This window comes from Haliotis rubra, unplaced genomic scaffold (assembly GCF_003918875.1).
Source record: "Haliotis rubra isolate DU_JTF1 unplaced genomic scaffold, ASM391887v1 Scf1392, whole genome shotgun sequence".
Lineage (NCBI taxonomy): Eukaryota > Metazoa > Mollusca > Gastropoda > Lepetellida > Haliotidae > Haliotis > Haliotis rubra.
In genome coordinates, this window is record NW_025765328.1 from 7,332 (window position 1) to 79,420 (window position 72,089).

At 40.1% G+C, this 72,089-nt stretch overlaps 3 protein-coding genes across 3 annotated transcripts in view; 2 read left to right on the forward strand and 1 right to left on the reverse strand.

Annotated features, from left to right (window-relative positions):
- LOC124268587 overlaps nucleotides 1–9,666 on the forward strand; it is a gene marked incomplete at its 5' end in the record, with an annotated part of 13,103 nt that extends 3,437 nt beyond the window's left edge. Inside the window, 2 exons of the mRNA XM_046703583.1 lie at nucleotides 7,343–7,538; nucleotides 9,408–9,666. Coding sequence (XP_046559539.1) covers nucleotides 7,343–7,538; nucleotides 9,408–9,437 — 226 coding nt within the window. The remainder of the gene's footprint in view (nucleotides 1–7,342; nucleotides 7,539–9,407) is intronic.
- Nucleotides 9,667–13,613: 3,947 nt separating this feature from the next.
- On the forward strand, nucleotides 13,614–22,353 carry LOC124268586 (E3 ubiquitin-protein ligase TRIM56-like). Its single transcript, XM_046703581.1, has 2 exons — nucleotides 13,614–13,796; nucleotides 19,455–22,353. The coding sequence occupies exon 2, from the start codon at nucleotides 19,464–19,466 to the stop codon at nucleotides 21,351–21,353; it is 1,890 nt and encodes a 629-aa protein (XP_046559537.1). The 5' UTR covers nucleotides 13,614–13,796; nucleotides 19,455–19,463; the 3' UTR covers nucleotides 21,354–22,353.
- Nucleotides 22,354–23,672: 1,319 nt separating this feature from the next.
- On the reverse strand, nucleotides 23,673–48,432 carry LOC124268588 (lysosomal alpha-glucosidase-like). The gene is made up of 17 exons (XM_046703584.1): nucleotides 48,253–48,432; nucleotides 47,314–47,410; nucleotides 46,792–47,036; nucleotides 45,603–45,734; nucleotides 44,188–44,301; nucleotides 43,786–43,899; nucleotides 42,900–42,984; nucleotides 42,107–42,224; nucleotides 41,871–42,004; nucleotides 38,792–38,943; nucleotides 36,252–36,394; nucleotides 34,865–34,949; nucleotides 33,637–33,818; nucleotides 30,906–30,994; nucleotides 29,852–29,889; nucleotides 28,663–28,809; nucleotides 23,673–23,768 (listed from the first exon to the last, which is right to left on the reverse strand). Exons 1-17 carry the CDS (start codon nucleotides 48,430–48,432, stop codon nucleotides 23,709–23,711), a joined length of 2,115 nt encoding a protein of 704 aa, XP_046559540.1. The 3' UTR covers nucleotides 23,673–23,708.
- Between the last annotated feature and the right edge of the window lie 23,657 nt (nucleotides 48,433–72,089).

Here is a 72,089-nt window from a genome sequence, read left to right on the forward strand (position 1 = left end):
TTCTGACTGGTTTCTGCACACATACTCCCCAAAAGCCAGACAGATTAACTTCAGTTATATAAATGCTGGGTCACGATCCACAGAACGTTCGTAGCGTTCAACATTCGTAAGCCTGTGGTAAACTATAGAGTTACGACAGGCCGTATCTGTACTAATGCTTTGTTGATCGGGGCCCTGGTTCCTAAAGAGTGTTTGAGTGAAATATTGGTGTTGCATGCCGGAGGTAAATTCTGATGTCGGGCATTGAGGTCACGTGTTACTGTAGATCGTCCAGCCTTCCGTTTGCGCCCGAAGACCTCCTTTAACATTTGACGAAAACAAAACTTGATGATTGTATCTATCAAGAGCCATATTAATATTACTGGGTCGTACGTACGTACGTGTCAAAAATCGTTTAATTGAGTTTGAAATGAGTAAGTGAGTGAGTTAATATTTAACGTCACATCGGCAACGTTTCATCCATATTGTGACGAGAACAAATTTGACGTTTATAAAGCATGTGTATATTTTATAAAACCTGTTGCCAAAGGACAGTAAAGCAACTAGACTATCACAGTTCGAATAAAAACTAGCATGTGAAGTTAAAACTAATAGCACTATTTAAACAATACATAATATAAAAAGAGGCTATAGATCGCCAACAACTGAAGGTAGATCACCACACTAGGGACCATGGGGACTTACAGTACTTTTGCTACTTCCATGGACCCTAGGTGGATTTACACCTTCCCTTCAGCCGCTGGCGATTGTAGTCAACTTTAGCCGAAATTTAAAATAACCAAAATACCACGTTTAAAAAAATCTTGTAAGTAGGAATTGTATTTTGAATGTTTTGGGACTTACGTAGCCTCACAGGAGTTTGAAATGAAACGTTTAGTTTCAATCTGAGTTTGCAGCAACGCACTGACACGTTTCACTGTCAATTTCGACTGTCACCTCCACTATGTACACGTGCACATCTGGAGAGACGTTTGCACGAAATTTATTTGTGAATAGAAAAATCACATCCACGAGCAAACTTACATTCGTGCATGAATGCACGCACTGACCAATACACACATCCGAAAACACCAACATGCGTGCATGCATAAATACATGCACGCATCCTTCCATCCATCCAGCCAGCCATCCATCCGTACTAGCTGCGTGGTGCTTAGTGATATTAAGCGCTACGTTGATGGTGATTCCATACGTTGACATACACTTACGAGTCCTGCAACATGGTGTGTCAGTGGATTAACACTTTGACATCTACCTACATACACACTTATATGCATACGTATACTGTTAAAAAGGACAGTGTGGTAGCCTACAGCTTGTTCAGCTTGACCTGAGCTACTGTACATATGCATGGCCCGGGAGGTCAAATGACACAAACGGCAGATCGGGTTATCTTCATTATATAGGGGTGCAGAGAATGCTATTAATGTTGCGTCCTTGCGAAGCATGCATACATAGATTCGTTACAGAACCTGTCACTTTTTCTATTTCAAGTTCAACTGCAATATTTCTGTCCATGTAGTCGCTTTTCAAATTTTCAGCAATAGGCACAATAATCAGTCCACTCGTTTACACCAACCATCTGACACGGTCACGCAATTCATTAGTATTCACTTGATCAGGTCAAGCTGAACAAGCTGTAGTGGTTAAAGCGTCTGCTCGTCACGCCGAAGTTCCGGGTTCGGTTCCCCACATGGGTACAATATGTGAAGCCCATTTCTGTCTCCCACCGTGATATTGCTGGAATATTGCCAAAAGCGGCGTAAAACTGAAACACTCACTCACTCACATGTAGGTCTGTGAAGGTCATCAAAGTCACTTTGACCACGGTTTTGTAAAACAGTCATGCTGATGAAATACCCTTGGTCGACCACATCAACGGTAGTTATCTACGTCATTTGGCTGTAGATATTGATATTGATATCGAGAGAGAGAGAGAGATGGAGGGGGGAGGGGGGCAGGTTTGTACAAACTCACTTGCATAAGGTGTGGCCACATGTATTACGTGTGCTTCGTTGTGAGGCAGGACTGAAGTCCAAGAAACTCTCAGCAGTCAAGCTGCTAAACACGGTCAACCACCCAAGGTCTCAGCGTGACCAGTCTTGCTTAACTTCAACTGATTATTAAAAAAAGGTATACGGTATACTGGACATTCTACACATGTATTTAGGCAGGGTAAGAAGTAACGAGAAGGCAATAAATGTAAATTGTTAACATATGCACGTAGGGGCATGGTGGGCGAGCGGTCTAAGCCGCCAGGCTTGTGATCGAGGGAGATTGGGGTACCGGAATCGAGTCCACCTGTGACCGGATGTAAAATCCTTGGAGTCAGCTTTGTGTGCAGACTCTTTCAGACACTTAAAAGAACACTCGAATCCGAATTAAATGCGGGTACAGGAACGTGCAGTGACTTGGACAGAGTACTGTGACTATGTGTCCCTGTCCACCCAGCTGCAAGAGTTGTATACTCCCCATGGAGTTGAGATTGATAATGCGATGTGCCGTTAAAGGTTGATACCCAATGATCGAGGGGGAATAGTTGCGTGGATATATGCGCTATATAAATATCTCATATTGATAATAATACAAAATGCACAAAGACATATCTACAAGAAATCAACACGGCACATTCCAGCACTGCTAAATCACTGGGGATGTATGCTATTAAACACTTTGGGGAATTAATGCAACAGCATCACTGTGTTGTAAAGGATGAGGCTGAGATATTGATGCAGACCTGCTTAAAAGTTTGTGAAGTGAGGTGCTACCTTTAGGGCTGGACATGCTCATCATTTTGCCGAACACCCGGTGTCCTCACTAATTTTCAGTGATCCTCTCATATATACTACTCACACTTTGATAAGGATCACAAAAATTCACAACTTCCCATAAACGTAGATTTATAATTTGAAATTGAATCCATTTAAAAGTGCATAAATTATAATAAGGTAACCCCCCTTTAGGCAGACAGCCACTTTATTCTAACCTTATGCACTTGATACACGAGTAACCATAAAAATGGTTTTCATGTAGCCAAGAAACTGCTATAATATCGATATGACAATTCTTGGGTAGGCTGATATGTCTGGCAACAACCTGTTCCACTCCCACGCCTTTGACTTATGTTCAAATCTAGGGATATCGTTTTAGAATTTAAGAGATGTTTTGGCAGGTCTGTACCCAAACAGGAATTTCTCGCCATAAGTCAGTTTTCATTTACACCTGAAAACATCGGATTAATGGTTGTGCTCAGATTCATCCATTAGAAAATAAACAAAAAAGAGAATATTTCTTGGACAAATGTTAGCTTTATGGCTTGAAAGGTTCAATGAGCGATGGGTTAGCCTAGTGGTTCAAGCGTTCACTCGTCACCCCGAGGACCCGGGTTCGATTCCCCACATGGGTACAATGCATGAGACGCTTTTCTGTTGTTCCCCGCCATGATATTGCTGGAATATTGCTAAGAGCGGGGTAAAACCATACTCCCTCTCTCACCCAAATCTTTATCATAAAATTTTCACTTTGAAAGCGTTTGCCATTTTCGGCAAGGGAGTGTAAAAAAGACAGACTTGTTAAATAGATATAAGCGGATTCTTCCCCGCCTGGGGCGAGCGAAGCAAGCGTTGGCATTCATCCACTTGTATCACAAACGAGCACGACAATTTTCATAGTTGCGTCACAATTGCTCCTAATCAACACAAAAGTATGATCTTTATTACGCGTAAGTGAGATGATATGAGACCTTCTATTGAGATGATATCAGGTTGAATTCTGCTCGGGGACACAAGGGTTTACTATAAAGGAATCTGTATTGGGCAAGCATGTTGCAGGTCTTGAGTTCATCGACGTTGTTTGTGTCAAGGGACAATCCAGGTATGTTGTACTATGCATATGTTCTATTCTTTTAAGGAACTGACGAATTGAACTTACTTTAAGTGTCGAATAAGATGCAATGTTCGATGGTAGTTCAAAAGGAAACATATAAGTACTTGTTATTGCGTTACTCGATATAGGCTTGTTCAAGAACTTTACGTTGTTTAGAGGAATGTTTCAGCATTGTGTCTCTTGTAACGTTTTGTAAATTGTTACTGTATTAGTGAATGCTTTCTCTATGGACAGTTTAGACCATAGAGACTGGATATGTCTATTGAGTGGTTCAATACGGTGGGTCTGATTGCCGACATTGTACAATGAATGGTGTATTCCGATGAGATATTGATGCAGACCTGCTTAATATTTTGTGAAGTCGGGTGCTACCTTTAGGGCTGGACATGCTCAACATTTTGGCGAATACCCGGTGTCCTCACTAATTTTCAGTGATCCTTTCATATATCCTACTCACACTTTGATAAGGATCACAAAAATACACAACTTCCCATAAACGTAGATTTAAAATTTGAAATTGAATCCATTTAAAACTGCATAAATTATAATAAGGTAACCCCCCTTTAGGCAGACAGCCACTTTATTCTAATCTTATGCACTTGATACATGAGTAACCGTAAAATGGTTTTCATGGCCCCAATCAACCATTTTGCAACTCATGGTACGAGTCATTGACAAATAAACAACACCTGTCAATAGCAGGTATGGGATATACAAAATGCAATTACATACTGAAACCTAGGAACCATGCTTACAATAAGCTTAGATGTTTAAACCAAATTTGACCCCATATCATGGTTTTCTGTTGAATCCATGATTTGATCCTTAGCCAAGTGTGAATAGTATAGTTATTTTTCCCTTACACCAAACGGAATCATCTTTGTAAGGACAGTCACGACTAGGTATTATGTATCACTATGTTAGAATCATAACACTCCTTGATTGTTACGGTGACCATTCAAGCTTGTGTTGATTATCCTGACTTCAGATGTTTCAGTATACCCAACCCATGCTTTAACATAAGTTAGATTTGAGATTACACTGTCTTATTAAAGTACAGATTCTTGTACTTTTGTTGGGTTGAGTCCCATCTGGGATTCGAACCCACATCCATGCTTGCCGTAAGCGGCGACTGACGGATCGGATGGTCAGGCTCGCTGACTTGGCTCCCACATGTTATCGTATCCCGATTGCGTAGATCGATGCTCATATTGTTGATCCGTTGATTGTCTTGTCCAGACAAAATTGTTTACAAAACTGGTCTGGTCACTGTGTAGAGTTACGTGCCTTGGCCGTTACACTATTCATGAGTCTCAGTTATTTCACTTTGACTGTCCGCTAAAATACCAAGCATTACGCAGAGCCACCCAGAAAAATAATTAGAATTAGGATCATTAGCCATTCACTCTCATTCACTTGATATTGTCTGTGAATATTGTCTGTAATGCGATATTTGTGAAAATGTTTATGTCTCGTTTCAGATGAAAATGCACGCCGTACTCTCGTCTCTCTGCGTGATCATGATGGTTCTGTTTGACGTCACATCCGGTAAGTGACATAAAGTTGACAATATTATTTACGAGTTGACGTTTCTTGAAGCGAGTGAGTGAATAAGCGAGAGGTACCGGGATTAGGGGAACATGATAGCCGGTATTTTCGAAGTACACAGCGCAAGAAAGATAGTTTTTGTGATATTTCTTTTAGAATTTATGAAAATCTGCCGAAAATCAGAGAAACCATGCATCATCGACAAACCCTGTGGTGGAGGTAGTTGTTTCAGTGTATCTAGGGATATGATGCATTGCACTGGCATTCACTGTGTACATAATATAGATATCGGACGGAAACCATTGGCACAACTCGTGAAGATCCGGGTAAACATTGGTCTTCAGTAACCCATGCTTGTCGTAAGAAGCGACTAATGGGATCGGATGGTCAGGCTCACTGACTTGGTTGACACATGTCATCGTATCCCAACTGAGTAGATCTATGCTTACGTTGTTGATCACATGATTGTCTGGTCCAGACTCGATTATTTACAGCCCGCCGCCATATAGCTGGAATATTGTTTGAGAGACGGCGGGGTAGCCGAGTGGTTAAAGCGTTCGCTCATTTTTAAGTTACATGCTAGTTTTAAATCTCTAATTGTGAAATTCTTGTTATTTTATTGTCCTTTGGCGACAGATTTTATTCTATAACATTATCTATTATTAATGTATGGCGTGCTTTAGTCACAATATGGCTGAAATATTGCCAATGTTTGACTATAGATTTTAACTCACTCACTCATGACTGAACGATGCCTAAAAATCATATTCAAAATATGTAACATATGAAAACACAGGTACCCATGATTATCCCCACGGAAGCCACTAAAACGATATTGGAATAAACAGAATAAAGTCTTAATTTGGAAATAAAAACATTGTGCTTGAAGAGATCATCTTTGTCAAACAAAGTTCTTGTAGAGGCTAATTCACCGAAGCGTTCGTACAATACTAAAATCAGCCTAAATACTGTTGCATGTTTGGATGCTTTGATGAACGTCGCCTTCTGCCACAATTGGGATATATATATAACGGTTTGACCAGGTCAACGAGTTTCATCACCCGATCCCTAGGGACTTATCCTAACCCTCAAGTCCTTCATTGAGACATTGCTGGAATTTACAGGGTTTAATGGTGCGATTTCATTTTCATAAACAGCATGGGTATATTATCTACGCACGACATGTACTTGTATAAATTACGTGCGATTTAAATATTATGCTGAAAAAGAGTTTGTGAGTTGTGTTTTACGCCGCTTTTAGCAATATTCCAGCAATATCACGGCGGGGGAAACCAGAAATGGGCTTCACACATTGTACCCATGTGAGGAATCTAACCACTAAGCTACCCCGTCGCCCTGCTGAAAAAGAATTAAGTTGTGATGTTTCGATGTTACGTTAGTTTTATAGCGTTAAGCTTGATATTCTAGGAAACGACAGATAAGAAAAGGATAGAAGCTTGGTCACCATCATATATTTTTCCTTTGGAAAAGAGAATATTCAAATTTTAAAAACAAAACGGTTGTTAGGACATACAGCTGGTTTAGAGGACACATTTTCTTGTAAAACAAAGGCACTTATTGTTGTTTTTTTCAATTTGTCTGAATTAAAAAAGTATAAACCTCATCCAAAGAATATCTAATGGTCGGACCTTCAAAATATATTAACAGCGAGTATCTGTGACTAGTTTAGATATCTGTATTTTGTATTAACAGGCATAGAGCTAGTAGCGACCCCGTGCTTGTGCAGCTGGTGTCAGGTTGACAGGACATACAACCGGCCCCGAGTTTATTTTGTAATTTGTCTGATTAAAAAACAAAATCGTTATCCACAGATTATCGAATGGTCAATCCTTTAGAATACATTAACAGCGAGTTTCTGTGAGCTGACATGTGTATTTTGTATTAACAGGCATGGAGATAGAAGCGACCCCGTGCATGTCCAACTGTACGGGGATGCCGGATGGGGACTATCAGACATGCGCGGGATGCGGAGGGTACGCCACGTGTTTGGGAGGGATGCTGTACGAGAGGAAGTGTGTTGCGGACACCCTCTGGGACGACTCCTTCAAACGTTGTCAAGATTCATCGTCAACTTGCCACTCCACGTAAGTTCCTTTATATCAGGAATAGAAATACAGATGTGAAATGGTATAGTCTTTAAGTCTTTATTCAGTATTGGAGGCCTCGTGGCTCAGATTACAAACTGTTGAAATACAGATTTCTGTGTGGAATGCTTACTGCTTACAAGTTATTTCTGAAGTACAATGATAATACATGAAGAAATAGTTATATTGTACAAGAAGTGATAATTCAGTTTATAAAACACATGAAATCATGTTACTGCACAGTATGGGATAAGTACAATGATAACACAAGTGGAAATAGTTATATTGTACAAGAAATGATAAATCAGTTTATAAAACACATGAAATCATGTTACTGCAAAATGTGGGATAGGTACAATGATAACACATGTAGAACTAGTTATATTATACAAGAAATGATAAATAGGTTTATCTAACACATTAAATCATGTTAATGCAAAATATGGGGTCGGATCATTTTGCATAAAGATTTCTTTTCAGATACAGTGCGGGTCCCATACCTATGTATAGTAACAACAGTTATTACGAGCTATGGGCAACTAATTTAGTTGTATATAAAGGTACTTCGTTATGCGCATTTCGTTGTAAAGCGTCGTTACAGCATGTGCCCGAGGTAAAAGTAAACCGACATACAAAAGAAAGCACCCATCCGCTATTTTGTTGTTATTTTCCGCAAAACAAAAAAAAAATAATTCAAAAGTTGATTGTGATTTACATGTTGTGCTTTGGCAACACGTACACAACAATGTCTGTGACTATTGGTTGGTTTTGGTTTTGATAGTTTTGTCCCTATTTGGAAAGCAATCACAAAGCACAAGGTGTGTACTTTACATTTCGTCATTATTGGTCAGTTGTTGTAGGCGTGCCTAGTGTAATTATGCTTATACATCTGAGTCTTGCTGTGATTATATTTAGTGTGTTTAACAGTCTATCCATATCTGTAATCATTTCATACACATATTGCGGTAAGTGTACATATTGGAATTCTTAAGCATAGTCAAAGAGAAGAGGCCCAGAAAATAGGGGAACACGTGTCTTTTGAATTGCAGACCGTAGGTTCGTTTAACAGTAAGTTTCTGAGAATATAGTTTGATCTATAAACAGAAAACACTGGTTGAATTGACCAATTCTAACCCGGATCTTCACGACTCGTGTCTGCTTTTCAGACTGGGCAGGTGATAAATAATGCGACAAACCTCACACACATATCAAGTTGCTGTTTTGTATACTATCAATTCATACAACACTATCTGTTGCACTGCCACGGGTAGACAACCTAAGGCTGATTGCTCGATATCTACACTTGGACCCTGGGGGAGGTATTGGCAACACTGACGGTTACTGTACACTGCGAGTGATTATAGAGGCGTTCTCCCAGTGTCTCTGATGGGTCTCTGGGTCACGTTAGACAAAGCTGACTAACGATAGGGCTATGCTCATTTAACGTATCACATAGTGATCCATGATTACAAATTTGGTCGCATTACGGTTAGATAGTCATACTTAACCCCAGATATTTCACTGAAGTGACGCCATGTCGGTTAAACGTTGAATGGAAACACGCCAGTTCAGGTCATAGACGTTACCGCTCTGATAAGACCGGCGGGGTCACGCTGACAAACCGTTACTCGTAATCAGGCCAATCTGGAACTTGGACAATTGGTCATCTGATTCTGGGAAGCCCAAAGGAGCGCAACTCTGTTTAAGATCTAAGATCATTTTTGCGGTGACTTGCCCAGCCAAGATAAGTAGTACTTGTCATTCCAGACCCTGCAGTCCTACCCCTGACATACAATTCTCAATTACGTTAGTGTTACAATATTATCATGCAGTGTTCGACTCATGTCATATTCCGATTTTATCTTTCAGAACACCAAGGGCATGCGTGAGTTCCTGTGAGGGGGTGTCCAACGGCGATCACCAATCCTGCAACGGCTGCAAAGTGTACGTCACATGTCACGCCGGTCGTATCTTTGACAACAGACCGTGTCCCCCTGGGCTCGTCTTCGACAACAACGTCAAACGTTGTGACCGGACCTCGTCTACATGTTCATAGTTGTGTCCCTCCACGGGATATATAGCGAATATATTGAAACTGTACAGGTTGAATTAAACACATCCAAATCGATATGTTGATAAGATACTTGCAGTTTGTTTCTAATCACGCTGGAGAACTTGCTCGAATCCTCTCATGAGCAAAATGAACGATTTATTTGTTGGTATTTTGTTTGTTGTTTGACACCGCACTCAGCAATATTCCGGCAAAATGGCGGCGGTCTGGAAAAAATGAATAATGACCAGACAATCCAGTGATCAACAACATGAGCGTCGATGTACGCAGTTTAGACACGATAACATGTGTCAACCAAGCCAGAAAGCCAATGAGTGAGTGAGTGAGTTTAGTTTTACGCCGCACTCAGCAATATTCCAGCTATATGGCGGCGGTCTGACAAAAAATGAAAAATGACCAGACAATCCAGTGATCAACAACATGAGCGTCGATGTACGCAGTTTAGACACGATAACATATGTCAACCAAGCCAGAAAGCCAATGAGTGAGTGAGTAAGTTTAGTTTTACGCCGCACTCAGCAATATTCCAGCTATATGGCGGCGGTCTGTAAAAATGAAAAATGACCAGACAATCCAGTGATCAACAACATGAGCGTCGATGTATGCAGTTTAGACACGATAACATATGTCAACCAAGCCAGAAAGCCAATGAGTGAGTGAGTAAGTTTAGTTTTACGCCGCACTCAGCAATATTCCAGCTATATGGCGGCGGTCTGTAACCTGACAATCCAGTGATCAACAGCATGAGCATCGATCTGCGCATTTGGGAACCGATGACATGTGTCAACCAAGTCAGCGAGCCTGACCACCCGATCCCGTTAGTCGCCTCTTACGACAAGCATAGTCGCCTTTTGTGGCAAGCATGGGTTGCTGAAGACCTATTCTACCCCGGATCTTCACGGGTCCCAGAAAGCCAAACCACCCGATCCCGTCAGTCATCCTTAAGACGAGCATGGGTTGCTGAACACCTATTCTGATCGGACTCTTCGCGAGTTAAAGGTCCTCGGTGGTCATGCCGGTGGTAAGAACTGAGAATTAATAGATTAAATATGGCTTCCCAGGCATGTCAACGCTCACAAACCACACAAACCTGTTTATGTTAAGGATGTGTTAGTCAGCAAGCCAGACTACCAATCCCGTAAATGCCTCTGATGACAAGTAAGGTTCCTGAAGACCAATTCTAACCCGGGTTTAGGGTAATAATGCCCGAACCCAGTTCTTGGTAACCACTGCTATGATATAAGACCTTGGTGTAAGGCCCTTTGGCATTCCTATCACATTTTATTTTCACTTTAGCAAGCCTTACTGTGTGCGTAATGCTACGGTTCCATATACATAACATCATCTAGGGTCAAAGATTGTGCTCAATTTCATCTACAAGAAAACAAAAAAATCCATTAAATTCATTTCTTGGACAATATGAGCTTAAAGGCTTTAAACGTTCAATGGGATTTCAAAAAAATGTTAAAACATTTCATCATTTGCGGGGGCGATGGGTTAGAATAATGGTTACAGTTCCTCACACCGAAGACCCGGGTTCGATTCCCCACATGGGTAGAATGTGTGAAGCCCATTTCTGGTGTCCCCTGTCGTGACATTGCTGAAATATTGCTAAAAGCAGCGTAAAACTAAACTCACTCACTCGTTCATTAAAATAACGCAAACATTCCAACACTTTTCAGTATAAATGTGACGGCTTGTTTCTATGGAATTGATATATTTCCAGAGACGGAGCTTTAGCCTAGTTAAGGTGATGTGTGGCCTTGTGCATAGAGCACACATCGCTTGCAGTTAAGCTAGGTTGGTCGCGGAGAGTCCTTGCATGGGTGACCGTGTCTGGCAGCTTGACTCTTGAGAGTTTCTAGGACTGCACCACAACAAAGTACATGTGATACATGTGGTCTCACCCCAGGCAAGTGAGTTTGTTCAAAATTGCCTCTGTTCAACCAGCAGTTAATGGGTACTCATTGAGTGAATTGAGTTTAGTTTACAGATTCCATCCACGCCGATTCTAACAATATTCAGGGGCGGTGGGGTAGCCTAGTGGTTAAAACGTTCGTTCGTCACGCCGAAGACCCGGGTTCGATTCCATCTATGGGTACAATATGTGAAGCCCATTTCTGGTGTCCCCCGTCGTGATATTGATGGAATAGTGCTAAAAGCGGCGTAAAACTAAACTCACTCACTCACTCACTCACTCACTCACTCTAACAATATTCTAGCAATATCACGTTGGAGGACACCAGAAATGGGCGTCACACATTGTACCCATGTGGGGAATCGAACCCGGGTCTTCGGCGTGACGAGCGAACGCTTTAACCACTAGGTTACCCCCACCGCCCTCAATGGGTACCCGGTGAGATAAGTAATATGACTGTTTTGCTTCTAACACGTTACATGCTGCCTGGGCCATCCGGGTTAGTAATGTGTTAGCGCCTTGCGCATGCACAAGTGCGTGGAAACAGACGCGTTATACTGACTGACTGACTGAGTTTGGTTTTACGCCACTTCTAGCAATATTCCAGCAACATCATGGCGAGGGACACCAGAAATGGGCTTCACACATTGTGCCCATGTGGGGATTCGAACCCGGGTCTTTGGCGTGACAAGCCAACGCTTTAACCATTAGGCTACCCCGCCGCCCCCGACGCGTTATAAATAGCCATTATCATCATATATACAAATGTATAATACAGTGTCAGTTACAACTATATCAATATATCACATACTCGGGGTTGTTCCACACGCCTTAGCACATGGTTAACTCAGACTGAATGCCATATCCGATGATAAACTACCCGATCAACCAGCTACCTTAATGAGCTGTTCACAATCGCTACCTTTTTTTCCCGTGGAGCAGCCCCGGGGCACATATCCAAATACTTCTTATCCTCAATAGGGGCGTTAGCAACAATCAATATTATTTGTGCTGAGGTCGACGTTGATCGCCCGCGCGTTAAAGTACGTTAGACTTGGAGGTACATCAAAGGATCAAGGAACACAGGTGTATTTATCGCATGTTTATCCATCAGGCTCCAACTTGTGACATTTGTATGTTGTTAGCATGTTGTAATTATTTAAACACAATGTCTTTGGTGACACGTACGGTGTTTGATTAAGCCTACAGCAGTAATCAGAGGATCAAAGTTAAGTCTATGATATTCATGCATGTTCGGCTCGTCGCGTTGTTTGATGATTTGCTGATATACCGAAACGAGCGTGCTATGAATTTGTTAAGGGAGATATATACATGCATGATATACTGTGCCACGCAGGTATATTCAAATGCACGAATATCAAATCACCTCAACCCCAGTAAATGAATACAATTTTAAGACGCAAACTGCAAATATGACGACGTAGACACGAGATATGGGTTTCACACATTGTAGGCATCGAACTATATCCCCTCCCATTTGTTAACAAATGTTTTCCCCACTGTTTTCGTAGTTTCAACCACTGTTTGGTTTTTCACGCCGGCTGGAATATATTTCGGCAGACAACAGAGATTTGATTACTCTCTAGTTTTGAAGTTATATATTTACACACCAATGGCAACTGAAAAATGTTAAAATAATAAATAAATAAATAAATAAATAAATAAATAAATAAATAAATAAATAAATTTTTAAATAAATAAATGAATGAATGAATGAATGAATGAATGAATGAATGAAATAAAACGAACGAACGAACGAACGAACGAACGAATAAATAAATAAGGGTCTAAATCTTTCTATATTTTCAGTTTGCCCACCAACATAATATTTTCAGAAATCCTTAAGCCATCTAATAAGGCCTAATCTGTTCGATGAGATTAGTGTAGCAAGGCAATACAGTCCTAACTCAACCAGTCCTCCCTCAGCACATTAAGGGTTAAAGGATCCATTACAAGTGACTACATGCGTGGAACACAGTCATGTGTGGGCATGCAACACCAGCCGGGTCGATATGTTTATTGAGTTTCTAAAACCTGACAACCAATGCATGGCCCGTGAGAAGCGTTGTATGATCAGCCGACCCAGGTAGGGCGTAGTAAGTGTTCTCTTTTCACGTGTATTGTCTCCTTACACTCTGTTTCACAATGTCGGTTGTCCCTTGGTACAACTGCGCTGTCAATTAACGTCAGTGTGATCTACACAAGCTACTGAAGGCGAGGAGTCTCACCGTTATATAGCCCCGTGTCAGTAGGTATACCTATTTACTTACTATACGGCGTTATGTTTACCATGCTCATTATCATTGTCACCCAAGGTATTGCGCCTTAGCTTTATGATAGCTATGCTTATGAGCATGGCGTAAATTAAACTACGTTTATGACGAACACGCTTAAAACGACTATCACGAACTATTTTTGGCCCGGTCACTTACTGTAGGTTTTAGTCGAAATGCGTATAACGAAATACGGTTATAGCGAACTATAATTTCTTGTTCATTCGAGTTCGTTATAACCGTAGTTATCCGTGTCTACATGCGTAGTTTGATTTTTTAGTATATCCTAAGAAGTTAATGTATATTATGAAGCCTGTTACTGGTGTGTTACCGCATGGGCACAATGTGTGAAGCCCATTCCTGGTGTCCACCGTCGTGATATTGCTGGAGTATTGCTAACAGCGGCGTAAAACCATATTCAGTCATTCTGGTGTGTTGGCTACACTGTCCATGGAGATGTGAATGTACACAGGTTGTTTTGTAAAATGTGTTGGCGGTATATAGATAAGAGCATATTTGTTATATTACTTTTCACGTGATAATAATATATTAGTGTAGACGTCTCATTGTCACTGACGGACCACGATTTTAGCGATAATATGATTATGTTATCAGAGAATGGTACGTGTGTGTTGGCAGACAGTGGTTTGAGTGAGTATTTTTGTATGTGTGTGCTTGTGTATGCGTTGGAGGATATGTACATGTGCATATGAGTGGGTGTTTTTTGTATGTGTGTGCTTGTGTGTGTGTGCGTTGGAGGATATATACATGTGTATATGAGTTGGTGTGTATTTTTGTATGTGTGTGCTTTTGTGTGTGTGCGTTGGGGGATATGTACATGTACACATGAGTGGGTGTTTTTTGGTTTGTGTGTGGGTGGGTGTTGGAGGATATGTACATGTGTATATGCATGGGTGGATATTTTTGTATGTGTGTGCTTGTGTGTGTGTGTGTGTGTGTGCGTTGGAGGATATATACATGTGCATATGAGTTGGTGTGTATTTTTGAATGTGTGTGCTTGTGTGCGTGTGCGTTGGAGGATATGTACAGGTGCATATTAGTGTGTGTTTATTTTTTTACGTGTGTGCGTCTGCGTTGGAGGATATGTACAGGTGCATATTAGTGTGTTTATTTTTTGTACATGTGTGCGTGTGCGTTGGAGGATATGTACATGTGCATGTTAGTGTGTGTTTATTTTTAGTGTGCGTTGTGTTTTTTTGCCCGTGCGTGCGTGCGCGTTGGAGGATCTGTACATGTGCATATTAGTGTGTGTTTATTTTTTTGTACGTGTGTACATGTGTGTTGGAGGATATGTTCATGTGCATATGAGTTGGTGTTTATTTTTTGTACGTGTGTGCATGTGTGTTGGAGGATATGTACATGTGTATATGAGTTGGTGTATATTTTTTGTATGTGTGTGCGTGTGTGTTGGATGATATGTACATGTGTATATGCGTTGGTGTTTTTTTTTTGTATGTGTGTACGTGTGTGTTGGAGGATATGTACATGTGCATATAAGTGTGTGTTTATATTTTGTATGTGTATGCGTGTGTGTTGGATGATATGTACATGTGTATATGAGTTGGTGTATATTTTTTCTATGTGTGTGCGTGTGTATTGGATGATATGTACATGTGCATATTAGTGTGTGTTTATTTTTTGTATGTGTGTGCGTGTGTGTTGGAGGATATGTATATGCGTTGGTGTTTATTTTTTGTATGTGTGTACGTGTGTGTTGGAGGATATGTACATGTGCATATTAGTGTGTGTTTATTTTTTGCACGTGTGTGCGTGTGTGTTGGAGGATCTGTACATGTGCATATGAGTTGGTGTTTATTTTTTGCATGTGTGTGCTTGTGTGTGCGTGTGTGTGTTGGAGGATATGCACATGTGTATGTTAGTGTGTGTTTATTTTTTTGTATGTGTGTGCGTGTGTTGGAGGATCTGTACATGTGCATATGAGTTGGTGTTTATTTTTTGTATGTGTGTGCTTGTGTGTGTGTGTGTTGGAGGATATGCACATGTGTATGTCAGTGTGGGTTTAGTTTTGTAAGTGTGCCGGATTTGTATATGTGTGCGAGTCTGTGCGCGATCCGTATGTCTGGGTGTGTGTATAATGTGTATGTGTGTGTTACGGTATGTGCATGATGTGGTATAGGCACATGTCTGTGTATGTGCGTGATACCTTCTTGTGTGCGTATGTATGTGTGCTCGTGTGTACTCGAGTGTCTGTGCTGGCTTGGTTGTTTGGTGTTTGTGTTGACCCAGCCAAAGGATATATCCAATTTCTAGCTGCTAAGCTGTAGTTCATTAGTCATGCAAACAGGTGCGTATACGGACCGACGGCTTTGTTGAAACCATAACGCCGGCATACCACACCGGAGGTATTGTTCCGTGATCCGTACGTAATCAACCCCGGATATACGTCAGTGACTGCCATCGGCATTATTTTGTTTACTGAGTAAAAGACAAAGAACAAGATCTGTTTCCTTCTAAACTACGCGATATATGTATAATCATTATTATTACAACATACTAAACTGACCGGCAAAAGAAAGTATACAAGTATTTCAAGAGGTCATTATCATTGACCCAGACTACCTAGACACACAAACATAATGCAGTGGTGCTAACAACATCTGTACTCAACCTGAGCTAAATATCACACGCATACTACAGAAACGTGATGTCAGACATGCGCAAGTTCACTGGGGTTCCTGAAAACCAGTGTTCAATCACATGGAGGATAAGCAGGTAATGAGTTTCACACAATAAATGTTCACTACCATCACTTTAGTATCCTGTATGTCCACCCCCTGCATCAATACAGGCACGCAGCCTCCTTCTAGCCGAAGACGTCAGACGTCGGACAAGGTCACGTGGTATGCGACGCCATTCGTCCTTGAGGGCTTGTACAAGTTGCTGTCTATTCTGTGGTGGGTTGGGGCGTTTCCGCACGCGTCTGTCTAGTGCATACCACGTGTGCTCGATCGGGGACATGTCTGATGACGTGCTGGCCACTGTAGAACGTTCACGTTGTTCCTCTCGTCGCTACCAACGACGGACAACTCGGGCCCAACGCAATCTGTGACGTCTGTGTTCAGGGTCAACAGATGTCCTCTGAAGGGTCTGTAGGCTCTGGTACCTGCTGCGCGAAGACGTCTAGCCACCGTGTATCGACTGACACGGTGATCAAGGGAATTCGCCGCTAATGACGTTACCGTTAGAAAACGGGTACGTGTAACTTCCTCAAATGCCGGTCTTCAGCTGGTGTTGTTACTCGCGGTCTCCGACTTCTTGGTCTGTCCGGTGTCTGGCCCGTCTGCCTGTAACGTTGCAACAGTCTGGAAGGTTCTTGCAGCGTTGGCGTGTATCGACCCCATCTGGAGCATACCTATAGCTCCCTAACGTTCAACTGCTGATAGTCGTGGCACATCTGTGGTGGTCGTTTTCAAATTGCATGTGTAACCCGTCCGCACACTAACTTTTATACCCTTAGTGCATGTGGAACTCTGACAGAGGCCCAAAATCATGGTTTATACAATTTACAACTTCGACGTTTTATTCACGACGTGCACGTAAATCTCACTGCAGGTATCAAATTAATACGTTGGGGCAACATGTTTCAGTGTATAATTTACCTACAAACATATTTCTTTAAAATTTGAGAAATGGTAACTTTTGGTATAATTTCTTTTGCCGTTCAGTTTATATATACACACTGGTATTGGAGATATACACATGTACCAATGCTCGCCGGCGAAGTAACATTTTGTGAAGAGTTTTAGCAGGATTAACCGTTATGAATCTACATGACATTAAAAAGTAGAACTTTCGAACTTAAACTTAACTTGAACACCATATTCGTCATTGAATTACATTGCAAAATAATCTAAGTTAAAACGTGGGATGAATACGTTTGATAGTCATATGAAGTTATAAAAGTAATAAAGTTCATCTTCAATAGAATTATTGAAGCACTTCGAATAAATTCTTTTATAAACTGGAAACTCACCTCATGATAAGGTGTTCCAGTGAAGCACAGATAACATGTTATCAACGTCTCTTGCATGCACCATTTGTTTCTTATAGTTTCTTTTCTATTTTCCATTTTAATTAAAGACTTCCCAAAAAGAAATTTTCGAGAATCAAACTTTTGGGATCTGCACCAGCACCTGTCACTGACCTTTCCAGTGAACTGTCATAGTATCAGCTAAGTGTGGTAATATGCCACAGTTTGAAAATGGACTGCTTATTTATACCCCTCAAAGCCATGCACCAGGCAGGGAAATAACAAGTACCAACTTTTAAAGGCCTACCACGCGACATTGCAGGGGGATTGAGCCATATTGATATCCGTAAAACTGCGATTGTCAAATCACCCAGATCGTGTTATAATTGGAGAAGGGACATATCATACAAGTTGCACATGTTATGGTGAAAAAAGACAAGTCAGACAGTTGTCGATCGTTAACACAGGCACGGAATCTCTGAAAGCCGTGAAACTTTTAGCAGTGGCGATAAGATGACAAAAGTCCAGTGACGATATCAGTTAATCCGTATTCGTGAGAATTAGGAGATATCTATCTGTATTTATGTTATCTCGGTACCAGCAATATATCACAAAGATCATGTAATAGCAACCCACTATGTTTTATGTACTTGAAGTTGTCGGTTGTTTAGTTTTTTCTAAATTAAAAATATACCTATCTATACGTATCTCGGTACATTGAAACCTCGTTTATCCGGTCACCATCAGTCCGTATAATCACTGATGCAGACGGATCTCATATATAGAGTGATTTACCCGTGAAGATCCGGGTTATTAGTGGTCTTTAGTAACCCATGCTCGTCGGAAGAGACGACTAACGGGATCGGGTGGACAGACTCGCTGACTTGGTTAGACACATGTCATCGTATCCCAATTGCGTAGAACGATGCTCATGTTGTTGATCACTGGATTGTCTGGTCCAGGTCCGAATGCCGTAAAATAAATAGACCCGTGAAGATCCGGTGTAGAATAGGTCTTCAGCAACCCATGCTTGCCACAAAAGGCGACTATGCTTGTCGGAAGAGGCGACTAACGGGATCGGGTGGACAGACTCGCTGACTTGGTTAGACACATGTCATCGTATCCCAATTGCGTAGAACGATGCTCATGTTGTTGATCACTGGATTGTCTGGTCCAGGTCCGAATGCCGTAAAATAAATAGACCCGTGAAGATCCGATGTAGAATAGGTCTTCAGCAACCCATGCTTGCCACAAAAGGCGACTATGCTTGTCGGAAGAGGCGACTAACGGGATCGGGAGGTCAGGCTCGCTGACTTGGTTAGACACATGTCATCGTATCCCAATTGCGTAGAACGATGCTCATGCTGTTGATCACTGGATTGTATGGTCCAGGTCCGAATGCCGTATAATAGATGGAATATTGTTGAGTGCGGCGTAAAACAACAAACAAAACAAGCATATTCTATTACACGTTATGTCTTTCATATGAAAATGCTTGTTATATGTCTGCAAACGGAAACATGCTTCCCTGGTTTAGAATACTCGTTATAACGATAGTCCCTTTGAACCGAATCGCCTATTCTACATATAATTGTCAAAACATGTCGTTATTTTGTTTTAGGTATTAAACATGGCGGATATGAATGAGGATTTATCCATATGCATTATCTGCAATGAGAAGTTAAAGGATCCGAAACTGTTACCATGCCTACACATCTTCTGCGAATGTTGCCTGAGTCAACACAGACGGTTAGCACGATCCGCAGCATGTCCCATGTGTAACTTTGATGGCAGCAAACTTCTACCTACTCCTGTGACAGAGCGAGAATGCAAATTTCTGAAGAGCTATTTTGAAATCTGTAATCAAGGTGCTGAAACCACCACCAACGACGATGACAGCGTGGAAATCTCTGACTCGGACGATGACAAGAGAGAGGATCCAAGAGAACAGAATTCCAATTCGGATCAGGAAGTGGATCTTCCAGAGAGATCCCAGAGTGTCATGTCCAGGTTGGACGAGTCCCAAGTGACGTGTCACACCCATCCGGAACAAACCGCTGCAGACTTCTGTCCTTCGTGTCAGAAGCTCATATGTCAGAAATGTGTGTCAACACTACATAAGAAATGCAAGGACGTTATTTCACTACAAGAAGCTGTAGACATGAACATGCTAACATTCAATACCATCCATGAATTTCTCACAAAGGTCTATTTGGACACGGAAGCAAAGTTGAAACCTAGACGCGCGAGACTGGCACGTCTAGATGAACAGAAACAGCAAGCGATTGAGTCAGTCCAGACACTGAGGGAACATCTCGTCAGTGTGATTCTTGAAAAGGAAAAGGAAACGTTGAAAGAAATAGAGGAACGTTATGAAGAGGAAAGCAGTAAAGTCCAGATGGACATCTTCAAAGGACAAACGCTGAGGTCCTGTGTTCAAAAGTCAGTTGATGTGTTTGAATGTGCAATGTCAATGAATGGTCATGGCGAGCTGCTTGAGATTGAGAAAGCAATGTCAGAGAGGGTAGACCAGTACTTGTTGGAATGTTCCCAGTTATGCCATCAGGTCCAGGAAAACAACATATCATTCATAGGAAACGACAAAGCAGTGACAAAACTCGAGAGGACGTTAAATTTGGGAGAGGTTGTTATATCAACAGAAGGCGAAGCTACTCCTAATGGACTAGCGTCTCCTCTGGATTCTCCGTGGGAAGGGAAGCTGTCGCTCGTTGCATGCTTTCATGGTGGTACCCGAGATGACTATGCCGAACCTCTTTTGACAGACGTCGTCATCCTGAGCGGTGGTGATGTTATCCTTACAGATAGAGATAACAAATGTCTCAAAAAATTCAATGCCAACGGGAAGGTCCTAACTCGCGTGCCCATCCCCGATGTTCCTTCCAGAATTGCCGTGATCTCTAACAGCAAAATAGTCGTCACAGTCATGACCAAGAAGCTACTGCTGTTCTTCTCGATTTTTGGAACTCTCAGAATCCTGGCCCAGGTAAAGACAAAGAAGCAGTATGCCTACATCACAGGAACGCAGGATGGTTCTCTCCTTGTTGGAACCAATAACTGCGACACTATAGATCTCATATCTCAAACTGGCGCGTTCCTCAAGACCGTCTACACCCAGAAATCAGAGAAAGCAGTCATCTCAAGACCCTTGTACCTAACCCAGTCACCTAAAGGATATTTTGTGGTATCAGACAGCGGTAGACGTTTGATGTTTGCTGTTCACGAAGATGGAACGAACAAGTTCACCTACAGGCCCAAAGGAGAAGACGCTTTGGAATGTCCGCTGGGGGTCGCATGTGATGTAGCCAATCATGCTCTATTGGTGGACAGGGACGGTAACTCTATTCACCTAGTATCTCCGAAAGGTACCCTGGTGAAGAAAATACTGACGGAGGAGGACTCACTGACTAAACCCTGTGGGGTGTATATATTGGGTAGGAACCTACTCGCTGTGACCCAGGTTGACGGTTACGTGAAGGTTTACAAAGCTGAAGGAAGTTAGGTCATCAGAATGGGATCATATAACTCGTGTGCAGTTTAGGGGGTATTTTGTCGCTTGTGTTCCTATAATCAGCAATGCTACACTTAGTAAGACACGGAAGCTGTGTCTTGGTCAGAGTTGGGGAGCCATTTATGTGTTAGGTGCTACATTTTGCAATATTCAATCCCAAACACCATACATACAAATGACCGTTACATATTGTACTCGTGTAGGCAATTGAGCCCAGATTTTGACCATGTGGAGCCGATGCTTTAACCGTTGGGAAATGAACGTTCCGGGTCTTATATATACTACAAACAAAAAATATGGGAACACCCTAAAATTTGATAGTCATATATAAACTAAAACGTGGTGAGGTAATTTATACGTAAGGTAAATGCAACTTTTTGTGTGCTTAATGGGCACTTTAAACGACATGTTGGAACATGCAGTGGAGCAACTGATTCAATATTCGTTGAATTTGAGTGAAATAAAACATTGTCAAACACAGAGAAAAGCAAGGGTGCTGAAACACACCCGCACCATGTTTGATTCAAACGCCCAATTTAGTTTCACTTTGAAACGATATATCCGAAACTAGACACTCGTTTTGATAAGAGAAACCAGTTTCAGAAACCAAAACCAGTTTCGCAATAGTCAAACAGGCCCATAGTGTCCCAGAGGTTCCTTGAGGGAAAACACGTTTGTGACAAAGGAAGGGTACTGGAGATGCATTCTGTGTTTGAATTGTTCCGGGGAGCAAACATGGCGTTAAACGGAACTGATCAGAGAATGCCTTCTTCCAATTGTCGATTTGTTTTAAGGGCATGCTGTGAAGCTGATCTCACTGTACGCAGACATGCCAGTAACAATATGTCATATAGCCCAAAAACTGCTTCATGATGACAAAAATGGTGCCGTATAATGTGTGATCTATTATGTATTTTGGGTTGCCATGTAAAAGGTAGTTTTGCTAGAAGTGTCGATGTAACTATAAAATGTGCTGATATTCCACAAAAGACGGTTCTTTGTTTGGTCGTTTGTTCACAGAAAGACCTCATCTCCTTGAATTTCGTATACAAAACCATGACAATACACGTTGACAAAACATCCAATGGCGTTGTCTATGGTACTAACGTATGCATGTACCGTGTAGATCTGGAGGGAACGTTTGTCCAGTTTTGTGTAACATACCGCTCAGCATATTCCAGCTAGATGGCAGCGGTCTGTAAATAATCGAATCTGGACCAGACAACCCAGTGATCAACAGCATGAGCATCGATCTACACAATTGGGATACGATGACATGTGTTAACCATGTCAGCGAGCCTGACCACCCGATCCCGTTAGTCGCCGCTTACGACAAGCACGGGTTGCTGAAGACCAATTCTAACCTTGATTCACGGGTCAACTTGAAGGAAACGATTATTGTCTTAAGTGCATTCAAGGGAATTTCCTGGGTTCGAAACCAAATCGTATCTTTATCGAAACAAGAGAGGCGATCTTCCCGAATTACGATGTACTTGTCAATTTGGGCACACTTGCTTACAACAAGTAAGGAGGCCGTGACAGGTGAGGTGAGGTGACATTGGGTTTTACGTCGTGCTGGAGAATATTTCGCTCATATGACGACGTGCATGCGTGTGTTTGTGTATGTGGATGCTTGTACTAGCCCAGACTTAAGCTGGTTTTACAGTGCTAGCTTATTGATATACCATGCCGCAGTGAAGCATGAATACCCAACTCAGACACATTATACTGACTCCGAGCCGACCAGTCCTTACTGTACCCAGTAATGCCGAGGGCCAGACAGGGACCAACAAGTACCAAATGTTAACGTCTTTTGGTATGACGCGGTCGGGGATCGAACCCGCGACCTTCCGCTCTCCGGGCGGTCAGGCCGTGAGAGGACAAATGCTGAACATTAAATACTGTTTCTCATTCCATTCCACTTTTGTGGCATGAAATATGTTTGTCTGCGAAATTTGTTGCTGCTCCGATTATGTTCTCGTTATTTCAAGTTTCTGTTAAACTTGAAATTTCGATTAAAATCTCGTTGCTTTGAGCATTTTCTAGTTACATCAAATGTCATTAAAAAACTTGAAATTTACAAGCATTTTCTCGTTCCCTCGATCATTGTTTCATTCATTAATATGTAAATGTCTTTTTTATAATTTGCTCACAAGCTCAAACATCCATTTTTGCATTACCTTAATTTCTTGGTTTGTCGTTTTGATTTTGTGTTGAAGGTTTAATGGACGACTAAAAGTACAACGAAGATATAACTGTTATATGAAACAAAACAGGAATCAACATCACAGAATAATATATTCATATTCGCTCCACATCTGGACTTTACTGGATCATATACGCCGTCTACCATGTCATCATCAAGGGCTTCAGAAGGTCGACCTTCAATCTGGTGACGTGTAAAACCTGAAACATAAATCAGTGGGAAAACAGTGAAACCCCGTAAGTCCGACTAATACCATCAGAGTGAGTGAGTTGGGTTTTACGCCGATTTTAGCAACATTCCTGCAATATCACTGTGGGAACATAAGAATGGCTTCACCGTGTAACCATGTCAGGAATCGAACCCTGGTGTTCGGCGTGACGAGCGAACGCTTTAACCACATTGCCACCCCACCGCCCCATCAGAAGTAGTTAGGCGGGTGAGTGAAAATTGGGCAGTATGGGCAGTATTTCAGTAATACGGCGACTACGAAAACCATAGATTTATCAGAACAATCCTAGACTACATGAATAATTGTCAACGAAAGACAGTAACATGACTGGAATATCACAGATTTTGATACAAAATGAGTGAGTGAGTTAAAATTGTAATTTAGTATTATTGCCATATCGTGACTAAAACAGGGTATAGATTTATAATAAACAAAGTTTAATTATACAAACCATCAAGGGACAGGAGTTAGGAGAAAAATCTAGAAAAAAATAAACTAAAGGGAGAAACAACTATAATTTCATAGGTAAAGATGTATATATATGGGTACAATTCTTTCACTCGGGACATAGTTGATTTATAAAAATCCATCCAAAAGAAATGTCTGTAAAAGCAGAGTCGATTGTACAATTCCGACAGTATATGGATGGGGTGGTGCGACAGGGGGTGGGTAGTTTGTTTGACAACCCATTGAGCAGTTTTACTGCTGCACAACGGAGTATCTGTAATCCAATAAACTACAACCAAGTCCGGGCAGACAATCCAGTGATTGAAGTCATTAGCTACAATGAACATGTATCGTTGAATCTCAATCAAATAGGGATGATACCATGTGTTTGCGAAACAGCTATACACAATGGCAAATTCGTTACATATGTAAGATGTATACGTGAATTAAAGATATTATAATGTTTTATGTGAGAATTGTGTTAAAATGATAAAAAAAATACTTGTCATATCTTTTCTTCTGTCCCAAATATAAGGGCGGTGGGTTAACCTAGTGGTTAAAACGGTCGCTCGCCACCCCGAAGACCCGGGTTCGATGTTACACATAGATACAATGTGTGAGACCCATTTCTGGTGTTCCTAGCCGTGATATTGCTGGAATATTGTTAAAAGCGGCGTAAAACAATACTCACTCACTCACTCTGTCCCAAATAGCCTGGGATTATATGACGACAATACTTAGACGTATTGCTTGGACTAAATAGAGATTTTATCTCCGCTTCTTTCGATATTTGGACAGTGCGATAAAGCGCCCGGTTAATATAATAATCTGACAATTTCTCCTCTGCTTTCTGTAATATGAGACCAATATCGAGGTGGGGTACACCAGAAATGGACTTCCAGCATTTGTACTCATGTGGTGAATCGAATACTCTTCGGCGTGACAGGTGAACGCATTAACCGCCTGGCTACCCACCCACCCAAGGAGCATTCTAATCTGCACTGGGACTACATCAAAGTTCAAAGATACCTTCAACCATGATTTTCCTTCCCACGAAGCACGAAATGGGTTGTTTCGAGAAAACCACTGGGTATGTCAGTTAAGGAGAAACACTTCGTTTAACTCGGTTTTTACTGCATTACTCTAAAGATAATAACACTTAAAAAATCGCGTGGTCATGTTTATTTAAGCTTACGTATGTTAGGGCAGCATTTTTATTTTTTGTGTTTCTCATCGCCCGACCGACCCTTCTAATCTTATTGCCTATCCCCCCAAAAGACATTTTTTTTCATTCCAACACCGCCGACTCAAACCTAAAACGTACCGCCTCGTCATATGAAATGTTTTTCTCATAATCAGTCGCTGCCACAAGTCCAAAGAACACGAGAAATTGTAATAAGAATTACAATACATGAGAATCAAGAACATTATCCAGATAATTTTGTCTGAAAATGAAACATACAACTTTATGGATGACAACTTCTGATAAATTTGCGTTGAGCAACGTTTCAAAGCTTGATAACGATGTAAGAATCTACATTGAAACGCTGCTATAAGCTTGATAACGATGTAAGAATCTACATTGAAACGTTGTTATAAGCTTGATAACGATGTAAGAATCTACATTGAAACGCTGCTATAAGCTTGATAACGATGTAAGAATCTACATTGAAACGTTGCTATAAGCTTGATAACGATGTAAGAATCTACATTGAAACGCTGCTATAAGCTTGATAACGATGTAAGAATCTACATTGAAACGTTGCTATAAGCTTGATAACGATGTAAGAATCTACATTGAAACGTTGCTATAAGCGATAACGATGTAAGAATCTACATTGAAACGCTGCTATAAGCTTGATAACGATGTAAGAATCTACATTGAAACGTTGCTATAAGCTTGATAACGATGTAAGAATCTACATTGAAACGTTGTTATAAGCTTGATAACGATGTAAGAATCTACATTGAAACGTTGCTATAAGCTTGATAACGATGTAGAATCTACATTGAAACGTTGCTATAAGCTTGATAACGATGTAAGAATCTACATTGAAACGTTGCTATAAGCTTGATAACGATGTAAGAATCTACATTGAAACGTTGCTATAAGCTTGATAACGATGTAAGAATCTACATTGAAACGTTGCTATAAGCTTGATAACGATGTAAGAATCTACATTGAAACGTTGCTATAAGCTTGATAACGATGTAAGAATCTACATTGAAACGTTGCTATAAGCTTGATAACGATGTAAGAATCTACATTGAAACGTTGCTATAAGCTTGATAACGATGTAAGAATCTACATTGAAACGTTGCTATAAGCTTGATAACGATGTAAGAATCTACATTGAAACGTTGCTATAAGCTTGATAACGATGTAAGAATCTACATTGAAACGTTGCTATAAGCTTGATAACGATGTAAGAATCTACATTGAAACGTTGCTATAAGCTTGATAACGATGTAAGAATCATCGAAACGTTGCTATAATTGATAACGATGTAGAATCTACATCAAAAACGTTATAAGCTTGATAACGATGTAGAATCTACATTGAAACGTTGCTATAAGCTTGATAACGATGTAAGAATCTACATCGAAACGTTGCTATAAGCTTGATAACGATGTAAGAATCTACATTGAAACGTTGCTATAAGCTTTTAGCGATGTAAGAATCTACATTGAAACGTTGCTCAACGCAAATAAACCAGAAGTTGTCATCCACAAAGTTGTATGCTTCATTTGTTGACTCACCAACTTCTAGAATGCCGATCAAACAATTTGTGTTTCACGTGGCCACAAAATTCTAAACATGGGTCGGTCAGTCGGGGAAAAAAACTTTAAAAAACACTTAATAAAGACAAAATAATCTGGATAATGTTCTTGATTCCATAAAGTTGTATGTTTCATTTGCTACGTAAAACACATTAAAAAAATGATGCCCTTGTATGCAAATTACCACTGAGAGATACTTATTCTCTGCTGACTATTCTTTCAGATGCAGGGAAGATACGTTCTATCGTGATTTGTCTTCCCATGAAGCACGACGACGCCGTGTGGGAAAGGAGTCGTTCTGGGAGAACAACGGGGTATGTCAGTTGGGTTAACTCGAGTCAATGCTTTTTACTGCATTTCCCTAAAGCTAATATCGCTTTAAAAATCGTGTGGTATTTTCCATTTAAGCCTGTATGGCTTACATGCGAGTTACCACTGAATGATCGGCACTCGCTGTCCGCTCCGTTTCCAGGTGCAACGGCGGCTTTCCACCGACGATGCCCAGTTGACATTGACTGAGGTGGCTTTGTCTACCTAGCGAGGAATATACTCTATTGTCCTATCATCTCTTGGCCTCATCCTTACATTGTTATCTTTGTACATTAATCCTATCTAATTGGCTTCCTATCATGTTGTTATCATTGGCTTCTTATTAAGTTGTTATCTTTGTACATCAACACACCCCACTCCCACTGTTGGCTTTGTCATTACAATACAGTTGTTATCTTTGTACATCAACACACTCCCCTTCGTAATTATAATGTTATCTTTGTACATGTTGGCTTTGTCATTACAATACACTGTTATTTTTGTGCATTAATCCAATCTAATTGGCTTCGTAATTATAATGTTATCTTTGTACATTCTCCCTAATTGTATTGTGTAAACATGTTTCTATCTATATATATTCAATTTTTGTACTGACACAGCATTCACCTGATGAAGGAGCAAGAATTAGCTCTGAGACGTCGTGTTAAGAATAGAAAAGAAGTTGTTATCCATAAAAGTGACATGTATTCTTGCTATTTGTTGTTTAACAGAGCGCCTCCGTGGTGTAGTGGTTAGAGCGGAAGGTCGCGGGTTTTATCCCCGACCGCGTCATCCCAAAAGACGTTAAAATATGGTACTTGTTGGTCCCTGCCTGGCGCTCGGCATTAATGGGTACAACAAGGACTGGTCGCCTCGGAGTCAGTATACTGTGTCTGAGTTGGGTATTCATGCTTCACTGCGGCATGGTATCTCAGTGGGCTAGCACTATAAAACCAGCTTAAGTCTGGGCTAGTACAAGCAGCCGCACATACACATACACACGCATTCAAGTCGTTTTATGAGCGAAATATTCTCAAGCACGACGTAAATCCCAATTTCACCTCATCTCACCTTGTTTAACACAGTTATTCCAGCTATGCCATATAGTATGCAGCAGTCTGTAAGTAATCAAGTCTTGATCAGACAATTCAGTGATCAAAAGCATGAGCATCGATCTGAGCAATTGGGATACGATGACATGTGTCAACCAAGTCAGGGAGCCTGACCACCCAATCCCGTTAGTCGCCTCTTACGACAAGCATGGGTTACTGAAGACTAATTGTAACCCGGATATTCACGGGGCTGTCGACAAGTATGAGTTGATTCACCTTGTTAACGCTGTCATAGGTGTGAGCGACGCCGATGCCATTGACTCTGACAGTTGTTGGTGCTATTGCCACTCCGTACACGTCGACGCTGCCTAACGTCATTGTCGTGGCGTAGTTGCTAGACTTGACAGTGGATGTCAGTCTCTCCTGTAACCAAGGTGAGGTATGGGGTTATTCAAGGTGAATACAAGAAACAGAAATCTTGCGAACATGCGAAACGGAATTAGATTCAACAAACACAGATTTCTGCTCAGGCTAGCACTTTGACTCTGAATATATATAATTCTGATAATAACAAATACCGTATTTCCTGTAATAAGCGCCTTGGCGCTTATTTTTTCAACGAATTTCCAGACCCGGGGCTTATTAAAGGCCCTGCGTTTATTGGGTATCAGGTTAACTGCACCCCGGACAACTGCTCCCCGACAACTCGGCGTTTATTAGAGGCCCGGCGGTTACTACTTTATCAGCCGTTTTACCCTGGCGCCTATTAGAGGTCCGGGGCTTATTAAAGGAAGTACGGTAATCCCATTTAAACTGAAAAGGAGCCCCAGAAATATGGGAGATTCAGAACCTATAGGAAATCTATACTTGCTTCATTTATGGCTTTAACACTGCAGAAAGGTCCCTACGGAGTCACAGTAATGTTCCGTTTCGATGTCTGTGAGACAAATTATAGCTCTGTCTAAATCCCTCCTCGTTTATTTTGATAATTCTCACTGAGCATACCCCAATCGCCCATGTATATATCGCTTTGGGCTGGGCAGTAGGGAACATAACGCGGCTGTGAGACAGAATAGTTTCTGACGTGCCCACCAAATACTGCACATCAAACTGCAATGCAAAGCATATATAAACCTTGCTTCCGGCAGAGATTGAACGTTCGTAACGTTACGACCTTTCAAAACTCTGTACTTTACCATAGGCTTGTGAATGGATTAGTGCTGCAAACGTGTTGTGGCTAGGGTCCCTATTTATTACTTTTTACAAATGAAATAAAACGAAATAATGGAATACGTTAGCAAAAAAATATTGATTTTGTGTCTTTTGATATTACATACACCAATAACCTATAAAGTTAAAAATGCTCCTGTGAGATCCAGTGTCTTAAATTTCTATCAACTCGTATTGAACTTTCATATCAAGAGAAATTCGGGTGAGATGACCTTTCCAACAGTTAAATACGTACCCCATCCAGATTGAACTGAATATGGTTAAAGGGCGCATCTGGCAAGAAACATGCAGATATGAGTTTTGACATTTTATTCAACTTTAGCATTCTAACATGTATATGGTGTTTGAATTTAATATTTTAACAGTATATATCAGTTATGTGACAGCGTGTTGGGTTCATGCTTTATTAGTGGGGAACTCAGACATCCAACTCCGACAACCTGAAAATGGGTATGGCTTTGACACACGAAGAATCACAAAAATTCCAGTGAGTGAGTGACCTAACGCTACGCCGCTTTTAGCAATATTCTAACAATATCACGATGGGGTCCACCAGAAATTGGCTGCACTCATTGTATCCATGTGGTGATTCCAACCCGGGTCTTTCACGTGTCGAGCGGACGCTTTAACCACTAGGCTATCCCACCACCCCTCAGAGATTCGAATAAGTAATCAGTAGATAATGACATGGATAGGATTCGACCAGTGCCTCGACACATAACATGTACCTCAGTAACTCAACTGAAAAACTTTTATTTTATAATTTCTGATTCTCGGATTCTGACTATGTTGTAGCGTCGACTAACGTCTAAGGGAATATGCCAATAAAAGAAAGTACACGCACGAACATTGGATTTGACAAAAACACAATACATGTAATGTAAACTTAACTAATGAAGTAAAATCCCGCAATACTGCACTCATAAGGTCAAAAGCGGATACACAGTTTCACACTCATCGCAATATTGTACAGTAGTTTCTTGTTTTTGTCGGGATGGTGGGGTAGGCCAGTGCTTACCGCGTTCGCTCGTCACGCCCAAGGCCCGGGTTCCATTCCTCACATGGGGTACAGTGTGTGAAGCACATTTCTGGTGATTTCGCCGTGATATTGCTGTCATATTTCTACAACCGCCATAAATTCCAACTCACTCACTCTTGTTTCTTTCAACTGAGCTACCATAAATGCATATGGGGTATACTTTTGCTTGCGAGGCAGTGTAATGAGGCAGGTCGTTATGTAATTTACAGTGACGTTATTCATAAACGTTGAGACAAAATGGACACCTCACCAATGGTCTCGCCGTCGTCCCAGTACAAGAAACCTTGACTAGTCTTCCGGGCGGACGGGGCAACAACCAGACCAAAGTCGTTCCGTCGGCTTGCAAGAAGAATTAATGAAGGTACAGGATATTTGTTATGCATCATGTCACGATCAGTCTTGTTAAATTCAGGTGTTTATCTATGACAAGTGGACACACTGTAACTTCCATCCCTCCACACACTCGTCATTTGAGTGGTTAGTTGGATGTTGTTTAACGCCGCTCTCAGCAATATTCTAGTTGTATGGCGGCGGTCTGTAAGTAATCGAGTCTGGACCAGACGGTTGTATCCCATAACCCCTAAATGCCACTACCCCTACAGCCCAGTACCCCTACAATTAGTTAAAACAACACACGGCATTTACCTGTCTGGCATAATGAACTGACCCAAAGAGAGATTACTGCATAGAGTATACAGATGAGATCAAGGGAGGGATTAAACTGTTCTTTAGTGTTTTGTGTCAAGGAAATTTGGGATTAGCTAAAAGTTGTTTTAGTTTCATGATGAAAGATAAACCTCTAGTGAGTAGAACAATTTTACAAATTGGATAATGTGTAGGTTGCTAAATGTTGAAATTAAGTTGTTTTAGTGCCCTGATAAAAGATACACAGTATTATTGAGAAGTGGAGGGAAATGAGAAGGTGAGACGCGAAAGTAAATTGAGATAGTTCGGTATAGTATATAGCTGTTGACAACAAACTAACATGGCATCAACATGGCTGGTCTGTGTAATGTTGAAAGAAAACCCCGAAGTCACCAAGTGGATCAGGAGAGCAGCTCGGCTACCTCTACTCCCAAGAGCAGTCGACTTCAACGATTACATCGTGACAACCTGGGTCGACGACACAGCCAGATTTCTACTTCCCCTGTGGAACCACAACCTGACAACTGGGCCGAGGACAAACAACAATCTAGAAGGTTTTCACAACCGACTGAACCGTGAAATTCCACACAGGCATCCGAACACATACAGATTAGTAGAAGTCATTAGGAGAATTGAACATGCTGAGAGGGTGAAGATTTCACAAATAGACTTTGGTGCTGCGACAAGAAGCAGAAAGCGAGTCTTCAGGGAGATTGACAATCGCCTGTGTAGACTCAAGGAGCAGCTTGAGCTTGGACAGAAATCAACTCTTCAGTTCTTGGACGCCGTCGGCTATCTGCTTAAGCTGGGATAGATTGAAACACTGAATGTTCATAGACTGAAACACTTGACACAAATGACTATGTTAACATTGAATGTTAACAATTAATTGTTAATGTCCATCAAAGAATCATGATGACGAATTATTGTTAATTCTGATTAAAATCTTGATGATGACAAATGATGATCACTTTTCATTAAAATCATTCTCTCAACCTTTTAGTTGTGTGTTGTGATGTCTCTTAAGTGGATTAGTCCATTGTGTGGAATAGGTAACAGGCAGTGGATTAACAGTGCAACAGAGTGTAAACTATGTTGTTATAAGCTGTAGGGGTAGTAGCTTGTAGGAGTAATGGGGGGTTACCGACCAGACGGTCCAGTGATCAATATCACGAGCGCCGATCTACGCAACTGGGATGACATGTGTCAACCAAGTCTGCGAGCCTGGGCGCCCGATCTCGTTGGTTGCCCTAACATCAGGCAAGTGTTTAACACTGAACATATATACACCTTATCCATGCATTCACATAGGACATTGTTAGCGTATCTTTTCTGAGTAATCGCAACGAGCACGTGTTTATCCCTATAAGCATACCTTTTCTAAGTATTCACATCGGGCAAGTGTTTATCACTGTGGCCATACCTTTTCTAAGTATTCACATCGAGCACGTGTTTATCCCCATAAGGATGCCTTTACTAAGTATTCACATCGGACACGTGTTTATCACTGTGACCATACCTTTTCTAAGCATTCACATCGGGCACGTGTTTATCACTGTTACCATACCTTTTCTAAGTATTCACATGGACCACGTGTTTATCACTGTGACCATACCTTTTCTAAGTATTCACATGGACCACGTGTTTATCACTGTGACCATACCTTTTCTAAGTATTCACATTGAGCATGTGTTTATCACTGTGACCATACCTTTTCTAAGTATTCACATCGGGCACGTGTTTATCCCTATAAGGATACCTTTAGTAAGTATTCACATCGGACACGTGTTTATCCCTATAAGCATACCTTTTTTAAGTATTCACATCGGGCACGTGTTTATCACTGTGACCATACCTTTTCTAAGTATTCACATCGGGCGCGTGTTTATCACTATAAGCATACCTTTTCTAAGTATTCACATCGGACACGTTGTATCTATATAAGTATACATTTTCTAAGTATTCACATCCGGCACGTGTTTATCACTGTGAGCATACTTTTTCTAAATATTCACATCGGGCACGTTTTTTCTATATAAGTATATATACCTGTCCCAACTATTCACATCGGGCACGTTTTATCCATATAAGCATACCTTTACTAAGTATTTACATCGGGCACATGTTTATGACTTTGAGGATGTCATTTTTGTTTATTGACATCGGGACGTGTTTATCATTGAAAACCTAGCTTGTCTGTGTATTGACATCTCGCACGTGTTTATCATTGTAAGCATACCTTGTTTAAAGTATTCCGCTCAGACGCATGTTTCTCACCTTGAACAAGCATTTTCAAAGTATTCACATCGTGCACATGATTTTCACAATAAGCCTACCTCTTCTGTGTATTGACATCGGGCACCTGTGTCGGGACTATGCTGCCCCCTCTGATGTGGACATTGATCTTGTCCAGTGGTGCGCTGACAACTGTCCATCGACCTGTTTTGGACACTTCCGCCCCACTGAAGAAATCGTACCACGTGTCTTGTGGAAAGTAGGCATTAACTGTGGTATGTCCCTGTGCACGAGAATTGATAAAGTTATTCAACGTATGCTACCCCTTTGTAAGCTCCAAAAATACCTTACCGTTGCGTTTTTAATGCATTTGCATTTGTATATCCTTGCATCATTGCGTTGTGAAGTCGTATGGAGGAAAAACGGCTGCTTCGAAAGGTTACTACAAGTACGAATAATTTCAAAATATCACTATCGTAAACATACAACACTCTATTAACACACCAAGTAGCTGAAAATGAAAGATCAAATGCACACTGTTCCACTTACCGGGGAAGTAATATTAGCGCTTACAGAGTGCACCTTGTGTAATGAGATTAGCCAAATGGAAATGTTGTTGTTTTTTTCTATTTTCACAGCAGTTCCCAACCATATAGGGGCCAACGAGGATAACGACTACCGTGACAATGACGCAACTGATATGTATTTTTAATTTTTAAACACATATATTTTTATGTATTGCAAAATGCGTCAACATTACTATCACATACAACTCTGAATGTTTGAAAGTTCTGTGATGGCAACATGATTCAGTGTAACGGACTTTACGATTAACGTTTCAGTGAGTCAACACAGTGATATCTATGCTATGATTTTCGTTTATAGACATGGTGTTGGAAGCACTTACCCTCAGGCCTCATAGAAAAAATATTATTGTTCCTCATCGCATTTTCCACAAATATGGGTCGGGATTTTATTTTTACATTTTATTATATTTTATGTAAAAAACTCTTGATTTCTGTGGAACTTTACACCTTTTCTCCGACAGAAAATCAAAACTTAGAAGTGTGAAAAATTCATGCACAATTTGAGAGTTAAAAAAAATAAATTTAGGGTCAGGTCGAATGTTTGGGTTGGGCGGTAGTCAGAAATAGGAATATTTTTATATATGGCCTTACGAGGGTTTATGAAGCAAAGATTCCGAAGCGAACCAGATAGACACAAACAGTATTACAAAAAGAATTGGTGGCGATTTCCATGTTTGGGGGAATGTTGCTTCCTATGCATCCGTACAATCTTAGGAACTGACAACATACGAACAGACTCTACCCTGTTTAATACGGGAGTTATCAGCAGTGAATCTCCCCAAAGAAACTGTTTATCTATGCTGTAGGTTGTGGAATCTGTAGGGTACCTGGAAAACAGTAGTAAATCATCATCATTATTGTCGTCGTAGTCGTCGTCGTCATCATCATCATCATCATCATCATCATCATCATCATCATCATCATCATCATCATCATCATCATCATCATCATCATCATCATCATCATCGTCGTCGTCATCGTCGTCATCATCACCACAATCATCATCATCGTCGTCGTCGTCATCAATATCATCGTCGTAGTCATCATCATCACAATCATCGTCGTCGTCGTCGTTATCATTGTCGTCGTCGTCATCATCATCATCATCATCATCGGTAAGTCGATCGATCTCGCTTGTCAGCAATTTGTAGATTGGCTCGGGAGAATATTTGATATTCACAAAAACGTGAAACATCACATTAAAATTTGGAAAGTATCTTTCTTATTGTTATGTTATGTTTGTTATAAAACGACATAAACAACTGAAGCAGTTTCCTGAGTTGTAACTTGTAAACTGCAATGTAAACAACATGCTCACATGCGTTTCTCAAACAGAGAGTATTCTGATCGTAGTCTTAATCTGTGCCAGTTTCGTTTGCACAATGTTATGACAGTGTCCTGTTATTGCACAGGTTATCGATTACTGAGCTCCGATTATCGGTTATATGCATATGACCAGCACTATTTACACCACAGCTATTTGATGATTATGATCAACTGGACAAAAGGTCCATTATCATTATCATCATCATCATCATTATTACAACTGGGTTACACAAGAGTTATCTAAAGGTTATTATCAAAATACAACTTTGAAGAAACCACCCATTAAGGACCGATCATCATATATGGCGAGGGGAGGGGGATCAACCATTTTGTTCTGGGGAGGTAGGGGGTCATAAATTTCGTACACATGTACTAAATATTAGGGGGCGGTGTAATTGATTTTGTACGTGTCAAGCAGTTGGGTGACTTACTTTGTACATGAATTTTAGGGGGTGGGGGATCATAAAGTATGAACGTTCCCATATACAGTACATGCCTGACTGCCCAGTGTTACTGTGTAGTCAGATGAGTTAGTACTGAGTTAGTTGATGCAGAACAGATGCTCCGTAATCCTTCCTACTTGGAAAAATTCAATTTCGGGGATTGGATTGTTATCATGCATGTATGACCTAGCCTAGTGTCTACCATACCACAAAGATGGCGCAGAATATTGATATAATCTAACCCTGTCTGCCCTATGCACATTAATTAAACAGGGATGCCCTTATGCCGATCGAGTACAGATGGCTGACGCATGTACAAATATCACTCGCACATTCTTTCATTCAGTTTGACAAACGCACTGAAAGACAAGAGGCCTGGCCACTGCCTTCTTCCGGGACATCAAGGAGTACAGGAAAGGTAGAAGGCGGTAACGGAGTCTCAGAGCTTCGCGGTTCCGGTCATGCGCAGCAGAACTAAATCTCATTGCTGCAGGATCTTTGTCCTGAAACAAAAGTGCACAGTTTGGTTTCCTGGGCATTCCATCATCTGCATTCATGCAACAGGGCGATATTTGGCTTTGGAGAGTTTGTTTCAAGCTATCGAAACCAATGCTGAAGTTGAAAATAGATGTTGCCTTACAGATGAAAGACATTTGTGTAGTTTTGTTACTACTTTAAATTATCAATCGTCAGGCAAAATATTTGAATAGTTTTGTTACTACATCAAATTCTCAATCGTCAGGCAAATTTTTTGTCTAGTTTTGTTTAAGGCTGCCTTCAGAAATATTTCAGTTATATGATGGTAGTCATGGACCAGACAGCATGAGCATTGATCCACACAGTATGGAATGAGTGAGTGAGTGACTTTGGTTTTACGCCGCTTTTAGTAATATTCCAGCCATATCACGGCGGGGGACACCAGAAATGGGCTTCACACTAAAGGTGTAACGATGCAACGAACTTTCGATTGATCGCGATTGTGAGCCCCCCGATAGTATTTTATCGATAGGTGTATGAAATGACGATCCAATGCATCGATAGTTGCATCAACTATCAATACTATCGCTTTAATTTGATTTATAAATAACGGTAACTTGAAAACATGTTCTGTCCTACAGTCCTACCCCCGATTGGGATTAATCTCTATTTGCTGTAAGCGACAGCATTTTGCAGTGATATAAGGAGGTGTGTAGAGTTATCCCCCTTACCAAATTGTCAGCTCAAGCAGACAGCGGGGCTTTTGCGAATTTTGAAATCGTAAACAATACGTCAGCTAAGTCAACTGTATGGGAACACTTTGGGTTTGTAAAAACAGATAAAGTGGACAAGAAGCGAGTTGCATGTCGGAAGTGTAAGCTGATATTGAAGTATTGTCGAAATACAATCAATTTGACTGATCATGTCCTTCGGAGGCACGGTCTTGATGCTAGCCCCAAGGGTAGAGACAAACAACCCTGACAGTGCTAAATGACAACACTACTCTACTTTCATCGTAAGTGAGCAAGAGACATTTCGGCAGCCATTCTTGAATTTATTGTGAAAGATTTGCGGTCATTCAGATTTGTCCAAAATGATGGGTTTAGGAACACGTTGAGAGTTTTGGAACCACGTTACACAATCCCCTCGCGACAGTATTTCTCAGATTCTGCCTTGCCCATGTTGTATTAGACTGAGGTCTGGAATGACCTTTCCTGTGCTGACAATGTTTCACTCACAACTGATAGATGGACTAGCAGACTCTTAAATCTGCACATGTGGACAGACTCTGGTTTCTAAAGAAGAATTGGAAAGTTGGAAACCAAGATGAAACATGAACTATTATCTGCCTTCATCTCACTATTTGAGTAAAACCAGAGTTAATGTAAAATATTGCCATTTGCCAATTATGTTAACCCATCTTTCAACTTGAGTCACTGAGTTATCTGCTGACAGGTTTATTTGTGAGATTTCTTGATACTTTGACAGTGACAAAAGATTATTGTCTTCTTCAAATCAGTTGAGGCTGTTGACATCTTCATGTTGTTAAAACTAAAACATATCTACCTGTCAACTGTTTCGTGTTCAACCTTTACACACAGTAAGTGTTTTCTATTGAAACTGAAGGTGACCAATTGTCAAAAATGTGACAGAGACACAGAGCCGGTATTTATTTATTTTTGTTGTTGTTATTTTACATACAAAATTGTGGGAAGCAAAGAGTCTGCAAACCACAATTTTGTAATAAATAGTATTAAATCACGTGTGAGTGTGTTGGCTTGTTGTGGAATGTTTTAATACTAAGTCATGTTCATGAAGAAGTCATCATGACAACTTCACCAATACTGACATGAAAGTTATAAACACAATGTACGCATGTGGGGAATCGAACCGGGTCTTCGGCGTGACGAGAGAACGCTTTAACCACTAGGCTAGTATGAATATGAGTAACTGCGTGGTTCAAAGCACGGAATGTCAATCACTGGTATTATTGTCCAAACTCCATTTTTTACAGACCGCCACCATTTAGATGTCATGTCTTTCCCATAGGACCAAGTAACTGAGTTAGTGAGTGAGTTTAGTTTTACGCCGCACACAGCAATATTCCAGCTGTATGGTATCTCCGGGAGCTAGCACTATAAAACCAGCTTAAGTCTGGGCTAGTACAAGCAGCCACATATACACACACATGCACGTCGTCACATGAGCGAAATATTCTCAAGTACGACGTTCAACCCTATTTCACCTCTCCTCTTACTACTACCACTTTTCGGTGTAGCTACTAACACCATTATCAAGCACATGATGCTCATCCGTTATCATTTGCTTGATAACGGAGTTAGTAGCTACACCGAAACGTCGCTGATATTATATTAAAGAAGTTGTATATCCATAGAACTCTCCTCGTTGCTAACATTACTTACCGGCGCAACGTTCTGGTTGTGTGACCTCATGAAAGGGTAGAAGGCGCCAAGTTGGAGCCATCTTGTACACAGTTCTTCGTCCGAATCCCCTCTGAACCCACAGATGTCCACCCCGGTAAAGGGGATGCCGAACATGTTGAAGCTCAGAACCTCTGACAAATGAGATGAAGACACGATGATCTCCTGGATAAGGAAATAGCTGTCCTATTGTACTGCAAAACGCCATTCAGGTTAAACGTCACGGAGGCAGGCGAATAAGATGGTTTTCATATTAACCACGCTAATTGTATTAAGGAAAAAGTAAGTAATTTAATTCACGGATTTTTCACAGGGGATGTTACCTGCTGTCGAACCAGAGAAATTTATCGCAATGGTTTGAAATAACGATCACTGTCAGTTTCTCCAAAATGTGGTGCTCGACGTTCTGTCAACTGTTGTTGGTGCCTGCCTGTTAATGCTTCAGGGACAGAATACAGCAAAGCGAATTCAGGTGCTATTAGCCAATGATATTGAACCATGATGTCATTGTCACTGTAGTTAAAGCATACTTTATTTGGGAAACGTATATATCTGACAGAAGATACCCGTTACTATATCTTACCATTTAAAACCAGTCCAGGCCCAAACAAATCGGACCTGGTATAGTCCATTTGAGATCAAGAAGCACACGACCTGAGCTAGTAGAGAGTAGTACAGGCCTTACCTTGTACACTCTTCAAATAAAGAAACGCATAGGGAAACAATCAGGATATACATTGTGTTTATTCAAACGAACATATCTCATAGCAGAATGAACCTAGTGAGCCAAAATTGCGTACACAGATTGACAACTGTATTGTCCCCAGGGGGCGTTATAGTCAGTACCTAGTGTCAGCACCACGAGCTGCTATCACCGCTCGACACCTCCTCGGAACAGACCGTATGAAACGTTGGATTCCGCCATTCCTCCTGTAACGCCACTGCAAGTTCTCCAAGCGTCTTTGACGTTGACGTACACGCCGATCCAGTTGATGCCAAAGATGTTCTATGGGTTTCAAGTCTGGGGACCTGAACGGCCATGGCAAGACATTAATGTTCTCATTGGCTAGGTAGGCCACTGTCACACGTGCCGTATGGGATCGGGCGTTATCTTGCTGTAGGATCTTTCCCTGGCGGATGATAATGGGACGGGCGTGTGGACAAAGAATCTGGTTGATGTACCGGTTTGCAGTCAGATTCCTCTGAACCAGCACTAAGTCAGTCATACCGGTTGATGCTATGGCACCCCACATCATAACACCCACCTCACCGAAGCGATCGACTTGTCGAACGCAGTTGGGCTCGTAACTTTCATTCCTACGTCGGTACACACGTTGACTTCCATCATGGCGTTGCAGGATTCATCACTGAACCAGTTTCCTCCCCCCCCCCCCCCCCCCAGATTCCAGGGCTGTACGGTGGTGCACCAACAGAGACATCGACGTCGAAGTAAACGGCGCAACACAGGCCCAACCATAGGGCGTCTCGCTCGAAGTCCCGCCTTTCTCAGACGGTTGCGGATCGTTTGGTCGGATACTCGACGTGCACCTGGCACATGTCTTGCTGTATCCGTGTCTGTGGCGTGCTGATGACGTGGGTGGAACCTATCCTGAGCAGAGGTTGTCACTCGTGGTCGTCCACTTCTTGGGCGACCTCGCGTCGAATTGAATGCTTTATAACGGGCCCCCACACGAGATATTGTGCTTGGCGGACGTTATAATGACGTGCAACGGCAGGCTGTCTTTCTCCAGCTTCCAGACGTCCAGCAGCAATGTTCCGGTCAGCGGTATTCAGTCTTGGCATTTTGCGTCGTTCATTCCTCATCAATATTTGTGATACAATGGTGTAAATATATCGGGCTTTTATAGTCATTGTCTCTTCTGATGAATTCCACTCATTTCACGTGCAATGTGTAGCACGCGGATGTCATACATTTTCTTCACAATTGCTGACAACGGTAACATTAAGCTTTTTCGGTTACGTTTGCGCGACATTACCATTAAAAATCACATACATCACATCGTTCAAACATAAACATAGTCTTTAGATCGATTGCCGATATGAAAATGCAATAGAAAAATCTCAATCCCTATGCGTTTCTTTTTTTAAGAGTGTATACAGGCATCGCTTGGTATAGAGCAGTACATGGCTTGATGGAAGGTTCATGCCTGGTCAGACATAGAGTTTGACCTGGTATAGAGTAGTGTATACCTGGCCAAGTGTAGAGTAGTGCAAGTCTCACCTGGTATAGAGTAGTGCAAGTCTCACCTGGTATAGAGTAGTGCAAGTCTCACCTGGTATAGAGTAGTGTAAGTCTCACCTGGTACAGAGTAGTGCAAGTCTCACCTGGTATAGAATAGTGCAAGTCTCACCTGGTACAGAGTAGTGCAAGTCTCACCTGGTACAGAGTAGTGCAAGTCTCACCTGGTATAGAGTAGTGCAAGCCTCACCTGGTATACAGTAGTGAAATTCTGACCTTGTATAGAGTATTGAAAGTCTCACCTGGTATAGAGTAGTGCAAGTCTCACCTGGTATAGAGTAGTGCAAGTCTCACCTGGTATAGACTAGTGCAAGTCTGACCTGGTATAGAGTAGTGCAAGCCTCACCTGGTATAGAGTAGTGAAATTCTGACCTTGTATAGAGTATTGAAAGTCTCACCTGGCATAGAGCAGTTAAAGCCTAACCTGGTATAGAATAGTGAAAGTCTGACCCGGTATAGATTAGTGAAAGTCTGACCTGATATAGTGTAGTACAAATCTGGCCAGATATAGAGTAGTTAAAGTTTGAGTAGTGAGAGTCTGACTTGAGGTAAAGAAGTGAAACTCTGACCTGGTATAGAGCAGTTTAAGTCTGGCCTGGTAGAGTAGTGAAAGTGTGACCTGGTATACAGTGTTTCAGGTGTGACCTGGTATAGGGTACTGAAAGTCTGACCTGATATAGAGAAGTGAAAGTCTGACCTGATATAGAGAAGTGAATGTCTCACCTGGTATAGAGTAGTGAAAGTCTCACCTGGTATAGAGTAGTGAAACTCTCACCTGGTATAGAGTAGTGAAAGTCTCACCTGGAATAGAGTAGTACAAGTCTGACCAGTCAGCAAAGTTGTCTCCTTCCCAGTGCGCCACGTAATTACCACTTCCCACAAAAGTGGACCGAGACAAAACAAATGGCCTCTTCCGCACGATGCTTTTCAGGACACTGAAACGACCGCAATATCAATACATGTATTCGATTTTAACTATCTATACATGCTTTTATGTAGCTCTGTTGGTGGCAGATGGTACTGTTGTTGGAACTTACTTGTAAGTGACTCTGCTCTCAAAGTATCCATACATGTTGTGTAGATTGTAATGCAACCCATCATGGAACTTAGCTGACATGCACAGGGTCTTGTCAATGATACTTCCTCCTTCCAAGGCTGAAAACGAGATGAAATTATTTTTTTAATTTTTTCTTTCAGTGAAATTCACATGTCCCAACAGACACGTCTGTTGAACCACAAGCTGATCAGTGGGAGACGATGGGCACTATGTCTGATGCACTGTGACGTATGATGTATTCAAATCCACACCCACACCCACTCACACTGAAACCCACATCCACACCCTCACCCACTCACACAAACACCCACACCCACCCACACACAAACACCCACTCACACAAACACCCACACCCTCTCACACACCCACCCACTCACACAAACACCCACTCCCACTCACACAAACACCCACACCCACACCCTCACACACTCACACTCACACACACGCACACAAACACTCACACAAACACCACACCCTCTCACACCCACACCCACTCACACAAACACCCACACCCACTCACACCACTCCCTCCCACACTCACACCAAAGACAGACAGAGAGACAGACAGACTCTCCGTGCAGACAACCGTATATGTCCAGTGAGGGGTTCCAGGTGTCTGGTTGTTCCCAAAACTTAGTAAGGACTTTAGTTACGTTGGGATTGGACTGAGGAACAGTTGCTATTAAGCAGTATGTTACCATTCTATTACTGCCCGGAAATTCTAAACAAAGTACTAGATACAGACACTTGAAAATACCATAAGGTTGACGTACGCGGTGTGTAGGGCGGGTTCTCCAGGGAGTTGCTGGTACATCCGTTCTCAGATCCAGCTTTGAAGTTGGCCGGTTCGTTCATGTCCTGTGGCCAAGTAACGATTTATCACATAATCAGCGTCTATACTGAAGCGTCGAAGATGAACATATGCCTAAAAACGCCATGAGGTCTGCGTATGTGATAAAGAACGTGTTGTTTATGCCTACATCACACTGATTCGGTTTTTAAACTGGGAAAAATATCAACGACTAGTAACAAATGAAAAATGCAAGAATGAAGAACATGGAAAAACATAGACAGAGGTTAACCCCTTAAATACAGTTTCTCGATGTGTCAAAACACCCTTTGACTCATGTCTTTTCCGTTCTGCGTCAAAGTGTTCAGCTGAAAGATTTACTTTTCATTTTCAGACAACAATTTTTTTCTTCAGTTTTCAACATTTACCCCGTCTGCTGCTTACAACGAAAAACCAATCCAACTACTGGCAAACAAGGATAAGTTGGACCGGCGCAGAGAATGCGTAGCAGAAGTAGGTCGTGCACGGCAATGAGCAAACAAATTTGGTTTATGAAAGGTACAGCAGATGTAGGCTAGTGCATGACGATGAAGTTGATTCTGCGCGTTCCTGCACTCGGAGTTTGCTGAGACAGGCAACGCGCTTCACCCATCGCACTACATTTGATCGCGGACAATCTGGGACCCCCTCGCTCACAATGGCAAGCGCCAGTGGGCGGCACTCACACATGCTAATACGAGTCAATTGTCAGGTCGGTGCTCAACTTATCCTCGTTTGCCAGTAAAAGACACAACCTCAGACATCCTCCAAAGGATTGCAATGACAACGTAGTCATTATGTTTTCTCTATGGTATTTCCTGTGTACTTACAATCCAGAGGCCATCAAACGGAAGTTTGCTATGCATTATCTGAGCATGTTTCTGCCACCACGATTCAGCCTTAGGGTGAGTAAAGTCTGGGAACACCGTCTTCCCCGGCCACACCTGCCACATCCACAGAACATGATCTCATTTCCTCTCATACAGACAGAGATCTTGCTTATATCTTTTGTCTTGACAAAAACCCACATTGGAATCGTTTTTTTTAAAATGAATGGTGCGGGTGATGCCTATTACCATATATGTTTTTGAAGCCATTTTGATATTTAGGATGGCTGAACTTTTCTATTGTGAACTTGATAAGGTACGTCTAGGTGTTAAAGCCTTAAAAGATCATTCTAACTTTCCAATTTTAAGGTATCACCAAGTTGAATGTATCCAGTGAAGACCCACCTCTCCCACTATAGGAGCAGATCCGTCGGCTGTCTTCACGAAGATGTCTTCTGTTATACCATCGTCATACGGGGCATACTGACCTCTGGGCTGTGTGTTACTGATACCGGGATCCTGAAATGATCCTAATGATGATCCTCCAGGATAAGGGTATGGTTGGGGTAGGGGTAAGGATGGGGTTTAGCTGGGGAACGCTGGAGGTCTTTGTTAGAGACAGGGTATACATCACCTTACGCATAGAAAAGTTTGCTACAGTAGAAACCATTTATGATAGTAACTTGATCGTTATGATCGTTACGTGGAACAACTCAACATTATGAGTTGTTCACTGGTCTATATAGACTACTCCTGTATAAGGCGTCGTCTTGTCGACTAAATGAATCGCATGGTGACGATTGGTGAGTTAATTGGTTGCACATTATTTTACCGGAAAGCTCCTAACAAAATAGTAACTAGTAATAAGAAATAATGGTCTTTGATAAGTAATAATGGTCTTTAACATGTAATAATAGTCTTTGACATGTAAAAATGGTCTTTCAAAAGAAAAAATGGTTTCTGATAAGTAATAATGGTCTTTGAGATATAATAATGGTCTTTGATAAGTAATAATGGTCTTTGGCATGTAATAATGGTCTTTGACATGTAATAATGGTCTTTGATACGTAATAATGGTCTTTGATACGTAATAATGGCCTTTGATAATTAATAATGGTCTTTGATAAGTAATAATGGTCTTTGACAAGTAACAATGGTCTTTGACAAGTAATAATGGTTTTTGGTAAGTTATAATGGTCTTTGACAAGTAATAATGGTGTTTGATAGTAATAATGGTCTTTGACTATTAATAATGGTGTTTGACAAGTAATAATGGTCTTTGATAAGTAATAATGGTCTTTGACAAGTAATAATGGTCTTTGACACGTAATAATGGTCTTTGGTAAGTTATAATGGTCTATGACAAGTAATAATGGTGTTTGATAAGTAATAATGGTGTTTGATAAGTACTAATGGTGTTTTATAGTAATAATGGTCTTTGACAATTAATAATGGTCTTTGACAAGTGATGATGGTCTTTGATAAGTAATAATGATCTTTGACATGTACTAATGGCCTTTGATAAGTAATAATGGCCTTTGATAAGTAATAATGGACTTTGATAAGTAATAATGGTCTTTGATACGTAATAATGGTCTGTGACAAGTTATAATGATCTTTGATAAGTAATAATGGTCGTTTATAAGTAATAATGGTCTTGACAAGTAATAATGGTCTTTGGTAAGTACTTCTTCGAATGTCATTTAGATGTTGCTTTGTAATTGTGTCAGCTTCTTCATCGAAACATCGTTTACATTATTAACAAAGAAGTTGTATATCCATATAACTTCCCCCGTTGTGTGATATGTTGGCGAGCTTACCAATATCATGACGTATTTCTCCCCGTGGCTATGCACGTCCTTGACAATGTCCGGCAGCTGACCGTACAGCTTGTGGTCGTAGGTCCAGTCCATCTCCTTGACCATGTAGTCGATGTCGTTCCAGATGGTGTCCTTATGAAGAAATAAAATTAGTTCTTTGAAACTCGTTCTTTATACTTGTAAATGTTAAGGTGATTATAGCAGAATAATTTATCTAAGAGTGGCATTACTGTTGGATGTCACCGTTGTTGAATTGTAGAGAATATATCTGGAAATTATTATGTTTCTATGTGCCTGATTGAAACAATGGAGTGGCTATGTAGGTAAGGTGTTATCTTGTAACAAAGACGACCTATACACAAAGAACTTAGTTTAGAACCCCCTGACACGACTGAATGAGCCCCGATCGTAACCCTTTGGAGCATATTTGATACATGAGTGGGCGTCGTGTGCAATAACGGGACACTCCCGTACAACACCTGGCCCAAATGGAAGCTGCTTTGCACGAGGAATAGCGTAGACTGTGCCTTCAGGTGCTTTTGAGGCTGATAGGGGGTATGAGGAGGATAGTGCTGGCTGTCATACAGTCACATGGAGGTTACACTCGGTATTGATCTTGAATCATCCAAGACACGCAAACTGGCATTTTGAATGTTCTCATTCACCAATAAATTCAACATTAAACATTCCAGGGTCATACTTGTACAGATATGTTTTTTGTATGAAAATCAGTGGGTTTTTTTTTTCAAAATAAAATAATGAGCAATTGTCATCTTATAATCAACATGGAGTCCAATCATGGAGTCAAAGAATCACACGGACCATGCTGCGGGTCAGAAAAACTCATGTTTTTCCATCATGGTCACCACGAGAGGTTGTATGTACGTGTTGAAAGCCTATCATTGCCAAAACAAACCAAAGCAGGGGTGCTTAAGTAAGTTATTTGTGTATAGACTTATTTCCGAAAGATTGACAGTCGGTGTGCATCCATGAGCTATTGTTGGAGTACTGAGAATGCTGCAAATCCTTTATCCACTTAGACAGATGATGTACTCGGTGAGGAAATCCGTAATGTTGAAGATTCGTAAGTGAAATATTAGTATACAATTCGGACTTCGATAGCTAAAACACCTCGTAATAATAAGAATATACTTCTTATTCGCTTTCAAAACTAGCAGATGTCACGTACAAATGGCATCTGCTTGTTCCTCATCCTCTGAATGGTTGCGTTCATCCCGCTTGATCCGCCATAGCCCCACCTACTCAGGTGGTAACCTAGCGACCAGTAAGGCGGAAGTGGTGGTTGTCCAATCAAAGCCCAGTATTGATCAATAACGTCATCAGGCGTTGGACCAGTGAAAACGTAGAAGTCAAGTATTCCACCAAGGGTTCGATAGCGAATTGTCACAGGACTGGTTGGAAGGACGTCTATACCTGTACGTTGAAATTACGATAATATAAAGAGAGAGAAAACTCGACATTTCGACAAAGGAATTAAGTAAATAACTGAAATAACGATATAATATTCGAATTTGCGAGAGAAAAACGCTTGAAATTTCGAAAAACTTGATGTGTACATAACTGAAATGACGAGAAACGTGGATTTAAAAAGATGCTACCAATAAGCATAATGATATATCCGGCAGCTATATAGTCCTTTCCTTATTAATCTCTCCTTCTCAACTGTATCAGCATGCTTGTCAGTACTTACGTAAAGCGTTACTGTTCAGAAGAAATATTCCAAAGGCGTCGCCGTTTGGTTCTATTCCAAGCACAAACGGATGGCTACCGTACTGATTGGCGTTGATCTACAAAGTAGAAAACATATGGAAAAATATTACACCTCGACATTCTTACGATAAGCAGTGAGCCACGAGAAATAAAAAATGATCTGTCCCGATTTAGTTATTTTAAGCGAGGGGCATGACCTCAGGTAATCCAGTGATTCAAAGGATCAGTAATACAACCGTCAGTCACACAAATCGACTTTATCGCTAACAAACATTCCCTGAAGATCCGGGTTAGAATTGGTCTTTATCAACAAATTGTCGTAAGACTGACTGACTGACTGAGTTTGGTTTTACGGCGCTTTTAGCAACATTCCAGCAACATCACGGCGGGGGACACCAGAAATGGGCTTCATTTTGTCGTAAGAGGACCGGGTGGTCAGGCTCGCTGACTTGGCTGACACAAGTCATCGTATCCAGTTTGCGCATATCGTTGCTCATGACGTTGATAGCTGGATTGCCTTGATTAATTACAGAACGCCGCCATATAGCTTAAATATTGCTTAGTGCTGCATTGAACAACAAATAAACAAACATTTCGTGCAGATATTTGTAGTGCTGAGTTGTGTGCGTTGAGCACGCCAGAACCAAAACGATCTAGAAATTGTATGTACGCATTCCGGGTCGCCTCAATTATGTTTTAAGGATTATAAGCATTATACCCGTGGTCGCTGGTTTCACCAAAGTGGCATCACCTGATTCATGCATCCCTCCCTCCTTTCCCCCACCATCAATCTGAAACTTTGCGATGTTGAAGACCTTTAACAGCGGCGGTATCTCCTTCACTTACACATTCTATCACTCAGTCATAGAACAGGTCATTCAGTAACATACACAGGCAAATATTTTCATCACTCATTCACCTTTGGGATCATATCATGAGCCCAGAGGGAGAAGCCAGGACTCTGCTCTACTTGGATCCGGAACGGCTTCCTGTTTTCTCCGATGCCGTACAGGTTGGTGGTAGGTACCCCAACTGAGATCTGTATCATCTGGTCGGAGAATACTAAAGGAGCGAGACTGGCGTCAAACCTGCAAAACATCGTTCAACATCTGTTTGATTAGCAGTGTAGAAGAGGATGTAAGTTGGCATAAGAAAGGTATGACAACTTCTTTATTTTATTATGATGCGTGGTTTCGGTATAGGTTTTTATACTTTTGTCAAGCAAGAGTGTATATACCGAAATTCCACATCATTCTATAACAATGAAGTTGTCATCCATACCATTTTATAGAACGTTCAGGTACAATACTCGCGTCAAATATTGAAAGATTGTTTAGGTAAGATCTGTGGTTTGTTCCACAGGAACTGGGGAAAAGATCAGAGGAACGGCACTGGCATCACACTTTCGTCAGAACACAGTGAGATCAGAGGAAAGCATTTGGCTTGGGAAAAGATCAGGAGGAAAGCGGACGTCAAACCTATCACAGGAACAATTACAAACGTCATAGGTACGCTTACCGCTTCAAACGTTAAACAGAACACTGAGAAAAGATGATGAAGTAATGTTGGTATCAACCTTCAAAACTATCAACAGCTTGTTGTTTTGCTGACGTGGATTGATGTATGTGAGATACAGAACTTGCAACTTACAGAACACTCTTCGTTGACTTCCTCGTGACCGTGAGGCCGAAAGGATTGTGCTTGATGATGTATGAGTAATCAGTGGGTCGGGTAGAACCGGATGCCTTGTTGAGTGGTAGAGGAACCTCATAGCGCTTGTTGTTCGGGTCGTGTATCTGCAGAAGCAATATGCTCAACGAAGGGGAATAAATATTCAATGTTACCGTCATTTGTGTTTAAACTTCGAAACGACTTATGGTAATACTTGAAGAATATCCACAGGTATCATAGGATCTGTTGTTGGGCGCGGTTTGGCTTATTACTTTCGTTATATTTGCAAATGTTGCCGAGAACAAAGATGACTGTGTAGTGTGTAACCAATTATCAAGAGATCATTTAATGGTAAACGTGTGGAGGACAAAATGATGTCTAATCCTGTCTAGGCTTTTGCTATATGTTTCCCGGTTTGACCAGATGAACACATGACTTGTCCTTCATATGTTTGTTACGGATTCCAACTGTGACCAGTAGTGGTGGTCCGATTAATTGAAATAATCGAAGATTGGTCGTAGTGACTAAACGACCAAGCAATCGATCACAATTTCTTATAATCGAACACAAACAATTCTGGAACACTTGTTTTCATTAACAGTATTTTTCACATGGTTGGTTTTGTCTGTTACATTTCATAAGCACTATAAGCTCGTTTCAAGTCACTATTGAATTTATCTTAAGGACTCCAAGAAATTTATGTTCCTAACATACTAGTCATCCTTTAAATATGTGAAATTTTGCCCCCCAAAAACCAAAAGAACTACTTGTTTTTTACCTTATTTTTATGTGCATTACAAATTTTATAAATGATGTTAACCAATTATTTTTGATGATTGATCGGTAGTACTGAACCAATCATCAATTATGACTGACTGACTGACTGAGTTGAGTTTTACGCCGCTTTTAGCATTATTCCAGCAATATCACGGCAGGGGACACCAGAAATGGGCTTAACACATTGTGCCCACGTGGGGAATCGAACCCGGGTCTTCGGCGTGACGAGCCAACGCTTTAACCACTAGGCTACCCCACCGCCCCCCCCTCATCAATTATGAGATTTTAACCAATTCTCAACACTAGTGACCAGAACCGTGAAGATAATGATGACAATTGGTCTTCAGTAACCTATGCTTGTCGTAAAAGGCGACTAACGGGATCGTGTGGTAAGACTCGCTTACTTGGTTGACACATGTCATCGTATCCCAATTGCTCATGATGTTGGTCAGCGGATTGTCTAGACTCGATAATTTACATACCGCCGCCATGCAGCTTGACTATTGGTGAGTGGGGTGTTACACAACCAGCAAACACATCTGTGAACATCTTGTGATTGAGAGACGCATGTTACGGTACCATAAGTGGGACAGGAATCCCCGATGCCATCACTATGCAATCAAGTACATATGTAAGTCTAGTCTAGATATGTGGCTATTTAATGTGAGCAAGCGGCACCCGCATTTTCTCATTCATTTCAATTAATGAATATTTCATTATCTAAAACGAAGAAGGAGACTGTAATACCTAGAAATTATCCTGAAAGATAATTATGACAGCGTCACCATTTGATATTACACCTCAAGTATATGATTACACAATGCCATGCACAATGCCACTTAGAAAGTGGTCAGTTGTATCATACGTTACATTTGACCACTTTCTAAATGGCATTGTGTAATCATAGCTTTCGGCCGTGGGAGCCGTGCCACTTTACACTTATCTGAGGGGTACACAAAGTCCGCAGTCTAGACTACTAATTGTCCGACTTCCATTTGTGTAAAAGTCGAGGTGGTTAAACGGGTTAGACGGCTGACTTTGTGTAGTGGCGATTAGGTGCCAGACTCTGAGGGCGTGGGTTCGAATCCCGGATGGGATTCGACCCAACAAAATGACTAGAATCTGTACTTTACTCAAAAAGCGTAATCCCAAATGTAGCATATGTTACATCTCAAGTTACAAGTATAGTTTGGGACAACGAAGGACATTAATCAGTGCTTGGCATAAATTCTGCAGATACAACAGGTACGTTGACCATCATTGCAACAAAGCCCTAAAGAGAAGCAATCTGGCACGGTCTGCCATATATACACAATACCTTGATTTGGAGTCTACTGCCAGTTTGCTCGACCACGTCAGCCTGTAGATCCATTACGTCATTGGGCCAGTGTGTATGTCGTTTTCTCGACAACAGCACGGACTTGCCATAGTTTATCACTTTTTGTACAGAGTAATCCTCCCCTGTCGGATGAAAACAATAGGGGCGCCCTTCACGTTTGTGCTTTTCCAGCAGCAGCCACGTGACAGACAGGAAGCTTCGTTTGCACCGGTTTCTGGGTAACAATCACTCCTTTAGGAAAACAGAACAAATACAACCTTTGAATCATTTGACACTGTATCTGTTGGAGACTACTACCCATCAAAAGTTCAGACTCACTTAAAGTAAGGAGCGGTGGGGTAGCCTAGTGGGTAAAGCGTTGGCTCGTCACGCCGAAGACCGGGGTTCGATTCCCCACTTGGGTACAATGTGTGAAGCCCATTTCTGGTGTCCCCCGCCGTGATGTTGCTGGATTATTGCTAAAAGCGGCGTAAAACCAAACTCACTCACTCACTCACTCACTCACTTAAAGTTAAGATTTTAAGTCACATCGACATTATTTCAGCCATATCGTGACTACAAACATGTTATAATTTTACAATAATAAAGGTAAATTATAAATTTTCAGCGAAGGACAGTAAAAAAACTAGTTTATCACATTTTTCAATTCAAAACTAATAATGAACACTGAAAAATTTATAGATGATTATACAATATAAACACAGGCTATACATTGCCAACAACTGAAGGTAGATCACCAAGCTAGGGACCATGGGGACTTACAGTACTCTTGCTTCCTGCATGGATCCAGCTGGGTTTACATCATAATTCTAGCCATACATTAAAATATCATATCTGCTACGATTGCAAATAGTAAAAGGTTTAAATTTAATATGAATGTAGTGGGACATACGTCCCCTCTCAGGAGGACAATAATTTTACAACACTTCAACCCCTTTTGAGGGTACAGCCACTTACAATCTCAGTTACTAATCTAAACTACCAATAATGATCTATTTACAAACCATTCATTAAAACTCACTTAAAGCACTCACTATATGTTATGTACATATATATGGTTATACTGAAGATTGATTTCTCCACTCACTTGGGGGAACCAACTGCAAACTTTATGCAGATGTATTGCACGAGGATCATGCATCAAATTGATGAAAAGCATGTACAAATATTGTGCACATGAACAGCTGCGTTTTGGTGTAAAGTTTCGTTAAGAATTTGCCAATTTTCACTGAGTTTCATCATTTATTGAACTTTATTGACAATAATCTTTTCAACGTTACGAATTTGTTTTACAATACATCGATTCATGTGTAAACACTACTTTTAAACAGTATGGAATATTTTGCAAAATCTAGTTTAGAACAGTTGACTGAAGTAAGTGGCTACATTTACATAGTGAGCCTAAACTTTTAATGGGTAGTATATATTTGCTGTATTATAACTGATTCAAAATAACAGAGCAAACATCCGTATCAACGGACCTCGGTTGTGAGAAAGGCTAGGTCAAAAGCAGGATTAATACGTCAGATTAAAAACTACATATTACATATATATTGCCTCACTTCTGACAAGAATAAACTGTTAACAGTTTTCTCCTGACGTTTGAAATCAGCACTTTTCATCCTTTCAGCTCTGCACATTTGGTCATGTATATATTGAAATGGCATGTCATTGAGATACTACGGGTAACTACGATCCGAGTTAAAACTGGTCTTGAGCAACCCATGCTTGTCTCCACCCTCGAAGATCCGGGTTAGAATTGGTCTTCAGTAACCCATGCTTATCGCAAAGGCAACTAACAGTATCAGGTGGTCAGGTTTACGGCCTCATTATGTAAATCCTTGCAATTGCAAAGTCCACAGAATCAAGCAAAATATGCTTGACGGTTAGACTTCCCTAGAGTAGAATAAGTGAGTACGCCTTTAAATAGTACTGTTCATTGCTATTTTCATGATGCTATTTTCATGAGTACGCCTTTAAATAGTACTATTCAAGCATTCCTGGTGACACCAGCAATCACTCTACCCAGAGTTCCGTGCGGCAAGCCAGCATAGTACCTCTGCCACAGGCCAGAAAAATGTGACGATTCGTCACATCTTGCAATGTCCATTCAATATAATGTACAGATTTCTTTTACTCTTTTCTTTTTGACTAGTCTACACATCTAACTAATCATCTTTAATAGAATGGTTTAGTTTCACAGAGAAAATATCCAAAAACGTGTAACACTATTTCGATTTGCGTAGCGATCCTTTGTTTACATAGGTTGTACGGCTCCACATGCTGTCATCGAAGCTGATGGAGAGCAAACGATGCAGCCAGTTTGATATCTAAATATGTACTGTGATAAATCTTACTGTCGCAGTTGTGGAAGAATATACATGTAACAATGTAAAACGTTATGAAGAGAGCGCCGAAAAGCTTTCGTGAGTCCAGTCTCTTCTTGTTATGAATATGCGCGTTTGTTTACAAACAAGAGAAAAGTCCGGTCACGTGATATGTAAATAAGCGTGTGGCAGTGAAGTTATGTTACTCATCGCTGTGCTGGAGTGACACCAGAAATAGGCTCACACATTGCACCAATGTTGGGGAATCGAGCCCTTTTACATAACGAGCGAACGCTTTAACCACTAGGCTACTCTACTGTACGTGTAGAGTGACTGACTGAGTTTTCAATGTATGGTCACACCGGCATTATTTCAGCCATATCGTGACTTCGTGTAGAGATTGTGGCTACGTACCTGTGTTCCCCGGTGATATGACACCGAGAGGCCGTAGCCCCCTGAGGAGTAAAAGCACCATGACACCCCAGGGTCGTTGTTAGGAGGGTCTCCAGCAGCACCCACGGGATTCACAGTTAGACTGGGACGCCCCTGCCTCTGGGTGACAGTCTGTACGACTCGGGGTTCCGTGTTGCATAGGTCCTGATCTCTTTCTACAACCGCGTGTTTGGTATTGTTACCATAGAAACCGTGCACCCATGTTGGAAACGCTGCTAAGTACGTGATCTGTAATAAAATAAAATACTGCCCAGTCATTTCAGCGATTAGCATAAAAAAAACACCTCGAACTCTCACCTCACACTGACTCGGGTTATATAGGCATATAGACATTTTTCTTCGGAGATAACACAAGATAGTGGACTCTCACCTGCTAGCTCTCAGGTTAATACGTGTACTTCAGGTAAAGATCCCTTGTACAAAATGTTCATGGCTGGCTGTATAAAGAACGGAAAATGTCATCAATGTCTTAAACACCCTCAAAGACCAAACGAGTTTTCCAATGTAAACTACATATAAAAGTGAGTGAGTGAGTGAGTGAGTGAGTGAGTTAAGATTTAAAGTCACATCGGCAATATTTCAGCCATATCGTGACTAAAACTAGTTCTAAATTTATAATTTATAATACATACATATAATATATAAAACCCTGTCAACGGACACAAGGACAGTAAAATAACTAAAGTATCACAGATGGAGTCTAAAACTAGCATGAACATGTAAAACTATTTGAATTACGAAAACAATACAATATAAAAACGGGCTACAGATCGCCAACAACTGAAGGTAGACCACCATACTAAGGCCCATGGGGACTTACATTACTTTTGCTACCTGCATGAACCCTAGCTGGATTTACACCATCCCTTCAGCCATTGGCGTTGATACTGAGATTTAGCCATACATTAAAAAACACAAAAATACTACGATTAAAAACCTGGTACACTTAAACTGACTTGAAATGTTTTGGGACTTACGTACCCTCGCAGGAGGACAATAATTTTACCCTACTTCAACCCCCCTTTGAGAGTACAGCCACTAACAATCTCAGTTACTAATCTAAACTACCAATAATAAAATATATATCTATTTACAAATCAGTTAGCAAGTCTAATTTTTTTAAGAATGCAATAATTAAATGAGAACTTATATTACTAAAAAGATCCTTCATAGCTTTTACTTTGAAATAAATATCCCTTGTGATGGAATATTCAACACAGTCAAGCAGGATATACTTGACCGTGATTCTTTCATCACAAGGGATACAAACGGAGGATCCTCACCTTTTAACAGGTATTCATGAGTATATCTGGTGTGACCAATACGACATCGTCGTATGATGACCTCTTCAAATCTGGACTGACAACCCAAGTAGGTGTAACCGATAGTGGGTTTTATTGCATGTAATTTATTGATACCTACTTGGGCATCCCACTTCTTTTGCATCAGATCACGGATGTAAGTTCTAATGCTTGCTTTGTAATCAGAGTATGGGATCAGAAGTGGTGTCACAGATTTGTTCAGTGCTGCCTTGGCAACAAAATCGGCCATTGTATTACCAGAAATGCCAACGTGGCTGGGTAACCAACAGAGGACGATGTCGTATTGGCCAGTTGCAAGATCATTATATAATTCTATAATTTCTATTAAAAGCGGATGTTTACAAGAAATATTTTTAATCGCCTGAAGGCAAGAAAGGGAGTCAGAAAATATTATATATTGTTTATATTTAGGGTGTCCATTTATATATTTAAGAGCTGTTAGTATTGTGTTTGCTTCTGCTGTGTAAATTGAACTGTTATTGGGTAATTTGGAAGATATTGTTTTGGACCCAATGACAGTGGCACAAGCAACCGCGCCACCATCCTTGGACCCATCTGTAAATAAGGATTTATATGTATTATATTTACTTTTTAATTGATTATATTCTTGTTTATATTGCAATTCATTAGTTTCTGCTTTCTTAAACTTCAGTCAGTGTGAGGTCGACCTGTGGCCTAACCAATTGCCAAGGAGGAGAAGAAAGAAGAAGACGGGAAGGAGATATATTTTCCAGCTCAATGCCGGCAGCAGTAATGAATGGCTTAATCCTGAGCCCAAGAGGCGGAACAAGAGAAGATTTCTTGTTGTACAAGTCCTCATAAAGAGGATTAAAGATGCAGTGAAACGCAGGATTAGACTCGTTAGAATATAGCTTGGTAATATACTGTAATGATAATTTTATACGGCGTTGGGTAAGAGAAGGCTCATCTGCCTCGACGTAGAGACTGTCAACAGGAGATGTTCTGAAAGACCCAAGATAAAGTCTCAGACCTTGATGGTGGACTGAATCTAAGAGTTTAAAGTTGCTTTTACAGGCTCCACCACATACGATGGAGCCATAATCAAGCTTCGAGCGGACAAGTGATCTGTAAAGGTGTAGGAGCGTAGCTTGATCCCCTCCCCACCTTGAATTAGACACGACTTTCAATAAATCGAGTGCCTTCAGACATTTAGTTTTTAGGGATTTAATATGCGGAAGAAAGGTTAAATGGGAGTCGAAAATCAGACGCAAGAATTTGGCCTCTTTGACAACCTTGATGGGAGTGCCATTTAAAAACAGTTCTGGGTCTTTATGAGGCTTATATTTTCTACAGAAGTGTAGACAATTAGTTTTTGATTTAGAGAATTTAAAGCCGTTTTCAAGACACCATTTATTTATTTTATTTAAACACAACTGTAGTTGCCGTTCAATAGTATGCATATTCTTACCTCGACAAGAAATGTTAAAATCATCCACAAAAAGTGATCCATCAATTGAATCATTTAAAACCTTGGATAAACTGTTGATCTTAATGCTAAACAATGTTACAGACAAAATACTGCCTTGTGGGACACCCTGATCCTGATTATAATGGACAGACAGGGTTGAACCCACTCGGACTTGAAATTGCCTGTCTATTAAAAACTGTGATATAAAAAGAGGTAAACGACCCCTTAAACCAAAATCATGTAAATCCTTTAAAATGCCATGCTTCCAGGTGGTATCGTACGCTTTCTCAAGATCAAAGAATATTGATACTGCATGTTGTTTATTTACTATAGCATTTTTAACAAAGGATTCTAAACGTACCAAATGATCAATGGTATTACGGTTTTTCCTGAAGAGTGAGTGAGTGAGTGAGTGAGTGAGTGAGTGAATAGTTGGTTGGTTGGGTGGATGAAGGTTGCCGCTTTTAGTAATATTCCCGAATATCATCTCGAAGGATTCAGTAAATCAGCATCACATATTGCACCCATTCTGGGAATCGAATCCGGGTTTTTGGCGTGACAGCAGACACATGGTGAAAGTTCAAGGACGTCTAGTTCTGTTATGTAAGAAACAAGACGTCTCGGAATATAGCCTCATCAAGTGAAATATTCATCTTTTATCATAGTAGTGATTTGATCGTCGTACAAACGAGTGAATGAGTTTAGCTTTATGTCGCTTTTAGCAATATTCCAGCAATGTCACGGCGGGGGACACCACATATGGGCCGTACAAAAGACATTCCAGGGATTTTGCAGTCAGCTTTGACAAGTCAAATATCGGCGTGACGAGTGAACGCATTAACTAATCAGCTACCCGACGGTCCCTATCTTTGCATAAGGTTTTAGATGTGACAGATGATATGGGGCAACGGATGTACAAAACAATCAAATAAATGTCACCCTTTAGGAATAAAGGAAACCTTCAAATAACACAAATCTAAACAAAACAAAGCATTCGCAGCATGCTATAAATAACCATTGTTTCCTTCTGTAGTTTTACCAACATGGAGAAGATGTGGGTAGTTTACCACACCCTCTCCCCTAGTAACAGCAACATTGCTAGACTCCGGTTGGATATACTGATCGTGTTGTTTGCTTGCAAGGGAATTCATATTATAACCAAGTACAAAGCAAATCACTGTTTGCAGGAACATTAATATTTCGATAAATAATGTTCAGAGAAGGCTCTTATTGCTTGACCTTTAACAACGGGGATATTTTTCAGATGTAGTCTTTCACTGTTTCATAAAGATGCAATAATTTATCGATTTATAATTACCTTAGAGACTGCTGTGGACATTTAATACGGAATGGTTAATTAGGATTTCAAACAGTCATCGGCAATCCATTAACTCTGGTTCTTTAGAAAATTGTTGTTTCAAAATGTTATCATCCATCTGAAAATTAAGTCTGAAAACATCAAATATCGTAAATAAAATATCATGTGAAACAATTAAGCTGGAATTGATGACATCCCAGCATCAATATGGAAAATAAACCCTGTAAACTAACCAATTGACGAGCAAAGTACATACGTCCAAAAAACAACATTGGTTAAATACACCTTCAGTGTTCCTGTCTACGTTGTGTTTCACAGTTTGGTAATTGGTGCTATCGATTTTTTACTCAAAGACGTACACTTGAAGTAAAGACTAGTCTTGAAGCCAGGTCATGTTCCATTACATTTCATACTTGATAAGGAACGCAGCTGTGTTACGGCTATTCCGCGCCCTGGAATTCCTACATAAACCTAGTTGAAAAATATCGTCTTTATTGCTATGTTCATTGCTTTAATAATATTGTATTCATAGTGCCAGACTATTGTTGCTGTTGCAATTGTAATTCTTTGGTTTTGAATTGTAATCTTGATTTACTATAAAATGATTTCAAAATTTAAATCAGAACTATAACAAATTAAGGAAGAAGAGATAAGATGAATTCAACTCAGAAACATTATTTTATGATATGAAAAAGGAGATAAAACATCAAACTGTGTCTGTCATTTAGGACATAGGAATTATGTCAGCAAATCAATAAATAGAATTATTACAGATAAGAATGAAGAAATTACTGACAGTGATACAATCTTAAACGAACTTAGAGAGTTTTCTAAAAGAACTTTATTCTTCTGCTAAGGATTATTAGAACGATGCCCATTCATAAAATGTGATAACTGCAACCTTGAGTCACCAACTGAGAGAAACCTTAGAAACGGAAATAGACATGAATGAAATATCATTGGCAATAAAAAAGCATGAAAAATAACAAAAGCCAGGGAATAGAAGGATTTCTAATTTATTTCTTTAAATTCTTCTGGATTTTTAGATTTATCAAAGATGTTTCAAGAAGAAATAAGATGTCGCTTACCATGAAGAGAAGAGTTATCACTTGTATACTTAAAGCTAATAAAAATAGGACCTTATTGAAGAACTGGAGACCAATTACTTTATAAAATGCTCTGTATAAAATAATCAGTGCATGTATCTCAAATCGGTTAAAAACTATCTTGATTCTCTGATACATGATAACCAGACAGGATTTATACCTGGCAGAACATTAAGTGAAAATACAAGGTTATTATATGATATTATGTTTGAAACTAAGAAAAGAGACATGCCAGGTTTACTAATTTTGATTGATTTCGCAAAAGCACAGTTTCCAAAGATTTTATCAATTCTGTCCTTGTAAAATTTGGTTTTGGCCCACATATTATACGTTGGATTAATGTCTCAACTTATGACACATCTTCATGTGTTATTCAGAATGGACATCTCTCAGATTTTCCCAAATCAACTGGGTCGTAGGCAAGGGGATCCCATATATACATACCTATTTCTGTTTGTTGCTGAAATCTTAGAATGTATGATAAGGCAACATGATAATTGATTGTAATTGATGATCAGGAATACAAATTAGGTCAATATGCAGATGATACAGAATTATTTTTGGATGGGTCAGACGAAAAATTGTACGCTGCTATAGACACACCTAATACTTTTCACAATATGTCAGGACTAAAGATAAACATAGATAAGACTAAGGAAATATATGGATTGGCTCAAAAGCAGGTAGCAGAAATGTACTTTGTCAAGATTTTAATACAGAATGGCAAAGAATTCAATTTGAAGTGTTAGGAATTACATTTCCTCCTGATTTCAATGAATTATGGAGACTGGAGGAAATTAATAGATTACTGGCAACTTGGAGAAAAAAAACCATTTGACAATCAAAATTATTGTTATCAAGACATTGGCTCTTTCAAAATTAGTTGATATTGTTAGCACTTTACCTAACCATGCTAGGGATTTATCTGGAATGAAAAAAAAGACAAAATCAAACGGAGCACTTTAAAAAAAAAAGATGCCAAAATGGGGAGTCCTTTGTTAACGCCATGAAATTATCTACACTCAAAATATGTTTTAAAAAACCCAACAAATTCCAGTAACCCATGCAACTTTCCTATTAAGTATACACTAAAATATGAAGCAAATTTTCAGAATATAGATGCAGTAGATAATCCCTTTTGGAAAGATGGCTTAAAGGCATGGAAATTATATTGCATCAAAACACTATACAAGTAGTGAACATTAATGAAATTTTATCCCCACCTTTATGGTTGAATAATACTTTCAAAAACCCAAATCACTTTATTAGACACTGGGCTAAAAGTGGAATCTTGACAATCAAGGATCTTTGTGATGAACATGGTTTAATATCCTTTGGAGATTTGAAGCTTAAAATTGATAATGAGGTACACAAAAGACTATGGAATATGAATACTTAAACATTAATGACCTCGATATAAATTCTGTCCAACAGGATTTCATATCCCCCCAAAAAGGTTCAAGATTATATATATGTTATATCTCATATTTGCCAAAATGGGAAACATTATTTGTTTGTATTGATTTTGATTGGCATGTGGGTTTTAATATTTGCAGAAAAAATTTAAGAGATATGAAACTGTTTTTCAACATAAATTTCTGCACGACATTGTTTATATCAAAAAAGAACTTTCTATAATGAATCTTGTTGACAATACAATATGTTCTTTTTGTAATGTTTTTAGTGGGACTCTATGCCATGTATATTGGGATTGTGATGAAACCAAACCTTTCTAGAAGAAACTTGAACAGTGGATTATGGAGCGTATTCAGGAACTTAATTTGTCAAAAACTTTGATTTGGTTTGGCATTTTAGGTAAGAACCCATTACTGAATCACATACTCGTCTCTGCTAGAAGATATATTTACACTTGCTCTTTGAAAAAAAACAATTCCAAAAGTTTTCACCACTGAAGAATTCATTCCCAGAAGAAATAATAATTTGGGAAGCTTTCAGCCAAATGGTTTCCTCTCATCCCATTATTTAATCCTGAATAACTATTTAACCAAAACACATTGCTGTTGATATTGATATTTAATGTATTGTATCTATATTGAGCCCACAAACTGGTATGTACACATGTTCTTCTATATGCTTGTATTCAACGTCTTGAGGACAAAAAAAAAAAGAACAACCCCAAAACTTCTAGATTCCACTCAATGAAGTTATAAAGTCATATTGTATAATATTCAGCTTAGCAATACAAATCTGGCATGTCATATTTAATTGGCACTTGCAATAAATGTTCAACCCGAATGGATGGCATTCAGAAAGTGACATAAATTGCTTTCCAAAAATAAATGTGCTCTCTAGAATTTAAGACTCATGACTAATGTTTAATGCAGCAGTATAACTGCAACTGTAATTAATCTGTGATGAGTGAATAGTGGGTACAGCTACGGCAATATTGATTTTACATTATACAGCCCATATTGTGAAGGACATTGACTTAAGCTCATATTACAAGAGGAAGTTGACGCACTACAGAGATGCTGCTGAAAATCTGCACAAGGCTGATATTAGGGCTTGAAGTTGTCTATATTATGTGTTATGTGAATCCATCTGGAACTGGCTTGGAATATGTTCTGTTGGAAAGTTTTGAACCTGTTGGTTTCTTCATGTGCAGCTTCAAATGCACCGTCATGGGATCATGTCGTAGTTTCCACTACAATATCAGATCGTTCAGATGCTCTGTGCTGAGAGGCCATATCGACCAGGCTGACACTTCGGGAGATGTGATCATGGTACCAAAACGGATGATACAAGTGAGTTTTGTTTTATCTCCAGTCTATTAAATCTGTATGAAATAAAGTGCAATGCTACGAATGTGCTTTGTGCTAATCACAGACTAGCGTTATAGTACTTTCATTAAAATAATTCGTAAACACTAGAATTGTTTCAGCAAAACCGCTATTTTCGTCGAAGATTATAAAGTGTGAAAGTAAATTCTTCTTTACAGTATGTCATTGTCATAGATGTTTTGTAAATTTAAACCTCACACAATGATATAAGAGAGAGAATTTGTTAACGTGTGTTACATACAAAGAATACATGTGTATGCATATTGTGATAAAATATAAATGTACAAGCCGACAAAAGGTCTACAAGAGAAACTTGCAATAAAATTACATAAAGCTTGCAATACACGACATGTATTCACACCTGATTTCTTTCAACATATATCTTTACGACACAATTAAACAATCAGGACTTGTTTGTACGACTAGACAGTTTCCTGTGATCCCAGAAACCTGCCAGGGAAATCAGGTGTGACTAGCACTAATTAGTCTCGGCACAGAGAGTGGGCAATCAGCGAGGGCTTCCAGGTGTTGAGTAGTGATGGGGCTCTCGGGCTTAATGAGTTAATAACTTAATTGATTTTACTATAATAGAATTAGTATTGTGTTTGGGATTTTGACTATTTCATCATAGGGGCGGTGGGGTAGCCTTGTGGTTAAAGCGTTGGCTCGTCACGCCGAAGACCCGGGTTCGATTCCCACATGGGTACAATATGTGAAGCCCATTTCTGGTGTCCCCGCCGTGATGTTGCTGGAATATTGCTAAAAGCGGTGTAAAACTAAACTGACTCACTCACTCACTATTTCGTCAAACTCCTGTTTGGACTCCAGACACTTGATGGTCCATGCTCTTCCAACAGCTGCGGAGTCAGTGACATCTGCATCACAGACGCTCTTGGGAGTGACAGATGTGTCGACGGTAAGATTCATGCGTCCCATATATGACAGTGAAGCACCACTGCATTTTGACATCTGTATCACAGACGCTCTTAGCAGTGACAAATGTGTCGATAGTAACATTCATGTGTCCCCTGTTATGACAGTAAAACATCATTTGATTTTGATATGGTTTCAATTTTTTGTTGCTTAACGCCACACTAAGCAATATTAAACCTATATGGGGGCGGTCAGTAAATAATTGAGTCTGGACCAAACAATCCAGTGCTCAACAGCATGAGCATCGATCTACACAACTGGGATACGATAACATGTGTCAACCAAGTCATCGAGTCTGACCATCCGTTAGTTGCCTCTTGCTTTCAGTGTTAACCTGTTGCATTAATGCTCACAATATATGTTCAGGCTACGTTTTTGATAACACCTGGATAATGTAGTAAGACAATTGTCTTATATGGGGGTCATGACCAAAGAATTATCCTGTTATCACTGGCGGACGGAAACCTTTACATCTGTTAATCTTCATCTGTTCCTTTCTGTAGGGGCGGTGGGGTAGCCTAATGGTTAAAGCGTTGGCTCGTCACGCCGAAGACCCGGGTTCGAATCCCCACATGGGCACAATGTGTGAAGCCCATTTCTGATGTCCCCCGCCGTGATGTTGCTGGAATATTGCTGAAAGCGGCGTAAAACCAAACTCAGTCAGTCAGTCAGTCCTTTCTGTATGTTTATTATGCTGCTGAGGATTGTAGTGTATTTCACATATACGGAGGGTTACAAACGGACAATACACATGTTCTTTCTGCAAATGATGGTCAAAATTTACTTCCTCATTCTGCAACTCCTGGGAATCATGCAGGAAACAGAGGCAAGCCCCCTTAATCCCCAGAAAGGTGGTCTTGCTTTTTGCGCTGGTGGTCTATAGCCTAGTTTTAATAATACTAAATAATAGCCTGAGGAGGTAATATTTTTAAAACCGAATTGGTTTGTTTTATCCTTTAACTGTGATACTGAACATACTGTTTTACTGTTCTTTGTAGACAGACCTTTAATATCATTGAACTTGTTCCCATCGCTATATGGCTGCAATATTGCCGATGCGATGTCAAGTTTTAACTCGCTCACTCTTTACGTTTTAGGCACCTTTAGGTGAGAGGTGGGGCGGGGGTATGCGTACCCTATTCGAGATTACCTGGTGCCATTACTGATTCGCAGAGGTTCGTCCATATAACTTTCACACTTATTTTGCCATATACTCTAAAGGTAGTATTTTGTCCATACATTTTATTTTTCTCAGCGAATAAGGTATGTGGTGCACCCCCAAACTTGCTGCCATTTGAACGGGACTATGAGGGGCGTTACCTGCACGCAAGGGCCAACTACACCTGTATGACTGACCTTCGCCCCTGTCGCGGTACCTCGACCAGGGTTTGTCAAAAAGGAGGAGGGTGGAGCAGCATGTCATTGAAGTGTGGGCGGTTCAGGTGGCACAACCCAGTAAGAAAATATGATGTATGTGTATTATACCCTTGATGTAACACTGCACAGTGTACATGTACAGTAGGTTCAAGTAAGTATGTTGTTGCATCAAATCATCTCATGCTATTGGAGTCCTGAGAGACGCTGTAACCTGCATATAAATGTCATTTTTTAACCTGATTCTAAGGTTGCAGGCAAATGAAATGTAAGTGAGTATAGTTTTAAGCCTCTTTTTAAAAGCACTATTCCAGCAATATCACGGCGGGGGACACCTGACATAGGAAATGGGATAGTCTAGTGGTTAAAGTGTTCGCTCGTGACGCTGAAGACCCAATTTTGATTCCCCATATGGAAACAATGTGTGGAGCACATTACTTGGGTCCCAAGCTCTGATAATTCTAGGATATTGCTAAAAGGGCCGTAAAGCTATACTCATCTACTTACTCTTACTCAGGACCCATGGAGGTCCGAGTTAGAATTGATCTTCAGTAACCCATGCTTGTCGTAAGAGGCAACTAACGGGATTGGGTGGTCATGCTCGCTGGCCGGGTTGACACATGTCATCGGTTTCAAATTGCGCAGATCGATGCTCATGCTGTTGATCACTGAATTGTCTGGTCCAGACACGATTATTTACAGACCGCCGCCATATAGCTTGGATATTGTTGAGTGCGGCGTAAAACTAAACTCACTCACTCACCAACTTACTTTGACCCAGACATTTTAAGCATATCATTATGTTGTGTTGCAGAGAGTTCCGTTTGACAAGTCGCTCCCATGTGGTGAACAACGAACTATACTCATAAACGTTAAAGGAACACCAACAAACAAAAGGTTTGTGTTGAAATATTTAGATAAAAACGGAAGAAACAGTATGTCTGATACTGCTTGATTGTAGAAGATTTCTTGTCTCTACCGCCGTGATATTGCTGGAATATTGCTAAAAGCGGCGCAAAACTAAACTCCCTCAATCATTCACTGCTGTTAGAAGAAGATTACACAAAACAATATTTAGCTTTTAATGCTTTCAAGCAGTTAGAAGTTTCAAGTTAGTTTGAACATGTTTTCAAATTTCAAATTTGTTTTGCGAGACAGTTTGAGATGTGACTTTAATTTTCGCAGTCCAATTACATAATTGTTACCACTCCCTGGCCCTTTACGTCCTTTTTTAATCTGTTTCGAAAAACAATTGATAATCATCTTTCCTGCGCCGACATTGCATAGTTCATCGTGACCTAAGTATATATTAAACTGGTATTAGTTACTACGGGTAACTACGAACCGGGTTAAAACTGGCCTCATGTCATCGTATACCAATTGCAGCAATCGATGTTCATGATGGTGATCACTCGATTGTCTGGTCCAGGCTCAATTATTGACAGACCGCAGAGATAAACCTGCAATATTGCTGAGTGTGGCAAACAAACACCAAGGGTCTGTGTTCATACTTGATATATGTATTTATTGTTATCAATTATTTGTACATTTGTAGTATTTTAAATATTTTGTAGTTCTTTCAGTTTTTCGTTGCGGAACGTTAACATTACCAGCAACTAATACTTTCAATTAAATAGGGCTGTAAGAAACATTGTCATAAGACAAACGGGAGGTAAACACTGAATCTTAGACTTCTTTAGGTTGCGAAATAATTTCGTGTGTGTAGCGATTTGAGAATAAAAAATGCTCGAGTGAGTGAGTGAGTGAGTGTGTGTGTGAGTGAGTGTGTCGTTTTACGCCGCCTTTAGCAATATTCAAGCAATATCTGTGCATAATCGAGTCCACACCAGACAATCCAACCACAGGCATAATGTGTAAGGATCTACGATACTGGGATAACATACGACGAGCATGGATAGCTGAAGAGTGAGTGAGTGAGTGTAGTTTTACACAGCATTTAGCAATATTCCAGCAATATCACGCCGGGGGGCATCAGGTCTTTAGCGTGACGAGCGAACGATTTCGCCACAAGGCGAAAACCCACCACCAATAAAACACAGCAATGTTAATATTAGAAGAAGAGGGAGGATACTTGTTAGGTATTTAACACAGTGATGCCACCACGAGCTCTACGAAACAAGGTAGCTCCATGTCACATAACGGGAAATATGTTACTGCGGCACTCTTGTGGGGACACCATGGCCTTCTGACATACAATATGTTTGTGTTTGTTATTTTGTTTGTTTGACTGATTGACGCCGCACTGAGCAATTATTGACCTATAAGACGGTGATCTGTGCATAATCGAGTCCACACCAGACAATCCAACCACAGGCATAATGTGTATGGATCTACGATACTGGGATGACATACGACGAGCAAGGGTTAGCTGAAGAGTGAGGCATAATGTGTATGGATCTACGATACTGGGTAGCATGCATCCATTGCCTCTTACGACGAGCATGGGTGAGTGAGTGAATGAATGAATTTAGATTTACGCCGCGTGTAGCAATATTCCCGAAATATCACGGAGGGGGACACAAGAAATAGGTTTCTCACACTGTACCCATGTGAGGATATGAACCCGGGACTTCTACGTGACGAGCGAACGCTTTAACCACGAGGCTACACTACCGCCCCGGGTTGGTGAAAACAGTTCTTACGGGATATTGTGACGCGCTCAGTCTCTGTACTTGCATCAACAGCAAGCCGTTCATTCATCTGAATCGTTTCAAATCAACAAGCTTATGTCTTCTTTGAGTGGCATTTTAGAAGTTGGGAAGTACAATATAGAACAAACGTTATGGATAACAACTTCTTTTTATTCGTGAGTGCGACGTTTCGATACAGATTCTTGTACCTTTGTCAAGCATAATGGAACATGAAGAAAGGGGAAATGTATATATACTTGATGTAACAATGTAACAAAGAAAACAACATAATTAACATAATTGGCTACGCAGAAAGCTGATGAAGCCAGAGAGTAGACAAGGTTATCTCCCATTTGACAGACACCCATTTGACAGACACCAAGTTGGCAGACACTGAACTAGAAGGATAATTAGGGCAACACCTACGGGTATAATGGAACAGTCCACTGTCCAGTGAGTAGAGCAGGGTGAGCCTGAAACAGGCTTGTTACTGAGAAGTTTGATTGTGGGTAAATAGAACTTTGTTGTGATTAAATGATAAATGATATCTCTTCTCAAAATTGATTTTACTATCAATTACTATCGAATATAAAAACAGGTTTGTCACTGAGAGGTTTGATTGTGTTTATTGATAGAAAAGCCCCCCTCCCAATAATAGCATATGTACAACAGAAGTTAATTGAGAAAACGTTTTGTTGGAGAGATATAGATATGTACATATTTGAAAACATTCTGATTTGTAGTAAATGAGACACCCGCATTGCCATGTAAGATACGATTAATACCAATCAGTGTTCTAATTTTAACAATACTTTCTAAAGATTGTAACAGTTTATGTCTTTGAGTAGTATACAATGTACATTCAAGGAAGGAATAAAAAACCTTCTCACATCCATGGCCACATTGGCATGATGCGTCATATTTCTATATATTTATTCTAAATAAATCGTAATTAAGTGCACTAGTCATATATCTTAATATTGTGTGCAAAACATATAACTTCTTTATTCCATATGAATAATATTTAGGTTCACATTTGTCTTTATTTGATTTATATGATACAACGTTGTCGCAATTTCTAATAGATAAGCTAATGTTTTCAATATGATGATGCCGACTCCCGTTAGACTAGAAATGTTTATGAAAATAAACAGTTCAAATTACTTTTCATTCATCTTTCAAAATAAATAATATAGCTTCAGTTTGTTCCGGTGTTTATATTTGGACTGTTCCATTATAATGTGTAGGTAACAGGTAGTAGATAATCTGTTCACTGAACCGTAAATGTTGTTGTTTTAAGGTGTCTGCGAACTGGCTGTCTGCGCAATGGGAGGACACCGTAGACAAAGGACAGGCGTGGAAGCCAAAGATGTACAAATAATAATAAGATGTTTATACAGCAGAGTTTATACAGTAAATTGGGCTTGGTGGATGAGTGCCAATTATGTTAATTATGTTGTTTTCTTTGTTACATTTTTACACCCAGTATATATACATTTCCCCCTTCTTCATGTTCCATTATGCTTGACAAAGGTACAAGAATCTGTATCGAAACGTCGCACTCACGAATAAAAAGAAGTTGTTATCCATAAAGTTTGTTCTATATTGAACAAGCTTATGGTTAGACGTCAACAAATATCGCAGTGTGTATGATTTGCAAAAAATCACTATGTTATGATGTACATGTATGATGTTTCAGGCTTAGAGTAATCCTTGCCACTGTACACCGAGTACAGATACTGGACATAGGAAACAAATGGGGTCTATTTGGCATGAAAATTCATTGGAAAAAAGAATCCAGGAAACCATTTGATTCGCTCAAGGTATCCAACATGACACTGACATTGAGTGATAATGCGTACGAGGTAATGGATTCAGCATCTTACTGATTGATAATGACTTAGAAAAGTGGTATCTTTTGTGTATTCAGTACCTTATAAATGGTGACAGGTTCGATTACAAAATGTCAGATATAGCTTCTTGGTGTAATACACTGTCACATATAGCCATCAGTTGTAATATATTGTTGACATTTCCACTAGTTGTAATACCATGTCAGATATAGCTACTTGGTGTAAGACACTGTAAGGAATAGTCATTAGTTGTAATATATTGTTGAAATTTCCACAAGGTGTAATACCATGTCAGATATAGCTTCTTGGTGTACTACACTGTGAGATATAGCCATCAGTTGTAATATATTGTTGAAATTTCCACTAGTTGTAATACCATGTCAGATATAGCTACTTGGTGTAATACACTGTGAGATATAGGCATCAGTTGTAATATATTGTTGACATTTCCACTAGTTGTAATACAATGTCAGATATAGCTTCTTGGTGTACTACACTGTGAGATATAGCCATCAGTTGTAATATATTGTTGAAATTTCCACTAGTTGTAATACAATGTCAGATATAGCTTCTTGGTGTAATACACTGTGAGATATAGCCATCAGTTGTAATATATTGTTGACATTTCCACTAGTTGTAATACAATGTCAGATATAGCTTCTTGGTAGAGATATCTACTTGGTGTAATACTCTGTGAGATATAGCCATCAGTTGTAATATATTGTTGAAATTTCCACTAGTTGTAATACTATGTCAGATATAGCTTCTTGGTAGAGATATCTACTTGGTGTAATACTCTGTGAGATATAGCCATCAGTTGTAATATATTGTTGAAATTTCCACTAGTTGTAATACAATGTCAGATATAGCTACTTGGTAGAGATAGCTACTTGGTGTAATACACTGTGAGATATAGCCATCAGTTGTAATATATTGTTGACATTTCCACTAGTTGTAATACAATGTCAGATATAGCTTCTTGGTAGAGATATCTACTTGGTGTAATACTCTGTGAGATATAGCCATCAGTTGTAATATATTGTTGACATTTCCACTAGTTGTAATACAATGTCAGATATAGCTTCTTGGTAGAGATATCTACTTGGTGTAATACTCTGTGAGATATAGCCATCAGTTGTAATATATTGTTGAAATTTCCACTAGTTGTAATACAATGTCAGATATAGCTTCTTGGTAGAGATATCTACTTGGTGTAATACTCTGTGAGATATAGCCATCAGTTGTAATATATTGTTGAAATTTCCACTAGTTGTAATACAATGTCAGATATAGCTTCTTGGTAGAGATATCTACTTGTTGTAATACTCTGTGAGATATAGCCATCAGTTGTAATATATTGTTGAAATTTCCACTAGTTGTAATACAATGTCAGATATAGATCGTCTTTATTTCCTCCAAAATTGAAGATACATATGCATGATTTAGCAGATATTACATTTTACAAGTGTATGAAAGTTATACAATACAAAAACATTTAAAGATATGTATATATGGGGGGCATGTAAATCTAGTAACATGTGATGAAAAACCGTTTCCATTCATGAACAGCTTTACTCGTGATTTTCATACATTGAATCCATAGATCAGTATCAAGATCTCTAATGTTGTCATTTGGCACTCCTCCAAGTAGAAAACTAATCAGTGCATCATCATCATCATTCCAAACACCTACAAAGGTTGTAACATCCAATAGATCAATGAGGGAGCTAAGTAGTCGCTCTCTGTTACATTCCATTTGTGGACAAAAGAGAAATACATGTTTTACAATGTCATAAGCATATGTGCCACATAAGCATTCTTTAGATTGTATAGCGAAAGTGCCGACACAGATAAGGTAGGATATGTCATAGAAATAATCTGAATCATTAAGAGCTATTAACCAAAGTTTGTTACTAGCAGCTGGATTGCGTAGGAGAGCGTATCTGTGGAGATTGACTCTGTAGTTAAGCTCAGAGGTAACGACATTTGCTTCCAATTTTGAGACTTTATCTCTTACAAGATTTGACCATTGATTTTTGGTAACAAATACAGATGAGTTACGATAAATGTCAACATATTCAGTAAGATCATATTTACAGGTAAGATATAACATATGGTGTAAAGGAGAGGATTTACACTTCAGCATGTTTTGCATACTATCCTTACAATCATGTTGAGCTAATCTATAGAGAAGAATTCGTTTGAAAATGAAACTAATATCAGTGTTAAGCAGTCTTCCCAGGAACAATAATGCTCTCTGATCAATATACGCACGTAGTGATACAAGTCGAAGACAGTCTCTGGCAATGACCGAGCACGTGCGTTTAGAGAACCCTTGTACTTTTTTACAGAAGTACTTTTGCACACATTCAAGCATATCGTATTCTTTAGTTGATATGTTACACCACATATTACAGGCAAATAGACCACAGGGTAGTACAATACGTTCCCATATGCGTACAGCATGCATAGGGTGAAGACCACCAAAATACAATCCATGACTGTGGTTAACATTGACTAGCTTTCTAATCTTTTCACATATTAAAACAGTACGATTAAGGGTAGATTTAGCGGTGTTTATGTACAGGCCCGCATATACGACATCGGTTTTGCGGTTAATAACATGATCACCAAAACAATAGCTCTGGGCATTCGTGTTCATGATAATCACCAAACAGAAGGAAGGCACTTTTACCAGCATAAAACCTAAGGTGCCATGTTTTTGCATAATCAGATATAACATTCAATAAACATTGAAGACCATCGGGTGTACAACTTAATAGGGTTGTATCATCTGCAAGTAGGATACCAGGGGTAGTGGCCCAGGGCAGGTTTAAGCCTCTTCCTGAATTATCAGCAGCATTTAACAGATCGTTAATGTACAGTGTAAACAACCAAGCCGATAGGACCCGTCCTTGCCCAACACCCTGACGTATTTCAAAGGTATCCGAAATATGTCCGCCAATGCTAATACGTGATTTCATTGATGAAGAAAGTATGTATACAAGTCTCCACATTTTACCTTTAATTCCAAAGTTGTGCAGTTTTAGGAAAAGACCATCAGATATAGCTTCTTGGTAGAGAAAGTCACTTGGTGTAATACACTGTGAGATATAACCATCAGTTGTAATATATTGTTGACATTTCCACTAGTTGTAATACATTGTCGGATATAGTAACTTGGTGTACTACACTGTGAGATATAGCCATCAATTGTAATATATTGTTGACATTTCCACTAGTTGTAATACATTGTCGGATATAGGTACTTGTTGTAATACATTATCAGTAGCTTTATAGCTAGTGCCCTAGATAATTCATCCGATGTAATATGCTTCTATATTTATGGAATGTTTGAAGATATTTGTTGGTTCTTCCAGTTATCGGTAAATGGAATCTGGT

Coding starts and splice junctions, on each gene's coding strand:
- LOC124268588 (XM_046703584.1), bottom strand. CDS start 48,432: ATGTTTTGCAGGTTTGACGCCAGTCTCGCTCCTTTAGTATTCTCCGAC. Junction 47,037..47,313: donor TCTGAACAGTAACGCTTTAC/GTAAGTACTGAC, acceptor TTCAACGTACAG/GTATAGACGTCCTTCCAACC. Junction 30,995..33,636: donor GATGTCAATACACAGAAGAG/GTAGGCTTATTG, acceptor TCTTCTTGCAAG/CCGACGGAACGACTTTGGTC.
- LOC124268586 (XM_046703581.1), top strand. CDS start 19,464: ATGGCGGATATGAATGAGGATTTATCCATATGCATTATCTGCAATGAG.